General features: G+C 33.9%; 6 protein-coding genes and 1 pseudogene across 13 annotated transcripts in view; 3 read left to right on the top strand and 4 right to left on the bottom strand.

Annotated features, from left to right (window-relative positions):
- LOC123921117 (protein MAIN-LIKE 2-like) overlaps window positions 1-809 on the bottom strand; it is a 2,826-nt gene extending 2,017 nt beyond the window's left edge. For both annotated transcript variants that reach the window (XM_045973529.1, XM_045973528.1), the window contains exons 1-2: window positions 137-809; window positions 1-53 (exon numbers count right to left, since the gene is read on the bottom strand). The exon at window positions 1-53 is cut by the window's left edge. Coding sequence is in view for 1 of the 2 variants with exons in the window: in XM_045973528.1 (XP_045829484.1) it covers window positions 1-53; window positions 137-796 (713 nt within the window). In the remaining variant the exon portion in view is untranslated. The remainder of the gene's footprint in view (window positions 54-136) is intronic.
- A 15,261-nt stretch (window positions 810-16,070) lies between these two features.
- Window positions 16,071-19,104, top strand: LOC123921116 (annotated as a pseudogene).
- Window positions 19,105-35,381: 16,277 nt separating this feature from the next.
- Window positions 35,382-38,498, top strand: LOC123921115 (probable LRR receptor-like serine/threonine-protein kinase At3g47570). The gene is made up of 2 exons (XM_045973526.1): window positions 35,382-37,757; window positions 37,997-38,498. The coding sequence occupies exons 1-2, from the start codon at window positions 35,504-35,506 to the stop codon at window positions 38,350-38,352; spliced, it is 2,610 nt and encodes an 869-aa protein (XP_045829482.1). The 5' UTR covers window positions 35,382-35,503; the 3' UTR covers window positions 38,353-38,498.
- Window positions 38,499-39,927: 1,429 nt separating this feature from the next.
- On the top strand, window positions 39,928-43,814 carry LOC123921113 (probable LRR receptor-like serine/threonine-protein kinase At3g47570). Of its 2 annotated transcripts, XM_045973524.1 has the most exons (3): window positions 40,039-40,558; window positions 40,666-42,823; window positions 43,205-43,814. In XM_045973524.1, exons 1-3 carry the CDS (start codon window positions 40,556-40,558, stop codon window positions 43,558-43,560), a joined length of 2,517 nt encoding a protein of 838 aa, XP_045829480.1. In that variant the 5' UTR covers window positions 40,039-40,555; the 3' UTR covers window positions 43,561-43,814. The 2 variants fall into 2 exon arrangements, with proteins under 2 accessions (XP_045829479.1, XP_045829480.1); XM_045973523.1 differs by having other exon boundaries at window positions 39,928-42,823.
- A 1,665-nt stretch (window positions 43,815-45,479) lies between these two features.
- LOC123921114 (pleckstrin homology domain-containing protein 1-like) lies at window positions 45,480-46,293 on the bottom strand. The gene has a single exon (XM_045973525.1). It carries the CDS (start codon window positions 46,125-46,127, stop codon window positions 45,693-45,695), a length of 435 nt encoding a protein of 144 aa, XP_045829481.1. The 5' UTR covers window positions 46,128-46,293; the 3' UTR covers window positions 45,480-45,692.
- Window positions 46,294-52,221: 5,928 nt separating this feature from the next.
- LOC123921455 (zonadhesin-like) lies at window positions 52,222-59,427 on the bottom strand. 6 transcript variants are annotated; one of them, XM_045974013.1, is made up of 7 exons: window positions 58,761-58,959; window positions 58,571-58,619; window positions 56,772-56,847; window positions 55,860-55,977; window positions 54,225-54,339; window positions 52,946-54,049; window positions 52,222-52,655 (listed from the first exon to the last, which is right to left on the bottom strand). In XM_045974013.1, exons 3-7 carry the CDS (start codon window positions 56,845-56,847, stop codon window positions 52,380-52,382), a joined length of 1,689 nt encoding a protein of 562 aa, XP_045829969.1. In that variant the 5' UTR covers window positions 58,571-58,619; window positions 58,761-58,959; the 3' UTR covers window positions 52,222-52,379. The 6 variants fall into 6 exon arrangements, with proteins under 6 accessions (XP_045829969.1, XP_045829970.1, XP_045829968.1 ...); XM_045974014.1 differs by lacking the exons at window positions 58,571-58,619; window positions 58,761-58,959 and adding an exon at window positions 59,360-59,378; XM_045974012.1 differs by lacking the exon at window positions 58,571-58,619.
- An 813-nt stretch (window positions 59,428-60,240) lies between these two features.
- Window positions 60,241-63,400, bottom strand: LOC123921454 (protein yippee-like). The gene is made up of 6 exons (XM_045974009.1): window positions 63,270-63,400; window positions 62,982-63,106; window positions 61,708-61,751; window positions 60,997-61,105; window positions 60,853-60,908; window positions 60,241-60,598 (listed from the first exon to the last, which is right to left on the bottom strand). Exons 2-6 carry the CDS (start codon window positions 63,075-63,077, stop codon window positions 60,514-60,516), a joined length of 390 nt encoding a protein of 129 aa, XP_045829965.1. The 5' UTR covers window positions 63,078-63,106; window positions 63,270-63,400; the 3' UTR covers window positions 60,241-60,513.
- Window positions 63,401-72,089: the final 8,689 nt, after the last annotated feature.

Here is a 72,089-nt window from a genome sequence, read left to right as displayed (position 1 = left end):
GCAGTAATATTGAAGATCGTATAAAGACCTCTAAAATGGGAAAAGAAGAAGCCCTATGAAAAAAAAAAGTTGGTGAAAAAATTATCAAAAAAAGAGATAAGGAAAAAAAAAATGATAAGAAAAAAAATGCTCTTACCATTACAAGCCATGTGAAGCCGTCAATTGCCTTATCTTTGGTCTTCCATTCCTTCATACCTTGATACAAGTATGCTAACATTGCAGCTCCCCAAGCATAAGAGTTTACTTCGTCCAATTTTTCGATAAATTGGACGTAAGAAGTTTTGCAGTTTTGTCCGTTCCCATTTGGAGCAATTAGGCATGTCACAATCATGAGAAGGACAGCCTTGATCCTCTCATCACTATTTCTATTTGTATCGCAACAAATATTTCTCAACTTGACTAGGCTAAGTAAAGATGTCCTTTCTGAAAAAAGTCGATAGAAAGCATCTTGATCTCTATTGTCGGTGGGGACAATGGGCCGGCCTATAATAGGCAAATTAGTCAAAAATAAAACGTCCTCCAATGTGACGTTCATGTGTTGTTGACCACAGACCCTAAAATAAAAATCATTTTTTGTATGTTCATAAAGTGTCATGAACTCTTGCAACAAAAATGTTGAAATTTCCACACGTTTACCGGGGATAAGTCTCAAGAGGGTCAACAGAGAACTTCCATCACCATTATTATCAATTCTGTTGTTAATTAAGAGTTTAAAGTCTTCATCTAATTCTGACCACAATTTGTACAAACTCATCAGTTTTGAACTTCCTTTAGCTTTTGTTGCCATTTCCTGCATTCATATACCATTCACATAAGAATGAATACTATGAGACATACTACTAGCATAAAATTAGGTCAGCGTTGAAGAGCAACCGATAAATAAAAATTAAGAGATGATTAGTAAATAAAATTTACAAGTACACAATAAATAAAATTACCAATTAAGAGAATATGTAAAAGTTATAATTCTAAAAAAATCAACAAAATCCTTTACTGTAAAACAAAAAAAAATCAACAAAATCCTTATTTAGTATGAAATGAAGTAGCAGCAAGTAAGCAACCATTGGATTCGTACAACAACATCAACATTCAACAACAACGTCATCAATAAAGTATGAAGCATTGAAGCATCACCAACAACAAATTGGACAATAAACAATGAATAAAGGAATTAAGGAAAAGAAGAAATTACCAATTAGAAAAGAAAAACTGAACAACTAACCTAGAACTTTGATTTTTCCTTTTTAGGGTTCTATTTTTCCCTTTTGTTTGAGAGAGAGGGAGAGAGAGACAATCACTGTGTTAGACTAGGCGGTGGCTATGGTTATCACCGGAGAAGCGACGGCGCGGTGGCGTAGCAGTGGAGGGAAGGTTTGCGACTTGCGAGAATCAGAAGGGAGATGATGGTGAAAAGTGAGAATGTGAAAGCGTGATCTCGAACAATCAGACTTTCAATTGCTAAAAAAAAAAAATACCTCTTTTCTCTCTGTAGAACAGGAAGCTGCGGATGAGGTTCCCAATGAAGCTGCGGATGAGGTCCTCCTCTTCATAATAATGATATAGCAGGAAGAAAGGTAAGAAATGTTAGACAAGATTTGATATGAGAATTAAAGAATATCGGTTCCCAATGAACCTTTTTGCTGTTCCGCCTCTTGAGTGTGCCGCCATTTGAACCGTAAATCCCATACCATTTATTACAAAGAAGAAATTGAAAAATGGAAAGAGAAGCCAAAGAAGAAATTGAAGGAATTGGATCCTCTCCTTCACCAAATGTCTCCTTGTCTCTCCTTTTCCAAACTTTAACCATTGGATCAATCTCATGGTAAAAAATGTAAAATAACTTATCGGGTAAAAATGTAAGCGAGAACGAATGATTTAAAAAAAAAAGGGTCATGCTAACCGGTGCCCCCCGGGGCACTAGTTAAGGAAACCAAAAAAGGAAATTTTAAAATTGAAAATAATACTTTTTAGACTTTCGAGACGTTGACTGCACAAACTTCAATATGATATTACTATATTTGGTTCCTTAAACAGTGCCCCGGGGGCACTGTTTAGCATTTTCCAAAAAAAAAATGTAAAAATGTAACTGATACCATTTAATGAATGATTTTTTTCTGCACTTTTTGGTCCTTTATGTATTTTCTGTCATGATTTTTGGTCCCAACTTTACATTCAACTCGTCATATCATTCGAAATTGTAAATTTTTTTATGCGGTCATGTTTTTTTAACAAGAGATGAATTAAATATGAATTTTTTAGTTTTTTGCGCATAAAAATTCATAAATAATTTATCTTATGTTAAAAAATTCTGTTTTAGTCTGACCTCTGTGGCAGCACTATGTTTTTGATGAGGCTGAGGAGTTACCTAGACTCTGTTTTTCTGGCAGGCACCATGTTCTTGATGTGGCTGAGGAGCCACATACTGCCGACGATCCTCCCTTAAATCAGCAGAAAACCAAAAAAATCGGGTGAAAAACCTAAAATCGGCTAAAAAAACCAATAACAGGCCAAAAAAATCAGCTTGAAACCCAAAAAAAACAGTCGAAAAACCCAAAATCCTAAGATTTACTATAAACAATAAATCGTCTAAAAATAGACGATCATCCCTTAAATCAGCAGAAAACCAAAAAAATCGGGTGAAAAACCTAAAATCGGCTAAAAAAACCAATAACCGGCCAAAAAAATCAGCTTGAAACCCAAAAAAACAGTCGAAAAATCCAAAATCCTAAGATTTACTATAAACAATAAATCGTCTAAAAATAGACGATCATCCCTTAAATCAGCAGAAAACCTTGCTTAATTATTTTGAGATCATGATATGTGTGTCATGATTTACTTTGATATGACAAATTTTTTGTTTTGTCCATATGCAAACTCATAATATGCATGTAAATGTAAGTACTTGATAATTGCTATGTGTGGAATTAAAATGAAGTTGATTTGGAAAACAAGCTTTCCCATATATAAGAGTGATTCTTTGATAATTTGTATACGTTTTACCTACTTATGTGATCTGTATCAATAAGACTAATTATCATTCCTACCATTTATGAGTATGCTAAGTAAAATAAGTTATAAACCGAATTATTTATCGTATTTATAATTTGAGAACACCTATTGATGATATATGATCTTTATAACTGGAAAAATAAAATTTTGTGGGGATAAAATTTATTGATATGTACACTTCAATTAGGGATGGCAAAAAAACCCAAACCCGAGAGACCCACCCGAATCCAAACACAAGTCAATGGGCGAAACCCGATTTGACTGGGTTTGGGTTTGGGTTCGGGTGACACCCGATAATATGGGTGTGGGTTTGGTATCAGTCAAACCCACACCCGAAACCCATACACCCACCCGAAATATTTTATAATTACCTAATTACCCCCATAGTCTCCCTCAATTTCCTTGGAAGACCTTAAATTTTAGTTGTAATTTAATTTCTTAAAAGTCTATGTTGTAATTTCTTGAAAGTCTATGTTTGAATTTCCTTTGAAGACCTTAATTTTAGTTGTAATTTAATTCAAAGTCTATGTTGGAATTTAATTTCTTAAATTTGCAAATTATTTTCAAATGTGCTACGGGTTTGGGTTTGGGTGAAAAAAACCCGAACCCAATGGGTGTGGGCGTGGGTGTTGTTTTGTCACCCGAACATCTTTTGGGTTTGGGTTTGGGTTTGGGTGATGATTTCGGGTGTGGGTTTGGTAAGTGTCAAACCCGCACCCATGGGCGCCCGTTGCCATCCCTAACTTCAATTTGTGTAAAATGTTTTTTGATGTGGGGGTTTTATATTGAGTTTAGTATCATGTTAACTTATTTAGAGTTTCTAGAATTTTATAACCTCGTTAAACATGTAATTTGTGAAATCAGTTTTATGTGTATGACAATATTGACATGATAAAATTTAGAGAAATGCTATATGGTGCGAAGGGATGCGGTGCGAAATTCGACGAATACCCTTGCAAAAGCTTAACTCTCGTTAGCTCCACGTGCAGTAAATACAAAAACACTTTGTACCACAGTACAACCCTTCCCTTCATAGAAATATATCCGGCTATCGCACAATTTGACTGTTTCGTTTTTTACAACCACCGGTGAATAAGAATCTTAACTATAGCAATGTCATTGCTATAGTTAAAATAAACAGTTAACAAGCTTCAATTACTATTATTGATTTAATTCATTGTCTTTGATGTATGAAATCTATTCTTGATGCCTAAAATTCTGAATCTTGTTCCTAATAGTTACTCCTCCTCCATCAATATAATAGGTGTGGTTGTGAAATCCATAAATTGGATTTTCCTCACGTCGGAACCTCCGCAAGCCCGCAACGACGGTGACCTCCGTCGCAACAGAAACACGGCAGGCTCACCGTTCAATCTAACTCCCTTATCTACAACCTCTTATCCATTGTTATCCACCACCCCTGCTGGAGAAAATCACCCAGTCGCAACTTGCAAGATATTAAAGATACCATGGGTGGTTAATGTTGATGAAGTGGTGGTGGAGATATTGGTGATTGGTAAAATCATAGTGTAGAAAAGACGTAGGTTGTACACGGTGTATGCTAGATTTGTACCTTTGGATTTTCAGATTAATTATGAAAATACTACGCCACGTCATTCGTCGCCTTTCGCATACTATTTTATTCGCACCATTCATCATTTTCCTAAAAGTTATACCAGTTAAGCAATGGTGAAAGGAATTAGACTGTGAATATTGAATATCTTAATGAGTATCATATTGTTGAATCTTAGATGGTGCTAGCATTTTTTATATTATACATACTGATCATATTTATGCTTTGTTGTGTTTATCGTGTTGAATATTCATAACGTCGACTAATTATTATTCAAGTGATGTAGTCAGGTTTTGTCTCACGGAAAAATGTTGTGCTTTTTTGGAGGAAAATTGAGGAGATATCTTTTTGAAAAATCTCATGACCTGAATATGTGATAGAAGAGATGTCGCTTAGAAATATTTGAAGTAGACTTGAATATGATTGTGACTCATGAAACATTTGAGAGATACCATAAACTATAATATTATATTGTGGATTATCCATTGTGTTAGAATAATACAATGATGTATAGTGATACGAAGATTAATAATTATGTGGATTAATTTCTCCAATGTGGGGGTTTGTGGCTTGAAATTATTTTGAGTAGATTTGGATAAATAATTTTCTTGGAGAATTAATTCTACCAAATGTGGGGGTGTTGTCACTTGAAAATTTTTCAAGTAGACCTGTATAATAAATTTAATTTCTCCTTTGTGAGAATAATTGTTGCTTAGAATTTATCTAAGTAAACCAATGATAATATATATATCATGAATGTATATTTGGAAATAGATGGGATATTGACTAAGAGACGTCTTAGTCAATGTATTATTTGTGAAAACAGCTGTTGTATTATTATATAAAGGATCCTGTGATAATCCCACCGAGCAAGAAATCAGTGGATGATATATACATCGAGGGGGATGGATTTATGTCCAATACAAAAATTGAGAGTGATGGTAACCCAACATAGATTGTGAAAATTTGCAAGGCTATGTTCATATGGGTAAGAACAAGTCACTTGTCAATTTGAGGAGACACTATCCAGTTTCTATTTGAGTTCATCCCTATGGTGTAGTATGGTGTAGGATAGTGTATACTACAGCGTTGGAGGTTGAGTTTATTCTCTTAATGAATCTATAGCTCATAAAATGAGTGGTGTGCTTGACTGTGGTGTACACTTGATAGATTCACCTATATGAGTGTTGAGGTGGGGCCGCCTCCATGAAAGCTTGGGCAGACTTTCTAGAGCCACTCACGAAATCCAGGAATAGGTGCAAGGCCAAAATGCACCACACCGCGTTGAACAACTTTGGACGAAAAATCAATGTGAGTGATGAAGTCACTGTTTCACATAGGGAATGAGGTTTATAGAGGTTATAATCTCACCGACATTCTAGTGGATCAAATTTCATTTGCTCTATGTGCTAGTTCATAGTCCAAAAGACACTAGTGCTTATGCGTTGATTTTTTACGCTCTTAGGAACACTTAAAAAAAAAAAAACTTAAAACTTTAAAATAAATTGTGGGGATTGTTGGATATTTATCTTTAATTTATTTTAAAGTTAATTATTATATAAATAATTTTTTTTTATAACTTGTTTTCTCTCTTGACTTGGTCACGTGTCACCGTTAGAAATAAATTAAATGTGCTTCAATTTCCTTTAAGTTCCTAATTAAAAGGATGAATAACAATAGTAACGTAAAGCTAGGAGTCGAAGGTTGGATGAACTTTTGGAATATATAATTGAGCTACTGCTTCTTCTTGGAGGGAAGGAAAATCTTATGTATATGCATACAAGAATAATATAATATACATACAAACATATATGATAAGTAATACAAACTAAGTTCCCTTGAGCATCCAATAGTAGTTCGAAGTGACTGTTGTATCCTGGAGGGTATTAGCTATGAGACCAACTGCACCGGGTAACTTACCTGTGGTGGCGAAATACTCTTATGGCCCGTTTGATGCACAAGATAAGAGACAGGATAGGATAACTGTATCATATCCTGCCGCAATTCAGTGTTTGATGATACAGCAGGATATGATAAGTTAATCCTGAAGCTTATCCTATCCTGTCTCTCTAGTTATAATTATTATCCTGAATTTGAGCTGGGTTACCAGCAGGATAGGATAAGAAGAAAAAAAAATTACTGATTTATTTTATAAAATATATTTTAAAATACATAAAATAAAATTAATAAAATATAAATAATAAAATAATTAATTTTTAAATATATATGTGATTTTCTCACAGGGATAATTTTGTAATTTATATATTCTAAAAAATCAAAATTTTACTAAAATTACAATATTTTAAAGTAAAATGATTATTAAAAAAATTGACAAATAGGGATATTAATTTAAATTTTATAAAAAATTAAATATAATTCTTTTGCAATAGTAGTTTTATTATTTACGTATGAGATATATCATATATTTATTTGGCTTATCTAACATGTATATATTATTGAGTTATTTATTTGATCATGATTCATATAAAAAATTAAACTTGATTATTTTCTCATGATTTTTATTTTAAATTATATAAAGTTATTTGATTACTTATTTATATTTTTTATTTATAAAATTCAAAGTATTACAAAATAATTTTTAAAAAATAATAATTGTTTTACAAGAGTAATTTTGTCAATTAAATATGTTATATATCTTATCATATTATTATGAGCAAGTATATATTAAAAACAAAATATAATAGTTATCATGTTTTTTATCCTGTGTGCACCAAACATAGGATATGATAACTGAGTATAACTGTTATCCTGCTGTTATCCTATCCTTATCCTGTTTTATATCATATCCTGTTACTATGCTATCCTGCGCACCAAACGGGCCCTTAAGCCCAGTGCATTTGCACGCCTCAGTCAAATCGATAAGTTCTTTTTGTTCTATATTTTTATTTTATTATGTATCATATATATTTGTAATATTTCTTTGATTTATTGTATTGAAATAATTCTATATCTCATATTTTTCCAACAAGTTGATGGGCCGGCTTACCAAACAATTTTGGTTTAAATGATATTTTGGTCCCTGTAAGTTGACGTGTTTTTACTTTTAGTCTTTGTATTTTTTTTTTTGACAAATTCATCCTTGTAAATTGACGTGTTTTTGCTTTTAGTTCCTAAAGCTAAAATCCGTAAGAAAACCTGCAGAAAAATCCGGAGGAAACATGCAGATTTTAACAAAACTATTAATTATTTATTTCACCGATAAATTTACTACTTGAATTATTATTAAAAAGTTGACAATAAATATTTTTCAACAATGCATGACAGAATTTCAAGATGTTTTAATATCAATGTCAAATTCTTCTACATAAATTTGGTTTCAACCTATAAACTATTGTACTACGTACGTTTCAAGAATTCACAATTTCAATGGTATTCTTTAATTTATAAGGGTTAAATATATTTTTACTTTTTTTTAAATATAACAACTTTTAGTTTTAGTCCCTATAAAATTAATATTCCTTCAAATTTTGGTCCCTTTAAATTTTCAGATTTCAATTTTAGCCTCTGCTATTTAACACCCTTTCCTCCATTTTTTTCATCCCAAATATAAGAATAAAAAAAAAAAAGTTAGGTGAGACAGAGCAATAGGTTTTGCCACCCCTAACTTAATTTGACTTGTAGATTGGAGTAATGGAGTAAACCCGCAACTTAATTGTTTGCTTTCTTGTTGGACTATTATCAAATATATCAACTACTACCTAAATCCTTAAAGGCCATTCAAAAAAAAAAAATTACCTAAATCCTTAAATATAAAAAGAAAATACTAATTAGTACCTCTGAAATACTTGTTAAGAAATTAAATTAGATAAAAAATATTTAAAATTTAGGTAATTTATCTTTTAAAAGTATACAAAATATATTTTTTAATGTAAAACTTATTATTTTAGTTTCTTTAGCTAGTGCTTTCGCCCTAGGTGGACTAGTTAGTATAACCCATGTAAAAATCCACAACTAATAACAAACTAGTATCCGGACCCGTGCCAAGCACGGGTTAAAAAGTGAGTATAAAAATTAACATTGTAATATTTCAAATTTCATAATTATCTAACACAAAAAATTATAAATTACACTAATATGTTACAAAAGTTACACCGAATTTTTTTGTCTTTAAAAATCTGTGTAACAAATTTTGCTACTTCAAAAATTAAAATGCCAATAATTAAATAATGACTAAGTTTTTGAAAAAAAAATTAAGCCCAAAAAATCTTTTTTTTTTAATAAGGGGTCTAAATTTTACTTTTATGAAAATATGAAGACTAATATACATTTAAATTTATTTTTATTACAAAAATAACTTAACACAATTCAAATTTGCTAAACACATAAAATAAAGTAGAGTAGTTACATTCAAAAATCATCTTTTTATTTCTAAACTTTTGACTTTCTGCATTTTATTTAAAGTAAAGTAGTTATATGCGAAGATCATCTTTTTCTTACGGTTAGCCTGTCATAATTTGGTTCATGCTTTCCTTACTCAATCATCGGAAGTAGGACACTTCCTCTATTTTTACTCGATGTGGCCTCCAAGAAACGACTTTCCTTCATTGTGTTCAGGACTATACATTCCCTAGAAACCCTTGGCACCACATTGAATTCAATGACTGAACTTTTTTCTCTTTAATTGACCCACATGATTGGCTCAAGGTCGGCTTCATGGGTCCCCAAGCTAATCCTTTCTCGGCTGGTGTTTGATGTATATGGAGATATCATAATTTAGTTTATTTAAACAATGAATTTTGTCCCTAAATCAGCTATCCTTCAACATCCAGAGTTTGGTCTAGATTTTCACATCTTTTTTCTCCTCTAATCACGTTGATACACGTTCATCAAATGGAACAATGAAAACTTCTCTTGTGTGATCCTCAACGTTGACGGTAGTTGTTTAGGTTCCTCGATTAGAGCTAGTTATGAGGGTTTTATCAGAAACAATTTAGGTTTTTACTTATCAAACTTTTCTGGCTTCATTCGTGAGTCGTCTGAAATGATGTTTGTGAAACTTTATGTCGTTTATAGAGGTTTTACATTGGCCAAAAACTTGGCTATTGAAGAACTTGTTTGCTACTCCGACTCATTACTCTATATCAAATATTGAATGTTAATATTCAATATAAGTATAATATTAATTACAAAACAAATAAAATTCAAGATAAAGCGTGTTATAGTGATTATAACGCAAAACTTAAAATCATGAAACAAATCAAATGAAATCGATTCGGTGGTAAGATTAAACATTGATCTTGGTAGTGGAGTTTGGGTAAAAATCTTCAAGCTATTGTCATTTATATGAATTTTTTTTTTAAGGAATTTATATGAATGGCTTATGACACATATAAAATGTTAACTAAAGGCAAGAGATTAAATGACCACAATGTACAAAGCAAATGGAGCAACATGCCATTTTCTTATAACAACAACAAAAAAATATACAAACACAACTGCACCAAGAACATATCCACATGAATTCCATTCCAAAACTTGACATTTTCCTATGTCAATCTTATTAGTGAGGTGATCTCTAATAAATATGTTATATTTCAGTAGCTTCCAAAGCTTGACATTTTTTTTCTTTCTTATTTCCACTCAGTTATTCATCAGAACATATCTACATGAATTCCATTCATCTCTTTGGGTAATAACATGTTTCCAGCATAATGTTCCGCAAGAGCTGGAATACATCTTAAACATCTTTTTACAACAACTTCACTTTCAAAAGTACACCTTCCACTGATTTAGAAATCACATCATTGTTGAAATCAAATCACCAATGGTCTCTTTGACTCAAGGACGACATGAAAAAAATAGAATTTAAAATATGGATACTTGTTCTTGATATTAGCACAAAAGTCAGCTTACGAACTATTTTTTTAAAATAAAATGAAATTGCAGTGACAAAATGAAAGGTTTTTAAAATGCAGGGACTAAAACTCAAATGACCCGTCAGTACATGGACCTTTTGCATATTTAAGCCCCAAACGAATTATGTAGATTTTGCATAAATTGTAATTGTATAATTTGCTTACTTCATATCCTGCAAGATGCACTAATACTATGCTGAAATTTTACCCAACTCAAACAATGAAAGTGTTAAAGTTGTTGATTATGAATAGTTGGAAACACATCTAGAAATTACGTCTCAAATTTCAAGCTATAATCCTGACATCAGCTTCAGAATTATGTTTGATGTGACTCAAACTTTGCAAAGTTAAAAGAACATAAGATCTTTGTGCAAAACTTGTGAAAACAAATAAGTGCAACACCAATATGTCAGGTTTGATCTTGCTGGTAGCAACTGCAAACAACAAACATGTTTTTTCAACTATGAAATTTGTGAACGTGTTTTTTTCAGCCACACCAATATGTCAGGTTTGGTTCCGCCCTTGTACCCGAGAGAACTTGATACATGCAATGGATTTAAAGAAATGAAAACACAGATATCAAACTATTCAAGAGAATTTGAAACACAAAGAATTTGAAGCATGAAGAGAAGAATGATGGTTTTGTTGAACTTAATGATGAAGAGAATGATAAATTTTAGGTTGTTGACACATATTGTTTTATTGAATCTGAAACATGAGCATGTTAACTCGTATTGTTTGAGTGTTACCTCGTAGGCAAAGTCAAAGTTAAATTCGTAAGCTTAATAAATTTATTGGTGCAGTTCCTTGGTTAATTAAAATCAAAAACAAAAAACAAACATATTCAGTTTAGTTTTTTTGGTTTAGTTAATTTTTTGACTTAAAGTAAAAAAAGATCGAGTAATTTTCACTTTGATTTGATTTTTTGGGTTCATCGATTTTGTCCAAAATATTTCTGCATACTTAAGTATACTGACCACTTTTTATGGAAAAATATGCATAATCAACACTTAGCAACATGATTTTTTTTTTTGACAACACTTAGCAACATGAAATGAAACCTAAAAAAACTACTATTTTTGCCACATTTAATTGAATATATGATTTTTTCTTACAAAAATTGAAAATATGAATTTATATGAATTAATGAAACATTTAATTTCATAATTAAAAAAAATGCAACTATTCTTTGAACTCTAAGGTGTTTCATGTCTTAGAGTAAGTACCATCTCGTGTACCTTAAATTATTTTTAATAAAAGTTAATATAAAAATGAATTTGAATATATTTTTTAACGGAATTATTTAGGAGCAAAGTAATTATTTAGGAGTATAATAACATTTGAATTTTTTTTCTAGAAAAAACATTTACATTTCTTTTTTACCAAAAGTCATTTAAAATTTGAAATTGAATTGACTAATTAAAAACTATTCGTGACTCATTAAGTCTAGAATATTTCACTATTATATTCTTATTGCATTTGAAAAGTTTTTTCCTTAAAAAAAATCTGAAGAATCATGTAGTGTTTTTTTTTTTTAAGAATCATGTAGAATTTGACATGTAGGAGTATAAGATTAGTACGTTGACAGAGTGTTAAGAAAATTTGCATTAGAAGTCAAAAAAAAAATTGCATTGATTATTTTGATTTTGTATAGAAAAACTGACAATTTGAAACAAAAGTAAAAAAAATGGAGAAAATCTGATTTTCGTTCCTTTAATTCATGATTCTGAATTAATTAATTAATTGAGAATTGTGACATTTATCGTAGTTCAATTTTAAATAAATGTCCATTATTAAGTTGAAAAGGTTATGGTAGGAGAAGTCAAGTCAAAATTCTGGGACATAATTAAGTATTTTTAATTTATAATCATATTCAAAATCTCATGTATTTGAATTACAAAATTGGTCTCAATTTTACTCTTTGTTTAATTGTCGAACAAAAGTTAATTACCTTTTTTTTTTGTGAATAAAGTTAATTACCCTTTATTTATATTAAAACGTTAATTTCCTTATATTTGGAGTGTGTTAGTAGCAAATAATAAAATGTCTTTAATTATGAATTGAGTTAAAACGCAATGTTTTCCTGTCAAGGGGAATGAGCAATAAATAACAATAAATACACGTACAATTTTTTAAGGTTAATCGGGATTTATATGTTTACATACCCTTTTTTCGTGATATGCATAGGTTAATCCGATTATTAGAGAAAAAAATAGGAGAATCAACAAAATTATTGTGGACATTAAACACGATATTATTTTCCTTAATAAGTTTGGTGAAAATAATAACATTAAATATAAAATGCATGAAAATGAACTTTCATTGTGGGACTGCCACATGTACAAAATGCTTTGAAAAATAAGTCCTAATTATAATATTAGTATAGTTTAGTATAGATATAGGCCACATAGAATTTTTTTAAAAATAATTTTTTTTTTTAATAATATATGAATAGAAATGTAAACTACAATATAAATTACAAAAATAAAATAGATCTCATATTAATATATAAAAAGAAAAATAAGTTTATGTAGTAATTAAGAAAAAGTAATCATTGAGTCAAAAAAAGAAAAAGTAATCATCTTAAAAAAAAAAGTAATCATCTTATTAATAAGAGTTAAAATATAGATTTTCATAAAAATTACAAAAAGAAAAAGATGGACCTTCATAAAAGTAATATGCATTGGCAGTGTAAAATAATTTTACACTGTCAATCACAACCATGTTTTCCACCACGTCACCCCACTTAACCCCACCCTCTTGATATGACATGGAAGACCGAATCATTCTAATTGATTGTCGGTGTAAAATTAAATTAAACTGACGACGTGTGATCATTAAACTCTTAATATATATTAATAGATCCCGTAGAAAAGATCGATTTTTATTATGGGATATGATCAATTGACACCAAATATTTTGCTAAAAATGTCAAATTCGATTCATTTATTTTATTTAATCCAATGATTTAAAACAATTTCTAAAAATGTTTGACAAAATTAAATAATTTGTGATTTCTCTCAAAATATTTCCTTAAATATATAATAGATTTTTTTTTTACTTTTTTGTCCATCACCTGAAGAGAGAAAAATGGTTATAGTCATAAATTCATAATCATAACTTTAATACAATATTATCATACCAAAATGTCTTAATTTTCTTTTCCAATCCATAGGACCATATCTACGGCAGCCGCCAGCCACAACATATGAGGGCGTTTGGTATTTTAATTTAAAATTTAATATTAACGAACACCAATGATTGAATTTCAATCAATTTTTCATATCTCTTGTTAGTACTTTTACGGTTTAGTAGGCATAATATAGATGATTTGTCCAAAATTTTACAACCTATAAAATTAGAGAAAGTGTGGTTTCTTTTGAATGAGAAAATAGAGGATCACTATTTCACTCTCTTTAGAATTTATATTATTAAAGAAAAATTTGTATTATTAATTAAATATATAAAAACGGAAAAAGATACACACGTGCTTGAAAACTAAATCAGTATTATTTCTTCTGTTGTAGCAATGCTCGCATTTTTTATATTTTATTTTTGTCAGGTATCCTAATGGCAACGCCCACATGTTTTAGTGCTATGCAATTTGTATGTTTAGACGCAAGTGATGTAGTATTATTTTCTTGGCACCCCCTATGGACTTGATCTTGTGAAAGGAAGTTTGTCTTATAATACGTATTGCTATAAAAAGAACATTTAACAAATCTACATTAGTTCTTCTACAAATAAATAATGGAAACAACATTGATATATTACATGTGTTTTTTGATCGGTAATTAAAAGGAAAAAAGTAAAACCAAGGTAATAGATATCTATATTTAAAAATACAAATCATGTAACACTATTCCATCATAAATGGATTCAATTGCTCATCTTTTGTCTCAAAATCGTTAACGTCATATAATTCTTCTACACACCTGTGCCAATAAACATTCTCATATATATGTCTGCAAATAAAATATTATAAAAAATGACTAAATTCAACTCATAATATCATATTGACAAAAATATATAACTAAGATATTAAAATATAATGACATAACTTGAATTAGTTTTTGGAATCAGAATCATGTAACAAATAAGAATAAAGAAATCGTTTCAATAAAAAGAAAGACAAAGATTTTGAGAAGAATTTCAGAATTTCATAATGGTGTGAAAATTGTAAAACTCAAAAGCAATATATATAGCCAAAGAGAGCAAGTAACATTATCAATTATCAATTATTCCCTTAATTTAAGCTTGTAATTGGAAAAAAATAATCTTCATGCACACGTTTTTATTAAAAATATATTCTTTCTTATATTGCTTTAAACATTGTTGCTAAGAAAGGAAATTATTACTGGTTAAAAAGAATATTATCATATTAATACTGCTTTAAACATTGTTGCTATAAAATGATGGGTAATATAATAATATTCATAAATATTCATAAAAGTAATAAATGTGTGAGGAGTGATGGCGCATTTCAAATAAAAATGGCTCCCATATTTTGACAATATATTGATTTTGTTTATGATTTAGCAATAAATTCATTTAATGTAGTACAAATAATTTTCTCACTAATCAAATATGAATTGTTTATAAAATATATTAATTTAATTATTAATTATTGTAATAATAGCATTTAATATCAAATGCATGAGAAGAGGAGAGAGAAAGAGAAATAAGTCTGGCTTATTACATATTATAGATATAGATTTTATAGATTTCCGTAAGTTTAACTCAGTTAGTACAAACATTAAATTATATATGTGGAGATTGGAGTTCAAACCTCGACATCCATCACTTATAAAATTTCTAATTAGACATTAAACTATTTGAAAAAAAGAACTCAATTAAAGAACTCACTCTCATAACGTCACATATCAACTACGTACTACCAAAATCGTTGAATAAAATAATATAGTCCAAAAATAGTATCAATTTTTTCAATGTGTTATTTTAATTGATTTTTTCAAAGTTTTTATAATATTGATTATTTTTTTCAACCGTAGTAATCAAGGTTTTAAATTGCGGTCCGCATCCGTAATTGCGGCCGCAGTATTGCTGATGCGGTAGTCACCGCAACTGCATCACACCGTAAATTGCGGTGTGATCTTAATTCACGTGTACGGCCGCATCGTAACCGCATCCAAACCGCATCGGAAGCCGCATCAGATGTTTTCGGCGATGTTCGTTCAAATTTTCTCACCAAAATATAAAATTTATCATCTTCAAATCCTAATTTGTGTCAAATTAATGAAAAATTACTTTTAACAATCTATCAACCGTGTATTTTCAATACATTCAAATTATTGTTTATGGAATAAACTAAATAGTGTAGTTACATACTAGTTTCATTTTATATAGCTTGTGAAATATCAAAATGATTTCACGCCGCAACAACCGCATTGTCGTTGCAGCAACCACAATGACCGCATTCACAACAACTGCAACTGCAACCGCAACCGCATCCACGACCGCAACCGCAATTTAAAACCTTGGTAGTAACGTAGTGTCAATTTTTCTAATGCATAATTTTCCTGCAGCAAATTCTTTATATAATTCTAATCATACCTCAAAAGTTACCAATAAACAAATTCTCCGGTAGCAAAATGATGACTTCTATGTCCATCTTTCTTCTCTGTTTTGCTTGCCAAATGTTGGTGTACTTCATTCCAACAGTTGCTCTTTCTTTGAGCTCAGATACTGATAAAGTTGCTTTGCTTGCTTTGAAGGAAAAGCTTACAGACGGTTTACCAGATTCTCTGCCGTCATGGAATGAGTCTTTACATTTCTGCGAATGGCAGGGTGTTACATGTGGTCGTCGTCACATGAGAGTCTCTGCCTTACATTTGGAAAATCAAACATTGGGTGGTACTCTTGGACCATCTTTGGGAAATCTAACATTTCTCAGGATACTACAACTTAGAAATGTATTCTTGCATGGTAAAATTCCAAGTCAAGTTGGTCATTTAAAGCGACTGCAAATTCTTGACTTAAACAACAACAATCTTGACGGAGAGGTTCCTATGGAGCTCGCTAACTGCACAAGTATCAAGACAATTATTTTGTTCAAGAATCGACTCATCGGAAGAATTCCTACATGGTTTGAGTCGATGATGCAACTTACTGAGTTGAATCTTGGTGCCAATAATTTAGTTGGTACTATTCCATCTTCCTTGGGAAATGTTTCATCACTCCAGAAATTATACCTTGCTGATCAAAATCACTTGAATGGAGGCATACCTTATTCTTTGGGTATGTTGTCAAATTTGAAACAATTGACTCTTGGTTCAAATAATTTGTCAGGTGAGATCCCTCATTCTCTTTACAACTTATCAAATATTGAATATTTTGATCTCGGGGAAAACGAGTTATTCGGTAGTCTTCCATCAAATATGAATCTTATTTTTCCCAATCTTGTAGAGTTGTACGTTGGGGCCAACCAAATAACTGGGAATTTTCCTTCTTCAATATCGAACCTTACTGAATTGCAATATTTTGATATAGGAGAGAATTATTTCAATGGGCCAATACCTACTACTTTGGGTCGATTAGATAAACTTGAATTCTTTTATATTGGCACAAATAATATTGGTAGTGGAAGGGCTCACGATTTGGACTTTATTTCCTCATTCCACATTCAATCGGAAAGCTTAATAATCTCGTAGATTTGATCATGCAAAAAAACAACTTATCCGGTAATATTCCTACAAGTATTGGCAATCTTACTACCTTATCTGTACTATATCTACCCGGCAATAAATTGCAAGGAACCATTCCATTCACCCTTAGATATTGTACCAACTTACAAAAATTGAGCTTAGCTGATAACAAATTGAGTGGTGATATATCTAATCAAATATTTAGCTATCTAGACAGTTTAATATATATTTTCTTGGAAAACAACTCCTTGACCGGTCCCATTCCTTCAGAGTTTGGTAATTTGAAGCAACTTTCATTATTATATCTAAACTCAAATAAGTTGTCTGGTGAAATTCCTAAGGATCTGGCTAATTGTGTAACATTGATCGAACTTGGGTTGGCGAGAAACTTCTTGAATGGAAGTATACCTTTGTTCTTAGGCTCTTTAAGATCCCTTCAAATCTTAGACATTTCTAACAACAATTTCTCTAGCACAATACCCTTTGAACTAGAAAATCTAACATTCTTGAATACTCTAGACTTGTCTTTTAACAATTTATATGGCGAGGTTCCTAAAGGAGGTGTCTTTAGCAATGTCACGGCAATTTCACTAACTGGAAATAAGAATCTTTGTGGAGGGATACCTCAACTGAAGCTTCCTGTGTGTTTTAGGGCTCATTCTAAAAAACACAAAAGATCTCTCAAAAAGAAACTTATCGTCATCAGTGTAATTGGGGGGATTTTGATATCTTTCATAGCCTTAACATTTGTCCATTTTCTCACGAGAAAGCCCAAAAGGTTACCTTATTCCACATCTTTGCAAAATGGGAACATAAGGGTTACTTATGGTGAGCTACATGAAGCAACCAATGGCTTTTCTTCATCCAATTTGATTGGAACAGGAAGCTTTGGTTCTGTTTACAAAGGGTCTCTTTCTTATTTTGAAAGACTTGTTGCTGTAAAGGTATTGAACCTTGAAGCACGTGGAGCAGCAAAAAGTTTCATGGCCGAATGTAATGCTCTTGGAAAGATGAAGCATCGGAATCTTGTCAAGATCCTAACTTGTTGCTCAAGTATTGATTATAATGGTGAAGATTTCAAGGCTATTGTTTTTGAGTTTATGCCTAATGGTAGTCTAGAAATGATGTTGCACAATATTGAAGGGTCTGAAAATCATAATCTCAACTTTAAACAAAGGATAGACATTGCTCTTGATGTAGCTCATGCAGTTGATTATCTTCACAATGATACAGAGCAACCCGTAGTTCATTGTGATATTAAGTCAAGCAATGTTCTCATTGATGATGATATTGTAGCCCACTTGGGAGACTTTGGCCTAGCTAGGCTCATTCATGGAGTCACAGGACATTCAAATAATGATCAAGTTATTTCCTCCACAATTAAGGGAACTATAGGATATGTTCCTCCTGGTAAAGTTCTGTCTTTCACTTATTTGTTAACTTATATTTTCATGGCATACCAATTCAAAGTGTTTGCTCTCTTTATCTTTTTTCCTAAGCAATTGTTGTTTTTTTTTTCTTCTAAAGAATATGGAGCAGGTGGTCACTGGAAATATCTACAGTTATGGGATTCTACTATTGGAAATGGTCACTGGAAAGAAACCAATAGATACCATGTTTAATGAGAATCTAAATCTACACAAACTCTGTAAGATGAAAATTCACGAAGGAATTCTCCAGATAGTAGATTCACATTTGCTTATGCCATTTCTTGAAGATCAACTAGTTATGGAAAACAACATAAGGGAGTGTCTAGTGATGTTTGTTAAAATAGGAATAACTTGTTCTGAAGAATTTCCTACTCAACGAATGCTCATTAAAGATGTTATAGTGAAGTTGCTTGAAATTAAACAAAAGTTGCACTGCTAGGCACTTTTACCACTATGATAAGAAAATAATGGTGTTCACATGATGGACAAGATTTGTGTTTGTATTCAGTTAGTATGGTTTTGTTAAGAAATGTTGTCGGTTGTTGTCGTGAACTTTACTCAATTTATAAGAACATTATATTATATATATAAGAGTTAAGATTGAAATTCCAAACACTCCACTTATTCAGTTATGGAGTATATTTAAGGGATTGTATACGATTTTTTGGTTTAAGAAAACTTTAAACTATTACTTTTATCATTTTAATATCAAATTTTTCAAAAATAAAATAAAGTGATATTTTATTCTTATTGAAAGCAAAAATATAGGTATAATGATGATATCTTTAAGTAAATCAAACATCAATCTTCATTAATAAAGTGTTAGAGAATTAAATATAAAAGTTTTGTATTAAAATTTTGCATTTAACAATGTTGCTAACATGTGCCTTCAGGGCACATGTTAACGAACTCAAAAGTGAAAAACTTATATTGAAAAAAAGTAGTATTTTGATTTTTATCAAATTGAATGCACGAATTTTTAGACACATATTTCTATATTAAAGTTTCTTAGCATTTAATAAGAGATGTTTAAATTACTCTTTTTTTATATAGAAAATGAATAATAATGAAAGGACTTCTTTTTTTCTTAGAGAATGTATCACTTTGGGAATTCCAACTATTTCTTTAATCAATATAAATTTATGTCTTAAATACTCTAATACTATAATTAAAAAAGTATAAAATATATATTTTCATATATTTTAAATAATTTCTTATTCAGTACTCCCTCCGGTCCTTTTTATAAGGAACACTTTAAAAAAATTACACAGACCAAAAAACCACATTGTAAATAGTTATTTTCATTTAAGACTCCTATAAGTTTAAACTTATTCCATATATACCCTTATTTAATTAATCTTAATTCAACTAACTTACTTATTTTTAATATTATCTCTCATAATAAATAAGGGCATAAGTGAAATCAAACATTTAAAACATTTGAAAATTGGTCAAAGTTTCTTATAAAAAGATCAAATTTTTTTTCCAAAATGTTCCTTATATAAAGAACTGGAGGGAGTATTATAAAATTTTCCTTGCATTTAAATGAAATCTATAGTGTATTTCTTATTATATTTCCGAAAGCCTAGACCATAAAGTTTAATAGAAAATTATAAATTTATCCACATTTAATAACCTTTTTTAAATTTTTTTTTAAGAGAATCTTATTATATAATGAAGACCCAACATCATATATAATAAGAAATTAAGGAAAATACTAACTAATATTTCTGACATACTGGTTAAGAAAAGTAAAGATACTAAAATTATTTTAGACCTTGTGGTAGTTAACATTTTAATTAATGCATGTTTATGAGGTTTTTGGGATGGGTGTGGGGCGTCAAGTATGGTTAGGTATGGTTCTAATATGGTATGATGTTATGTGGTTTATTTGGACTTTTCGGAATGATATTATCTTTGTCGGTGAGTCTTCATCGGTTGATAATTTTGTGGATAAGGTGAAACTTTCCTCCGGAAAATGGTTTTTAGGTAAAAACCCTGATAGCCCATGCTCTTTCTACGAGTTAAAGGTGCAATCTCGCTTATGCTCGTCCAATAAAGCGAGGTGAAGATGCGATGTCGGATGCTTCTGGTTCATGTTGAGTGGCATCTCTTGAGGTGTCCGCTCTTGAGGTAAAATAATCGTGTTCAATGGAAGATTGACAATGTCTTAGGGCCCGTTTTTCATCAGTTTATATTTGAGCTTATGCTACTCAAATAAATAAATTTCATATATTATTATAAGTTTGTCAATGTAGTTTATGAAAAAATAGTTTATAAAAATTCAGTTTTCGTTAGTAGAAACATATAAATTAACATAAAACCTTATTTATTTGCATAAACTATTTTGTATAATTTTAAAAATAAGCTAATACAAACCGTCCCATAATAAACTTTGATAAAGAAACAAAGTGAGTAACAAATAAGCGCATTAATAATTATTATAAGTCTTTCATTCCTAGTCGGTCAACCCAACAAGCCATGGTCCCCAACGACTCCCCAACTTGTCCATTGGACTAAAGTTAGCTTGAGGATTATCTTCTAGGTCAAGTCTATTGTGAAAGACTTCACATGTACAAGTTACGAATACTACTATAACGAATTTTATAAAATCTACCGTTATATTAAAAGTTTATTTGATCATATAGATCATGTAGGTGTGGAAATGAGTCGAGTCGAATCGAACCTGTCTGAACTCGATTTGACTCAATAAGAATTAGTTCGACTCGAAACTTCGCTCGAGTTTGACACGAACATTTTTTTAAGCTCGAGTTTGGCTCGTTTAGGTTCAGTTCATGTTAAGTTCATTTTCAACTCGAAACTCAACTCAAGAGTTCGACATGAATTTTTTTTCTATTATTTTCCATTTTCTATTATTGTTAAGTATTTGTCTTAGAGCATCCACAATGGAGATACTCATTTTTTAGTACTTAACTGCACCCCACATGTACACATCACTCATTTATAATTTTTTAATAATAGTACCTAATAAGTACTCAATCCCTCCGACTCAACATCTCTTAAAAAGTTCTAAACAGGTCCTACCAATAACACATCTCACCAATAACTATACATCATTATAAATGGGACCCACAAAAACAAAATAAGTACTAATACTTATTGTAGAACCAGTACCTATTAGCTACTCAAATGGATATTGCTCCAATGGTAGTACCTAATAAGTACCATAAGTACCTAATAGGTACTACACCATTGGAGATGGTCTTAGTTTCTTTAAAGTATTATATATATTATCAATTATCTAAATATATAAAATTAATTATATATCTGGAAAAAAAAATATCAATCCTATAAATATAAATGTATAAAATCAAATATATAAATTTAAAATCATTTTTGAAGGGTTATTTAAAAATATATTTTGAAGGGTTATATATATAATCAAATCAGCTCGTGAACCACTTGATGTTAGAACTGATCCTCTCGAACCATATAAATTGGTGGAGTAGCCCAAAAAAAAAGTTAGTTCGTGAATCAAATGAGCCGAACTGGATTGGTTTGGATCGACGGTTCAAGTGGATTTTTCTGATCCGATTACACCCATATGGACTATGGAGTTTGGATTCTGTCATATCATATGTGTGGAATCTAACTTTTAGGTAGTCAATGATGGTGTGCTCTCCACGTTCGTGGAATTAGCCATGACGGTTTCATTTGTCACATTCGACCACAAAACACTTACCTAGTGGTGCACAAAACTTCTCTTTATATATCTAATAAAATCTCAAAGCTGCATATATCTAGTAAAATATCAAAGCTGCAATAGAAAAATGAGGTCTTTTATGACGTTTCTTCTCTACTTTTGTTTCCAAATATTGGTGTATTGCATGCCATTTGCAACAGTTGCTCTTGCTTTGAGTTCAGAGACTGATAAGCTTGCTTTGCTTGCATTGAAAGAAAAGCTTATAAATGGTGCACCAGATTCTCTTCCATCATGGAATGAGTCTCAACATTTCTGTGAATGGCAGGGTGTTACATGTGGTCGTCGTCATATGAGAGTCGTTGCCTTGCATTTGGAAAATCAAATATTGAGTGGTACTTGATGACAGATCGTCACACTCTCTAATCCACGCCTATTTTAGCAACATTAAATGCATTTTAGTAGGTTTTAAGCAATAAATGTAAGAGAAATCTATTCATAAGCATGATTACTTGTTTTGCAAGAAAACAGGAAAAATTGCAGGAAATTGCTGATTTTCACTACGCTGGGGGCGTAGCCCATCACGCGCTGCGTGATGGAGATCACAGGGAGCCAAGTTTTCACCATGACCACGCGCGGCGTGATGCCTGACCACGCGCGGCGTGAAGCTTTGATCAGAATTGGATTGCTCTCTGACTTGATCACGCGCGGCGTAGCACTGACCACGCGCGGCGTGAAGGAAGGAAGGACAACTGCGCCGGGGGCGTGGAGCTATCACGCGCGGCGTAAAGATTGCAGAGTTGAAGATCAGAGACCTCAGATTTGATCACGCGCCGCGTGATACCATTACACGCGTAGTTGAAGGATTTGCAACCATGCGCGGCGTGATAGATCTGGCGCGCGGCGTGGTTGCGATTATTATATAAGGATTCTGCATTTTCTGTAAAAGGTGTTGGAAAATCTGCTACATTAATCTACTTTCTGGTTTTGGAAGCTTTAAGAGTTGGATCCAGACCTTCATAGGATAGCTTCAAGCTCCTCAATAGCATGGAATCTCAAGCCATGAAGTTGAAGCTAGGACGCGATCGAAGCAACATGAGGAGCTAAATTCCTTGTGGAGGTAGGATCTAGGATAGCTTAGGATGTAGTTGAATCTTATGTAATCTGCTTAATTGTAAGGATTTACTCTGTAACAGTGTTTACTTAATGCAATTCTTCTCTTAATGCTTTATGATCCTTCATTAGTGTTGTAATGATTTTGAGTTAAGTCACATATGAGAATATTGATTTAATGTCTGAACTGAATTGCATTGAGCACTCGAGTGTTTCCGGTCAAGAGATTGAAACATAGAGTGTAGCGAACGATCGACGCGCTTTCATATCATTCGTTGTAGGTAGCTTCCGCCCGAGAGATCGGGGGAGTATCGACAACGAATAGAGTGGATTTTGACAAGAGATTGCGATTCACTAATTTGTTGATCCAGTTGTGAACACTTGAGTAAATTCGTATGATAAGGTAGATTGCATGTGATTTAGCTATAGACTAGGTGATTCCGATGATTCTACCTCGCTTTTCCACTTATCACAAAGCACGTTTTCTAACAATTCATCACTCAACATACCCCCAATTTATGTGTATTTCTTGCATAATGTTTATGAACACTATTAGACTAGTTTAATCACACAATCCCTGTGGATCGATATTTTATTACTACGTGATATTTCGTTCACTTGCGAAAATTATCCATCAAGTTTTTGGCGCCGTTGCCGGGGATTGTGATTGATTCGACAAGGCAATTGTAACACCCAAACCCATTATTTCAATATTTCTACCTTTAGTAAAATCTTTTTCAAAATACGCAACGGAAAATCACATTTAATTTATTGAATATTGGTTCGAGTATTACACTCCTCTATCAAAATAATACTAATGTAATTAATTAGTAAAAACAGTGTTTATACAAAATAATCATTTCTCAAAATGTATAGTTTTACAAATAAATATCGCAAATCATAAAGACCCTATAGTCTAAATACAACCCTTTCCCGTGTCACAATCAGAGCGGAGCTTCATCGACGACTCGACATCGAATACCACAAAATCCTGTAAAATCTGGACCCCCAACGATCCAGCACATAACACATAAAAGAGAGTTAGATAACATACTCAAAATATAAGTGTAAGTAAATGGTACTTAAACACTTCTTCATAAAGACATGCATAATCATACATTATACATATACACCACCATCATTCATGCATATTCATATATCATGCATATACTTCATCTATCACATAATCGATCATCCACAATTATACACCAAACATATAGTTTCACGTCGTCTCGGACAATACCAAAACATCAATAAATACACATAACTCAATTACAAATAGGAATACACATAAAGTTCCTAATGTAATCTAACACCACAAATACACGGTTCAGATTATGGTCATGACGGACCCTGCGTTGTTCATTTTATAGTCATGACGGACTCTGCTCCTCACATACGGATTAACAATCAACATTTACCAAGTACGTGTCAAACATTATTTATCATAAAATGCACACATAATCCCTAATGCAATCTAATGCTTCACATTCATGCTATGTCCTCTAGACACCTCTAATGCATGTGGTACCATCTTCTTTATTAGAGTATCTCACCTCTAATATCCTTCTTTATCGGATAAATATAATCCGATATCCTTCTTTATTGGAATATCCAATATCACATATATTCATGAATGCATGTATATGTTTTTCATGAATTCACTCACAATCATTTTAATTAGCATTAAGCTCTTCCTTTACTAATGTGGAACACTATCCAACATTACTTCTTTATTAAGATAACACTATACCTTAATATCCGTCTTTATTAGAATAACATAATTCTAATATCCTTCTTTATTAAGTTGATTAACACCTTAATATACTTCATTTATACTTCATACATGATTAACAATCAATTAACGATTAGCAATGAGCATTATAAGCATCAACAATCATCAACAAGCATCAACAATCATGTAAGAATAAGACACTGATTGAAAATACATGCAAAGGAAGATAGCAGATCAAAAATTGGTGCAATCTGCAGTATTTCCGCCTGGGGCGGAAATTTTTACGTTTGAGGCGGAAGTTTACGCCTGAGGCGCAAAAGTTTACGTTTGAGGCGCAGAAAAATCTGAAAGGTTGGCTGCTCACTGCTCTTCCGTTTCAGGCGGAAATTATTGCGCCTGAGGCGGAAAAACATGCGTTTTCTACACAAAAACGCCCAAAAATCCCATTTTTCATGTTATAAATCCCAAAAGAGTTTGTATTCAAGCATAACAAGCATATCTAAACACAAAAGGACGGTTCATTTCACCGATCTACCATTTTTACTACGAAAAAGTAAGGATTTATTACTTTTACTCAAAACACTCAAGAACACAAAGTTCTTGAGTTTAATCTTTCATAAACATTGTTTTTATCCAATAAATTCGTTCATACATCATGATAAGAGCATGTTAAACATGTTATGAACCTTAGAATCGATTTCCATTAAGAAAATCCATTCACAACTAAAACGAAAATGGGGTGGAGGAAGTTCGGGTGAGGAGAAATCGACATTCTCCCCTTCCTCGAGTCACCCACGAATATGAAATCTACTCTCTTACCTGGATTCGAAGAAAACACGACGAAGCTCTCGAATCCCTATCTCTCCCTTTGCCCTAGCTCCTCAAGCTCTCTCTTCTCCTCTCAAGAACACAAGAACCATGAGAAATGAAATGTTTCTCCCTTCCTTCATGGCCATATGGCGCCCCCCTCACACACACAAGGCCCATTGGGCCTCAAGCCCAATTGGCTTGGCCCAATAACACGTTAACTCTCTCTCTACTCGCTTAATAACTAAAGTATTCGATAAATAACTCAAGTTATTAACTTAATTAAAATGCCACGTTAAATAAAATATTTTAACACATAAAAATAATAATATGAAAATTGGGTCGTTACAGCAATAGTGTTTATATTTTCTGTGTTTCTTTGATTTTTCTATTTTACATTTTTCTACCGGAGCGTTCTACTTGTGTGTTTCCTTGTGCATGCGGAGGACAGGTCCCATTGAGCTGCAGTTTGATCCAGAAATTGAGAAGACAGCTCGCGCAATTCGGAAGGCGACAAGGGAAGCTCAAGCTTCGAGAGGAAAAGCTTCATCGAGTGGTACACCGGACTGTCAAGAACAGAGTTCAGCTACTATGGAAGAAGAGCGGGATCCACCGGTCCACGTTCCACCGGTTCCTCAACCACAAAGACGTACTCTTGGTGATTATGGGCGGAGAGATAATGACGCTCTAGCAAATCAGGGTTTTCAACCGGCAAACCTGGTTTCCTTTGACATCAAGAATACGGTCTTATCCGCACTCAAAGAGAACCCCTACTCCGGATCGGAATCCCAATGTCCCAACCTACATTTGTCACATTTCTATGAGGCTTGCGATTATACCGACCCACCGGGGGTAAGTGAATCGGATAAGAGACTTAGGTTGTTCAAGCACTCTCTCACCGGCCGTGCTAAGGATTGGTTGGATACAATATCCGCCGGAACTATTGAGACATGGAGACAACTTGAGCGGAAGTTCTTAGACCGCTACTTTCCTATTCATAAGTTTTTGGAAAGGAGGGCTGAAATTAGCAACTTCGAGCAAGCGGATGGGGAGACGCTATATGATGCTTGGGAGAGGTTCAAAGTTTGTCTTAAAAGGTGCCCGAATCATGGCTTCGACGGCCACAATCAGATGCAAATGTTCACCCAAGGCTTGAGGGCGCAAACGCGCATGATACTTGACGCATCAGTCGGTGGTTCGCTGAAAAATCGGGACGAGGCTGAAGCAAGAGAGTTAGTGGAAAGCATGGCTCAAAACGAGTATAGAGATACTAATGATAGAGGAGCCAAAAAGAAAGGAGGAGTCTTGGAGTTGGACACACAAACAGCCCTATTAGCTCAACAAAAGCTAATGACTAGTCAAATGGAAGCAATGATGAAGCTGTTGTCTAATCCACAAGTTCAAACTTCTTCAATAGGTAAAATTGATAATGTGCATTGTGATTTCTGTTTGCAGGACCATCCCAACGGCGGTTGTTTCCCGGAAGGCTCAGAGGAAGCTAGGTACTTAGCTAATTTCCGGAAACCGTACAACAACAACAATAACGGTTCCGGATGGGGAAGCAATATGCAAAGTCAAGGTTCAGCTCAACAGCAGCAAAGGCCTCCATCAAGGATGGAAGAGACTCTTAATCAATTCATGCTCATGACCCAAAGCAACTTCGAAGCAATGAAGTCAAGCCAAGAGACTTCAAACAAGAACCATGAAGCATCTATCAAGAATCTTGAGGTGCAAATGGGTCAACTCTCAAGGCAGTTTTCAATGTTGCAAAACCAAGGAGGTTTCGGTGGAAACACTCATGATAATCCGAAAAATGAAACTTGTAATGGAATCACTTTGAGGAGTAGAGAGGTACCGGAAAGGCCAGCTGTGGAGAAGCCTTTGAAAAAGAAAATCATTGAGGGAGAGGTTGAAAATAAGCAAGAGGTTGTAGTTGAAAATGAGAGACATGAGGGAGAAGTCAAAAATAAAAATATGTCTAAGGAAGTGGAGATTAGTGAGGATGAGGAAGAAGAAGTTGAAAAACAGAGGGAGATAAAAGAAAAAGAGAGCAATAAGGTTGAGAAAGGTAAGGGTGTTGATGAATCGCCATATGCTAGGATGCCTTATCCTAGGAGAAAGAAAGTTAAAAATCTTGAGCGAGAGAAGGAGTTCAAGAAGTTCATGAAGGTGTTGAACAAGCTTGAGATGGCTATACCATTGGTTGAGGCATTAGAACAAATGCCAAGTTATGCAAAGTTTTTGAAGGAGCTGCTTACAAGGAAAAGAAAACCGCTTGATGATGAAATGGTAAGCATGACGGAAGAGTGCAGCGCTCTTATTCAACGGAAGCTACCTCAGAAAAAGAAAGATCCGGGGAGCTTTACTATCCCTTGTTCCATCGGAGATCTTACTATTGGTAAAGCTTTGTGTGATTTGGGTGCTAGTGTAAATTTGATGCCATTATCTATGATGAGGAAGATACCGGGGGCTGTAGCAAAACCGACAAAGATGAGTCTCTCTTTGGCGGATAGATCGGTTGTGTATCCGGAAGGTATTCTACATGATGTGTTGGTTCGAGTCGGGGGATTTGTGTTCCCGGCTGACTTTGTTGTCTTAGACATGGAAGAAGACAAGAATTGGGAACCTCTGCTGTTAGGTCGACCATTCTTAGCCACCGGACGCGCCCTTATCGATGTGGAGTTGGGGGAACTAATGCTACGAACCGACGGTGAACAGATCCTCTTTAATGTGTTTGAAGCTATGAAACGACACGACGATGACTCCCAATGTTTCAGAATTGAAGTAGTTGACGAGGTAATTGAAGATTCTTTCAAAGTTCAACACTTTTCTTCCCTTCTTGAAAGAGTATTAGTAAACTCCATGGATAATTTGGAAGAAGAATGGGAGCGAGAAATTGAGCTATGTCTTAGCAATCTGAATTCTAATCGGATAGATGAAAGTCCCAAGTTTGAAAACCTCCTTGAAGTGAATGCTAAAGATCAAATGAAAGAGGAAAAGACAGTCCCCGAACTGAAGCAGCTCCCTTCACATCTTAAGTACGTGTTCTTGAGTGATGATGCTTCATTTCCAGCCATTATTAGTAGCAAACTCACTGAAATAGAGGAAGAAAAACTTTTGCGGGTGTTGAGGTCCAACAAAGCCGCAATGGGGTGGACTATTTCCGATCTGAAAGGTATAAGTCCGACTTTTTGCATGCATAAAATCAAGTTGGAAGCTGAGTTTAAACCAGTCGTGCAACCTCAACGAAGGCTCAATCCTACCATGAAGGAAGTTGTGAAGAAAGAGGTGCTGAAACTCTTGGAGGCCGGCATGATATACCCCATTTCCGATAGTGCTTGGGTATCTCCGGTCCATGTGGTGCCTAAAAAAGGGGGGATGACTGTTGTTAGAAACGACAAGAACGAGCTTATTCCCTCCAGGACAGTCACAGGTTGGCGTATGTGCATTGACTATCGCCGGCTCAGCACCGCTACAAGAAAAGATCACTTTCCTTTGCCATTCATGGATCAGATGTTGGAACGGCTAGCTGGACAGGAATTTTACTGTTTCCTTGATGGGTACTCAGGTTACAATCAAATCACCGTTGACCCGGAGGATCAAGAAAAAACTGTGTTTACTTGTCCATTTGGGGTGTTCGCGTATCGAAGAATGTCATTTGGATTATGTAATGCCCCAGCTACGTTTCAAAGGTGTATGCTCGCCATCTTCTCTGATATGATGGCAGACACAATGGAGGTATTTATGGATGACTTTTCGGTTTTCGGTAAGTCCTTTGATTTTTGCCTTGCTAATCTAAATGATGTGCTGAAAAGATGTATAAGTACCAATTTAGTTTTAAATTGGGAAAAATGCCACTTCATGGTGAGAGAAGGGATTGTTCTCGGCCACAAAATCTCCTCGAAGGGGATTGAAGTAGATCAAGCCAAAATTGAGGTAATTAAAGAACTACCTCCACCGTTGAATGTAAAGGGGGTAAGGAGTTTTCTCGGACATGCCGGTTTTTACCGGCGGTTCATTAAGGATTTTTCAAAAATTGCAAAACCCTTATCATCTTTACTAGTCAAGGATACGGTGTTTCATTTTGATGAGGCTTGTGTGACTGCATTTAATTGTCTTAAAGCTATGCTTGTCACTGCTCCCGTGATCGTTGCACCACAATGGGATCTCCCTTTTGAATTAATGTGCGATGCAAGTGATTATGCGGTAGGAGCAGTTTTAGGCCAGCACCATAACAAACTTTTCCATGTGATATACTACTCTAGCAAAGTCCTTAATGAGAATCAAATTAACTACACTACAACCGAGAAGGAATTGCTAGCTGTAGTGTTCGCTTTGGAAAAGTTTCGCTCCTATCTAATTGGTTCGAAAGTGGTTGTTTTTACAGATCATTCAGCTCTGAAATATTTGTTGACAAAGGGTGATTCTAAGCCACGATTGTTGCGATGGATGTTACTCTTGCAAGAGTTTGATCTAGAGATTAGGGACAAGAAGGGAGTAGAGAATGTGGTGGCGGATCACCTCTCCAGGCTAAGCAATCCAGCTGTTACTAACAAAGAAGAAGCAATCAAATGTGAATTTCCCGATGAAAAGTTACTTGCCGTTTCAGAGTTTTCGTGGTTTGGTGACATTGCCAATCTCAAAGCAAGTGGATTTATTCCGGGGGAAATGACAGCACAACAGAAAAAGAAGCTTTTCGCGGACTCGCGACATTATTTCTGGGACGATCCGTTCTTATTCAAGATGGGCACTGATGGTATGATTCGGCGGTGTGTCGCCGACAATGAAATCCGAGGTATCATGTGGCATTGTCATAATTCACCTTGTGGGGGGCATCATAGTGGCCCAAGGACAGCTGCTAAGGTCTTACAAATTGGATTCTTTTGGCCTACGATCTTTCAAGATTGTATGGAATTCGTGAGAGCTTGTGATGCTTGTCAAAGATCGGGGAGTATTTCAAAAAGAGATGAGATGTCGCAGCATGGTTTGACTGAAGTGGAACCCTTCGACATGTGGGGAATTGACTTCATGGGACCTTTTCCTTCTTCCCAATCTAATGTGCACATTTTGGTTTGTGTCGATTATGTCACAAAATGGGTTGAAGCTACAGCTTGTCAGGCCAATGATTCCGCCACGGTGGTGCGATTTCTTAAAAAGAATATCTTCACTAGATTCGGTGTGCCACGGATTCTGATCAGCGATGGGGGCAAACACTTCATCAATAATCACCTTGAAAACCTATTGCGGAAGTATAATGTTAGGCATAAGGTGGCAACTCCATATCATCCTCAAACATCCGGACAGGTGGAAGTATCAAATCGACAATTGAAGCAGATCCTTGAGAAAACAGTTTCCTCATCTAGGAAGGATTGGTCACTTAAACTAGATGACGCATTATGGGCTTACCGGACTGCATTCAAAACTCACCTCGGATTCTCTCCTTATCAGTTGGTGTATGGGAAGGCTTGTCACTTACCGGTTGAGCTAGAGCACAAGGCATATTGGGCTGTCAAGAAATTGAATATGGATGCTATGCTTGTCGGTAGAGCTCGGTTGTTGAAACTTAATGAGTTAGAGGAATGGCGAGAACGGGCCTATGAGAATGCAGTGATGTACAAGGCGAGGACTAAGCGCTATCATGATGCAAAATTGGTTCCCAAAGAGTTTCATGAAGGACAATTGGTACTACTATTTAACTCTCGATTCAAATTGTTTCCCGGGAAACTTAAGTCTAAATGGTCAGGTCCATTTGTAGTGAAAGAGGTTTTTCCACATGGGGCTGTGGAAATCTTTAAGCCAGGGGAGGAGAATCAGAGTTTTAAGGTGAATGGTCAGAGGTTGAAAGTGTATCGAGGTGGGGAGCTTGTTCGCCACAATGTTGCTCTATTCTTTAAAAACCCTTAGGGGTAAGTACCGTCAAGCTTAGCGACGTTAAACAAGCGCTGGTTGGGAGGCAACCCAACGGTTTCTAATGTTTTAGTTTGTTTTGTTTTGAAGTTTCAGGCGAAGAACACTTTTCAGCAGGATCCGGAGCAGAAAAACAGAGGACTAAGGAAATACACTACGCTGGGGGCGTAGCACGTATCACGCGCGGCGTAGTGTAAGTGAGAAAAATGGTGCCTCTGGTTGATTAATTACGCCCGGCGTGAAGGATGCCACGCGCGGCGTAGTGTAAAGGTGAAGAAGGGAGTGTCACATGATTATCACCACGCGCGGCGTGAAAGTGCCTTACGCGCAGCATAACTACTGGGACTTGAGATTGGTGGTCACTGTTTCTGTCACGCGCGGCGTGACCTATACCACGCGCAACATGGTCAAGACCAGAGAAGGAAGGATTTTTGAGCTAGGAATTACGCCCGGCGTGAAGGATGTCACGCGCGGCGTCGTTGGTCAACATGACCGTTGGATTTTGGTCAAACTGAATTTTTGAAATGAATATCACGCGCGGCGTAGGGTAGACCACGCGCGGCATCATCAGTTGACCCTGTTCTGACTATTTAAACTCTTCCTTTTTCAGCTGAAGACTCACAATGCATCAAGGTTCAGATTCATCTGCTTGGTTTTAGGCTTCAGATCTATCAATTTCACTAAGCTTTTAAGTGTGATGTGAAGCCTAAAATCAGTGCAAGTGAATTTATTTAACCTTCCTTTCTTCACTCATAGCCTATGCATTTCTTTTGGTAAGGAGTTTCAAAATTGTTAGGAAAAACATTTCTATGCTCTCTAAGTTTCTGCTGAACGTGTGTTGCATTTATCACTTTGAAAATAATTGCTCGAGGTTGCTTGGATTTGGCTGGATGTATTATTTTTTTAACCTTGAATTTGAATCTTTTTGTGTATGATTGTGGAATGATTTTTCCCTTTAGAATTTGTTTCAATATTTTGGCATGTTCCTTCTAGTTACTTGAGTATCAATTGCATGATTTTCTCCGTGTGTAATTTGTGAAACTTGCAGTGCAATAGCTTGTTGCACTCATGTGATCAAGAGGCAAAGGAAGGGAACGCACACTTTTTGACCGGTTCTTTGATTCGACCCAACCGAGAGGTATTGAGCCAAACACTCCTTTTTCTTCTATGTGTGATATCCACTCATGTATTGTCTCTCGATTTTGCTTGTCGTCTTTTTATTTGATTGGTACTTTTGTAGCACACACGAGGCATGTTCCTTGGTACCTTTGAGCTTTTCTATCCACCCTTACATATAATTATTCTTTGCTTAACCAATTTGAGCTGAAAAAGAAAATGTTATTTTGCACAACCTTAAGAAATTTTTGATGTAAAAAAGGAATGACTTTCTTGGAGGTTAGGCACCTAATTAGTGGTTGATGCGCATTGCTCACCACTAAGTTTGGGGTTGCTCTTTGGAATTAGCAACAGATAAAGTTTGGGGTGAGGGTACTAGAGAACTTATAAAAAGTTTTGATTGAAAGAGAAATTTCAAAAATTTGCAAGGCTCGATGTCATGAGAAAGTTTGAAGAAAAGTATTAAAAAAAAAAAAAGATATGTTGAAAAGAAATGAAAAAATGAAAAAAGAGATGAATGTGAAAAAAATAGAAAAGAAGTACAAAAAGAAGTGATAGCCTTGAATTCAAAAGAATTGCAAAACTTTGTTTGATGAATTGAAAAAGTTCTCTAGTCCACTATAGTTCAAAAGAAAGGGGTTTGGTTTATGAAAATTTTTGACCTTAGGGGGATCTAACTCCAAGTTTTTCTACTACTTATCCCAAAATGTCACCATCCACCCTAGCCAAGCCACGTTATAACCCTAAAAGACCTCTAAAGTGTGTGCACAAAGTGAACCGAATGAATTCTTAGACTACTTGCAAAATTATTGTTGACTTGCATTGATGTGTTGATTTGAGTGAACTACCTTAATTGAAGAGTGTATGTGAGTAGTGTGATGGAATAATAGAGCCTTGGTTGAAAAGTGTGAATTACTTGAAAATGCCTTGCGGGAACAATTGTGCAATTGAGCATTGTTTGCAGGTGGATCATTGATCATCAGGTGATTCTCACGTATGTATGATTCGAGTGAATCTAAGGAAAATGCCAAAGTCTTGACACAAAAGCTTGAGGTAAAAGTTGTTTCCTTGAGGACAAGGAAAGGTTTAAGTTTGGGGTTGTGATGACGGATCGTCACACTCTCTAATCCATGCCTATTTTAACAACATTAAATGCATTTTAGTAGGTTTTAAGCAATAAATGTAAGAGAAATCTATTCATAAGCATGATTACTTGTTTTGCAAGAAAACAGGAAAAATTGCAGGAAATTGCTGATTTTCACTACGCTGGGGGCGTAGCCCATCACGCGCTGCGTGATGGAGATCACAGGGAGCCAAGTTTTCACCATGACCACGCGCGGCGTGATGCCTGACCACGCGCGGCGTGAAGCTTTGATCAGAATTGGATTGCTCTCTGACTTGATCACGCGCGGCGTAGCACTGACCACGCGCGGCGTGAAGGAAGGAAGGACAACTGCGCCGGGGGCGTGGAGCTATCACGCGCGGCGTAAAGATTGCAGAGTTGAAGATCAGAGACCTCAGATTTGATCACGCGCCGCGTGATACCGTTACACGCGCCGCGTAGTTGAAGGATTTGCAACCACGCGCGGCGTGATAGATCTGGCGCGCGGCGTGGTTGCGATTATTATATAAGGATTCTGCATTTTCTGTAAAAGGTGTTGGAAAATCTGCTACATTCATCTACTTTCTGGTTTTGGAAGCTTTAAGGGTTGGATCCAGACCTTCATAGGATAGCTTCAAGCTCCTCAATAGCATGGAATCTCAAGCCATGAAGTTGACGCTAGGACGCGATCGAAGCAACATGAGGAGCTAAATTCCTTGTGGAGGTAGGATCTATGATAGCTTAGGATGTAGTTGAATCTTATGTAATCTGCTTAATTGTAAGGATTTACTCTGTAACAGTGTTTACTTAATGCAATTCTTCTCTTAATGCTTTATGATCCTTCATTAGTGTTGTAATGATTTTGAGTTAAGTCACGTATGAGAATATTGATTTAATGTCTGAACTGAATTGCATTGAGCACTCGAGTGTTTCCGGTCGAGAGATTGAAACATAGAGTGTAGCGAACGATCGATGCGCTTTCATATCATTCGTTGTAGGTAGCTTCCGCCCGAGAGATCGGGGGAGTATCGACAACGAATAGAGTGGATTTTGACAAGAGATTGCGATTCACTAATTTGTTGATCCAGTTGTGAACACTTGAGTAAATTCATATGATAAGGTAGATTGCATGTGATTTAGCTATAGACTAGGTGATTCCGATGATTCTACCTCGCTTTTCCACTTATCACAAAGCACGTTTTCTAACAATTCATCACTCAACATACCCCCAATTTATGTGTATTTCTTGCATAATGTTTATGAACACTATTAGACTAGTTTAATCACACAATCTCTGTGGATCGATATTTTATTACTACGTGATATTTCGTTCACTTGCGAAAATTATCCATCAGTACTCTTGGACCATCCGTGGGAAATCTAACATTTCTGAGAATACTACGACTTAAAAATGTCAATTTGTATGGTGAAATTCCAAGTCAAATTGGTCGTTTAAAGCGATTGCAAGTTCTTAACTTAAACAATAACAATCTTCATGGCGAAATTCCTATGGAACTCACAAATTGCACAGCTATCAAGGTAATTTTCTTGCACAGCAACCGACTCTCTGGAAGAATTCCGACATGGTTTGAGTCAATGATGCAACTTACTCAGTTGAATCTCGGTGCCAATAATCTCTTTGGTACTATTCCATCTTCCCTGGGAAATGTTTCATCACTCGAAAATTTATCACTTGCACAAAATCACTTGAAAGGAAGCATACCTTATTCTTTGGGTAGGTTGTCAAATTTGAAAATACTGAATCTAGATTCAAATAATTTGTCAGGTGAAATCCCTAATTCTCTTTACAACCTATCAAATATTCAAGTTTTGGATATTGGGGGAAACAATCTTTTCGGTAGTCTTCCATCAAATATGCATCTTGCTTTTCCCAATCTTAATGAATTCATTATTGGAGGCAACCAAATAAGCGGAACTTTTCCGTCTTCATTATCCAACCTCACTGAACTCCAAATGTTGGATATATCATATAATGCTTCTTTTGGGTCAATACCTAATACTTTGGGTCAATTAAATAAACTTGAATGGTTTAATATCGGAGGTAATAATTTTGGGAGTGGAGGAGCTCATGATTTGGATTTTCTTTCATCGCTAACCAACTCTACTCAATTGTCAAAGATATATATTTTTGACAATGGATTTGGTGGTGTGTTGCCGAACATTATAGGAAACTTTTCCACCCATCTCCGTTTGATTCATATGGAATATAATCAAATACATGGAGTGATACCAGAAAGAATTGGACAACTAATTGGTTTAACTGACTTAGAAATTGGATACAATTTCCTAGAGGGAACAATTTCAGATTCAATAAGAAAGCTTAAGGATATAGGATCATTGGGCTTTGAAGATAACAAATTATCTGGTAACATCCCTATAGTCATTGGTAATCTTACTATGTTATCCCAACTAGATCTATCTGGAAACAAATTGGAAGGAAGCATTCCAATTTCATTAAGAAATTGCACCCAAATGCAGGAGTTAAGTTTCTCTAGTAACAAATTGAGTGGTCATATTCCCGATCAAACATTTGGCTATCTAGATGGTTTAATTTATCTTGGCTTGTCCAACAACTCCTTCACCGGCCCTATTCCTTCAGATTTTGGTAACTTGAAACATATTTCGCAATTGTATCTAAGCTTAAATAAATTGTCTGGTGAAATTCCTAACGATTTAGCTTCTTGCATAGATTTGACACAACTTGTGTTGGGTGGAAACTTCTTCCATGGAACTATACCTTTGTTCTTGGGCTCCTCTTTAAGATCACTTGAAATCCTAGACCTTTCTAGCAATAATTTCTCAAGCATAATCCCATTTGAACTAGAAAATCTTACATTTTTTAATAAGTTGGACTTATCATTTAACAATCTCTATGGTGAGGTTCCAATAGGAGGTGTCTTTAGCAATGTCACAACAATTTCACTAACTGGAAATAAGAATCTTTGTGGAGGGATACCTCAATTGAAGCTTCCTAAATGTTTTAGGGCGCCTTCCAAGAAACACAAAAAATCTCTCAAAAAGAAACTTATCCTCATTAGTGTAATTGGTGGGATTTTGTTCTCTTTCATAGCTTTTATAACTGTCCATTTCCTTACCAGAAAAACCAAAAGGTTACCTTCTTCACCATCTTTGCAAAACGGGAACTTGAGGGTTACTTATGGTGAATTACATGAAGCAACCAATGGTTTTTCTTCATCTAACTTGGTAGGAGCAGGAAGCTTTGGATCTGTTTACAAAGGATCACTTCTCCACTTTGAAAGACCTATCGTTGTAAAGGTGTTGAATCTTCAAACACGTGGAGCAGCAAAGAGTTTCATGGCAGAATGCAAAGCTCTAGCAAATATGAAGCACCGGAATCTTGTCAAGGTCCTAACTTGTTCAAGTGTTGATTATAATGGTGAAGACTTTAAAGCTATAGTTTTCGAGTTCATGCCTAATGGGAGTCTAGAAAAGTTATTGTATGATAGTGAAGAGTCTGGCAATCAAAATCTCAGCTTCAAACAAAGGGTAGACATTGCCATTGATGTAGCTCATGCACTTGATTATCTACACAATGATACAGAGCAAGCCGTAGTTCACTGTGATATTAAGCCAAGCAATGTTCTTCTTGATGATGACTTTGTAGCCCACTTGGGAGACTTTGGCTTAGCAAGGCTCATTCATGGAGGGATAGGACATTCAAGTAATGATCAAGTTAGTTCCTCCACAATAATTAAGGGAACTATAGGATATGTTCCTCCTGGTAAGTTCTTTATATCTCTTGCTTATTACTATCCATCAAATTGTTAGCCATGATAATTTATTCTTGTTTAGATTATATAGAAATTACAAAGTGTACTATTTCAACGTAATTACATTTTTAGCAATGCCACTCAAATTTTGTAGTCCTGACTTTGACAATAATCTCATTCAAATTCTTTTAATTAAAGTGTTACATTTTGTTCAATTTTTCCTAAATATTTGAAATTGTTGGTTGAAAAGAGTATGGAGCAGGTGGTCAAGTATCACTCCAGGGAGATATCTACAGCTACGGGATTCTTCTTTTAGAAATGCTCACCCGAAAGAGGCCGACAAATAACATGTTTAATGAGAATCTAAGCCTACACAAATTTTGCAAGATGAAAATTCCAGAAGGAATCATTGAGATAGTAGATTCACATTTGCTTTTGCCATTTGTTGAAGATCAAACAGGAATTGTTAAAAACAAAATCAATAAGTGTTTGGTGATGTTTGCTGGAATTGGAGTTGCATGTTCAGAAGAGTTTCCTGCTCATCGAATGCTGATAAAAGATGTCATAGTTAAGCTAAATGAAATCAAATCAAAGTTTCCATGTTAGGAATCAGTGATACTGTGATAAGAAAATTTATTTTCAATGTGTTTTTTTTTAATCCATCAAGTGTGTTTGAATTACAATTGCAATGTATTGTGATAACAATTTGTGTTTGTAGTTGGTTTCAATAAATGCATTGTATTGTTTGAAAATGTTGTTGGTTGACATATATGCAAGTAATTATTGTTTGGCAATTTTGTTTTATGAAAACTAATATTGTTAAATCATTTTTAATATCAAACTTTGAAATAAAATAATAACTATGCGATATTTTTTTAATATTATTTTTGATTGAAAGTAAAAGATCTGAGAATAAGTCATGAATGGAGTCGAACTTGCAGTCAATTTTTTTATAATACTATGTATTTATATTTGTCATTGATTACTACTATAATTGTTTTATTTGATTAAAATGTTAATTCGTGGTTTAACTTGTTTTATTTTTAAAAAAATAAAAAAAGTTTTTCTTGCTTAAAATTATAGTGAATTTTTTTATTTTAGTCTCTAAAAATATAAATGGGATGTTCCATCGTCACAAACTTTTTTTTTTAATATTTTGTTCCTAATGATTGATTTATATTTATGTTTATCTCAAAGTTATGACCCTTTTATGTTCACAAGAATAATTTTGTCATTTAAATATAACATGTATTTTATCATGTCAATATCAAATGTGCACCAAACACGAGATACCTTATTCTATGTGCATCAAACACATGATAAGATATGTGCTTATCATGTTACTATTCAATCATATTCTTATCCAGCTTATTATCCTATCTTATCTTTATCATATCATGCACACCAAACGCACCCTTAAAGTTCTAAAAATAATGAAACAATGGAAGAATTTGGCAACTAAATAATTTGACTTTTTTGCCATGTTCTTGAGATGAGATCTATCCAAACAATCGAAGTTTGATCTACAAACAAAGAGTAAGTAATATAATAAACGCATAACGCATTAACAATTATGTTATCTTCCGGTTATAATTATTATTACTCTTTAGTTAAACGTTTACTCTTTAAAGTCAAGTCTTCCATTCCAATTCAGTCACCCAACAATATGCCATAGTCCCCAACCGAACATGATTTGCTGTTGTCAAAATAAACAGTTTTTTCTGTTTTGTATCATGACCGTCTGATTTAAAGTCTAAAGTCAAGATGGTTTAGAGCAATTTTAGAGTTGCATTAATCTGAACCGTCTAATTTATCATCAATAGCCGCAATATAACGGTAAAGAGTTTTTTTACTGCAATAAATCGCTATCAGTGCCCAACTTGCATATTGGGCTATATGTATGGGGACCGACCTCGATTTGCTGTTGTACAAGCAGCACGCAGTTTCACACTGTTTTAGATCTGGATCGTTGATTTTAAATCAGACGGTTCAGATCACACAATTGTAAAATCAATCATAAACAATCTCGATCGTCGATTACAGATCGGACGGCTAGGAACAGTTATTGCGTGACAATCCAATCCCATAAGTATGGTACCAAATCGTGTACTCAATGATGATTTTAATATAATAATTTTGATTATTGCTATCCATATAATACTTTTATTCCTAGTGAACCTTAGCCCCCAATCCACACGTCCATGTTATTTTCAAGCGTATCATTTTCCACAAAAACAAACATTTTCACGCGGATTCATACTGTATTAAAGCAACATTCTTAAAATATAAATTAAGGAGGACAATATATCAATTTTCTTATTACATATACTTTTGTTTTATATCGATAAAGTATAGCTCAAAACAAGCACTAGAATATTGTTTTTTACTTCTAATACACATTCACTAGCTAATTGCAAAATGAGGACATATATCATGTTTCTTCTCTATTTTGCTACGTTGTCAACAACAGTTGCTCTTGCTTTGAGTTTGAGTTCAGTGACTGACAAACATGCTTTGCTTTCTTTGAAAGTAAAGCTTACTAATGGTGAACCTGATTATCTTCCATCATGGAATGAATCTCTTCATTTTTGTGAATGGGAGGGTGTTACATGTGGTCGACGCCACATGAGAGTCTTTGTCTTGCAGTTGGAAAATCAAAATTTGGGCGGTACTCTTGAACCGGCCTTGGGAAATTTAACATTTCTCAAAAAACTCAAACTTTCCAACATCAATTTGCATGGTGAAATTCCAAGAGAAGTTGGTCGTTTGAAAAGGTTGCAAGTTCTTGACTTGAGCAAGAACAAGTTTCATGGTAAGATTCCTATTGAGCTAAGCAATTGTACCAATATTAAGGAAATTATCTTGTTGTACAATCAGCTCACTGGACATATTCCATCATGGTTTGGTTCTATGATGCAGCTTAATAAGTTGCTTCTTGGAGCAAATAATTTAGTGGGTACTATTCCACCTTCTCTAGGAAATATTTCATCACTCCAAAACATAACAGTTGCAAGAAATCAATTGGAAGGAAGCATACCTCGTGTCTTGGGTAAGTTGTCAAATTTGAAAGAGCTAAATTTGGGTTCAAATAACTTTTCTGGAGAAATTCCTTATTCTCTTTACAATCTGTCAAATATTCAAGTTTTTGTCCTTGGAGAAAACCAGTTTTTCGGTTATCTTCCATCAAATATACATGTTGCTTTCCCCAGCCTTCGAGCCTTCTTGGTCGGAGGGAACCACTTTGTCGGAACTTTTCCATGTTCAATATCCAACCTCACTAAATTGCGATGGTTTGATATATCATGGAATGGTTTTAATGGGCTAATACCTCCAACTTTGGGATCCTTAAGCAAACTTCACAGGTTTCACATTGGAAATAATAATTTTGGGAATGGAGGAGCTCCCGATTTGGATTTCCTTTACTCGCTAACCAATTGTACAGTATTGCAAGAACTAATGTTGGATGACAATAGATTTGGTGGCGTATTGCAAGAGCGTATAGGCAATTTTTCCAACCATCTCACTTGGCTTAGTATGGCAAGTAACCAAATATCTGGAAGAATACCAGAAGGAATTGGACAACTGATAGGTCTAACAGGTTTTAACATGAAGAAAAATTTCCTTGAGGGAACAATTCCATATTCTATTGGAATGTTGAAGAATATAGTAATATTGGTCTTACAAGAAAACAATTTATTTGGTAACATCCCTATTGTAATTGGCAATCTTACTGTGTTGTCTGAGCTTTACTTGCATACCAATGAATTAGAAGGAAGCATTCCATTTACTCTTAGATATTGCACAAAGTTGCAATCATTTGGTGCTTCTGACAACAACTTGAGTGGCAATATACCTAATCAAACATTTGCCTATCTAAAAGATTTAATAAATCTTGACTTGTCCAATAACTCGTTAACCGGTCTCATTCCTTCAGATTTTGGTAACTTGAAGCAACTTTCCATATTGTATCTGTATGCAAATAAGTTGTCAGGTGAAATTCCTGATGCACTTGCTGCTTGTTTGACACTAACAGAGCTTGTGTTGCAGAGAAACTTTTTTCATGGAAGTATACCTTCCTTTTTGGGCTCCTCATTAAGATCCCTCCAAATCCTAGACCTTTCTAGCAATAACTTCTCAAGCATAATCCCTCGTGAACTAAAAGATTTGACATCATTGAGTATATTGAACTTGTCTTTTAACAATCTCTATGGTGAAGTTCCTGTTGGAGGGATTTTTAATAACATCACAACAATTTCACTCGTTGGAAATAAAGATCTTTGTGGGGGAATACCTCAACTGAAACTCACTGCATGCTCAAGATCACCTTCAAAGAGACACAAAGGGTCTTTTAAAGTTATCTTCATCATTATAATTGGCGGGGTTTTAATCTCTTTTATAGTGTTTATCACTATATGTTATCTAAGGAAAAAGACAAGAAAGTTACTTTCTTCCCCATCTCTGCAAAATAGCCACTTGGGGATTTCTTATCGAGAGCTACATGAAGCAACCAACGGATTTTCTTCATCAAATTTGATAGGCACGGGAAACTTTGGTTCTGTATACAAAGGATCCCTTATCCAGTTTGAAGGACCTATTGCGGTAAAGGTGTTGAAACTTGAAACACATGGGGCATCTAAGAGTTTTTTGGCTGAATGTAAAGTTCTTGAAAAGGTTAAACATCAAAATCTTCTCAAGCTCTTGACATTTTGTTCAAGTGTTGATTATAATGGTGAAGTTTTCAAGGCTATAGTTTATGAGTTTATGCCTATGGGGAGTTTAGAATATGTGATGCACAACGATAAACAACTCGAATTGAGAAATCCAAATATCAACTTTACGCAAAGTGTAAGTGTTGCCCTGGATGTAGCTCACGCATTGGATTATCTTCACAATAGTTTTGAGCAAGTTGTCGTTCATTGTGATATTAAGCCAAGCAATGTTCTACTTGATGATGAAATGGTTGCCTACTTAGGAGATTTTGGGTTAGCTAGGTTCCTTCATGATGCGACGATGATTTCAAGTAATGATCATGGTAGCTCCTATGCAGTTAAGGGAACCATTGGATATGTTCCCCCAGGTCAAGTACCCTCTATCCCTTGATATCCTTTAAAATGTTTATCTTGTTAGATTAGTATTATAATAGCAATATTGTATCGTCATTTACATTAGATAGAAATCATATATAGTTGCTATAGCTTAGTAAGTACTTTGAACTCTACTAATTCAAAGATTTTCCAATGAATTTCATAACCTAGTATATGACAATCTCCAACTCAGGTAAAAGATTTGTTTTTAGTGTGTTTGGTATTATGATAGGTTTTCTAAAATTACGATGACCCACCGTGGATTTGCAAAAGTTAAACTTTAGATTTTGAAAGATCACAGTGGCTCGCCGTCATTTATATAATTATGGTTGACATATTATTTTTTTCTTACTGATGAAATGTTGTTGGAACAGAGTATGGATTAGGTGGCCAACTATCACCACAAGGAGATGTCTTCAGCTATGGAATCCTTTTGTTGGAGATGCTAACCGGAAAAAGACCAACTGATTGCATGTTTGGTGAGGGTCTAAGCCTACACGAATTCTGTAAGAAGGCAATTCCAGACAAAATCACAGAGATAGTGGATTCACGGTTGCTTGTGCCATATGTCGGCGAACAGACAGAGGTTATTGAAGGCAACTATCGCAAAAGTTTGGTGTCCTTTGCTAAGATTGGAGTAGCATGTTCAGTAGAATTCTCCGCTCAGCGAATGAACATAAAAGATGCTATAACAGAATTGCATGCAATTAAACAGAATTTGGCACTCTGAGCCATTGATATGATAAAAAATAAGTTGTGTTCACCTGCCTGGAGACTCTCAGCTGGAAAAGTCTGTGTCTGGTATCTTGTTTTTCTCAGTTGTTGGTGTTTTCACCACACTTCAATTCCTACGTGGTGAAGAAACATCCCTTAGAGTTCCACTTTAACCAGTCTCTATGATATATATCTAATAAAATCCTTGTATCAGTGTCCACTATACTATTTATACCTTTTAAGCCTATACAAATCGATAGTAGTAACTTAGTTTTTGTTGAGGACAGCTGCATTTAGTTACTGTGCATAAAGATTGCTTATGAATAAAGTAAAAATTGAAACGCCAAATAATAATGAATAATGTTCTTCACCACTGTTTAATTCTATGGTGGAGTATTGAAGATAGGTAATAAATATAGATAAATTTTAAGAGATTTCAAGTTTGGACCTTCTAGCTTAATCCCCACAGACATGATAAACTTGGTTGCTCATACAGTTCTCTACACAACAAAATTGTTGAAAATTAATGTTTGTTCAAAGATCTTGCTTGAAGTTGGAGGGTTTGTGATTGTGAAATGGGAAGCTTATTTATAGCAGTAATACTAGCTTTCAAGATATGGCTCCCTCTTCCAACCATTGATACAACAATTCGGTTCCCTAACTGACATTGTCGTGTGGATTTTGAGATAACAAATTTATGTTTGTTTGCTTGTCCACTAAGAAGTCTGCGCATAGCCGCGCGCACAATCTCACCATGGTTATTTCGTAAACAGAGAACATAACTAGGGATACACACTTTGACCCGAAATTAACTACCTCACCTTGGTGATGTTGTACGAAATCAATTGATGGGAATGGTAGAACCATAGAACCTTTAATCTTAGAAGCTTTAATCTAGTACTAGTACCTTGTAATATTTTATAATGATGCTAAAGAAATCATGTATTCTTCCATAGTTAACTTTTAACCCTATCTATCCAATGAATTCAGATTGCATGAAAAATTTGAGTTTATGGAAGGATGTGTTTGGCACAAGTGTGACGGCATGATATCGTGAAAACAAAAAGCAAAACCACTGTAATGTCTAGCTCATGATGAAACTTTGGCATCAAGGCATAGAAGTGCTTCCAATGAGTGGCAGGAAACAAAATTTAACACTAACGGAGTGAAAACAGAATCAAATTCAGAGCAGAACCAGAGTATAATATCTATAAACAAATGTTTCCTTTTAGTAAACTATTCAGCTCAGGACTTTTAAACTTCCAATAAAGAAACTTGCAGTGTCTCAAATCTACAACTTTTAGAGGAAACTTTTATATTGCAACTTAGAGAGCGTTCGCCTAAATAATTTATTTTTATTCAATAAGCACTTATCATATAAGAACTGGTGTATAAGTTGTTTCTTCGATGATAAACTCCACAAAGTTGTTTCTAAAAGCTTATTCTAAGACATGACATTTGCTCCCCGTGAGATGCTTTTTCGCTGTGATTTCCACATGCTACAAAACTAAGCTTCTGTCAAAACGTGAAAATTCACCGTGATTCTTAAAAGTCACCACTAAACCAAACGAGCACCTATGTTCGGTTTCAATTTTGACATGTTTGAATATCCTCGAATAGAATTGATTTTGACTCTAAAAGTCATTCTAACTTAACGCGAGTATTTATAACTTTTGACTTTAAATATGATTTACTTTCTTCACATTCAACTCACTTTTAACTAAAATCAATTTCACTCCCCGCTAGCCCTCGCGTGTGGTCCGGCAGAAAAACATATGAAACTATAAAGCACAGAAACTCCTTAGATAAGACATGTCTCGCGTGTGTCCGAAACCAACCCTTATAATTACATTGAATTATGTTCATATCTATGTCTATGACTTCGTAGACTCAAAATTAAATTCCATCAACGCATAATCAACCATGCATTAAGTATTTAGATAAACTCTTCCAAACACATTCCAAAGGATTCTAAAATCATTCTAATTAACAATTCAGAGTACATAAACATAGTTTCTTCACAAAACCAAACAAAAATATCTTAATTTAATATAACAATATACACAATCCAAAAAAAAGAAGATAAATTACCTAAACAAGGCGCGTGAATAACAGAAAACAACGGCAAAGCGCGTGAACAGCGATTAATCAACGTTTAGCATTATCATAATCAACGATCTCCGAATCAGTAACAGATCTAGAATGTTGAACAATAGATCTTCCAATAGAATTAATCCAATCCTCTTTCTCCTTATCAGAATCAGCAATAAAATACATGGTATCAGCGCGTGTAGAAAGTTCAAACGAAAAAGGTTTATGAAGAATATCTTCAGCACCTTTAACAGTTAAACAAGTAGCAACAGGAACAACACCACGCGGTTTTGAAACGCGTGTGATTGTTGATTCTTTAAACCAGAAAAGCTTCCCTTGTTTAAGTACGAACCAACGACGTCGCCATGTTTTGATGTATTCACCTTGTTTCATTAACCAACCGGTTCGTTCCGGGTTAGACCAGAATTCTATGCCGTCGTAATCGGTTTGGTTTTCGATTGAACCGGATACTGCGCGCCATAGGCTCGCCATACCGGATCGGTTTCACGAGGAGGGTATTGGAAAGTGAAAAGTGAAAGGAAGAATCGGAAGCAGAATTATTATATAACTCGGCTTTGATATAAAAGACAAACTGTTACATCACAATCACATTGCTTTGCTGGATTCGCCGCACACAAAGTTGTCTCTCTTTCCCAATTTACTTATCGTTTATCAAAATATTATATATATAAAAAACAATTATGTATTTTGGATTTTAGTATTTGTTAGGTTAAATATTTTTTTTTTACATCTATCTTACAATTCTTACCTTTATATAAAGAGAAGATATAAAAATTTTGATGTGAATTTTTTAAAATACTAACGATACTATAACTTTTAATAAAAAAAAATTTATTAACAAACTCATCATAACATCATAAGATATATTTGTTTTTTTTTACCGACAAAAATATTTTATTAACAAACTCATTATAACATAAAACTTTTTTTTATTTCACATAAGTTTGCATAACGATACAGACTGGCGCGGAACGTGCCTGTCTAGCCGCTGGTAGTTAAATATTTTTTTTTTTTGCCATTTAGATGCAAGCATATGTTAGATACAAGCAGACGCAGAACACACATGTCTGACCCGCTAGTATATATAAAGAGGATACAAAAACTCTTATCGTGAACTTTTCGTAATACCAACAATACGCTTAACTTTTTCTTTTGAGCAGCAACAATTTTTTTATTAACAAACTCACAATAACATAAGACATATCTTTTTTTTTTTAACAGCAAAAATCTTTTATTAACAAACTCACCATTACATAAGGTATTTTTTTTTAGGCTTAAATATCACATTAGTCCCTATATATTCCCGTTTTTTTGGTTTTAGTCACTGTATTTTTTTTTTTAAAACACTCCCTGCATGTCCAATTCCTTTTGGTTTTCGTCCCTCCCGTCTCAAAAATGATGATGTGGCTAACGGCGTGACATGTGGCATGCTGACGTGCAAAACCAAAAAAAATATTATTATTGAAGGACCAAAACCAAAAAATAAAGTTTAAAATCCCAAAAAAAATTAAAAAAAAAACATAAAAAAATTGGATTTAATTGATATGCACAGACAATGTAAAATAATTTTACACTGTCAACCAATATCAATCATGTTTTCCGCCACATCACCCCAGTTCACCCTACTTTCTTGACATGACATGACAAAATTATGGTTATTTATTGGACGATCATGTAAAACTATTTTACACCGTTGGTGCATATGAATTAAACTCAAAAAAAAAATATTGTTTTTACTTTAACGTTTTTTAATTTTAAAAATAAATAAGGAAAACCAATTTTTTTATATAAGACAAGTTATATTATTAACAACTTTTTAGTACCTTAATGATCACTTGTTATTTGTTTGTGCAATGTTAAGGCGTCGTTTGGATTAACTTATTTTTGAGCTTATGCAAACAGCTTATTCAATATAAATTAGGTTTTATGCTATTTTATAAATTCACACTAGTAAAAATTATATTTTTATAAGCTATTTTATCATAAACTACCTTGACAAACTTATAATACTCCCTCCGTTTCAAATTAATTGACGTTTTAGAAAAATTTATTTTTTTCAAATTACTTGTCTTTTTTATAATTTAAGGTTATATTTTGTCTATTACACCCTCATGTAAATTCAAAATATTTAGGAATTGTTGTTGAAACCTGAAAAGATTTAATATATATTTGAAAAACTAATTTTTTTTTATTTTTTTTGGTACATAACATATTAAATTTATCGGAAAGAGAAAGTGTGTGCAAAAAACAATATTGGTGAATTAAAATAAGGGTATAATAGGAAAATAAGGTGCAAAAATAAACTTTCTTAATTTCTTGTTTTTTTTTTTCAAAAATCGTCAAGTAATTTGAAACGTAGAGAGTAGTACATAAAAATTGCATAAGTTGTTTGCATAAGCTTAAAAATAAGCTAATCCTTCATTAATATATATATATTTGTTTTGGTCCTTCATTTGTCACGTCAACATCCACATGTCACGCCGTTAGCCACGTCAGCATTTTTGAGACGGGAAAGATGTAAACCAAAAGGAATTGGACATGCAGGGAGGGGTCCGGTTAAGGTGCATAAGCCCAAGCTTATGCACCGTGCATAATTGCTATGCGCGCCCCCCATATTGCTACGCGCGCCCCCCAACTGCTACGCGCCCCCCTCCCCATTTTCTAGCTCCCAATTTCTAGCGCGCCCCCCATATTGCTACGCGCGCCCCCCAACTGCTACGCCCTCCCCCCAATTGCTACGCCCCCCCCCCCCCCCCCATTTTCTAGCCCCCCAATTTCTAGTACACCCCCCCAGGTTTTTTTTTTTTTTTAGATTTCTAGCGCACCCCTCAGATTTTTTTTATCACGCTTTTAATTTTGATTGGTTGAATTTTATTTTATTGATTAGGGATAAATTTCAGAGTATTATGTATGGTTAATTATTTTAGTAGTTAGTTTTAAACTAAAATCATGTCAAACCATCATCGCTGTAACCGCTGCAAGCTCTTCAATCTTCTTCGCTCTCACTATCTTCGTTTTCCAATCGGAATCTTACAAATTGATTCTCTTGAATCGAACGAAAACGAGAACGAATTGCAATTTCTGAGATGAATCAGAATCGGAATCGGAGTTTTGCAATTTCTGAGATGAATTGGAATCGGAGTTCGTGAGAGAAGGTGTGAGTTCGTGAGAGAAGGTGAAGAAGATGAACAGTGATCGCGGATGAACAGTGATCACGTTTTCACTGTTTCGCGTAAGAGAAGATGAACAGTGAATTTTCGTTACAATTATTCTGGAAACCATTGTGCTGGTTAAATGGTTTCAGAGAGTTAAAAAGTGAAACCATTTGTATTATAAATTGGTTTTATGTGTTTATTGAAATCAATATTGTGTTTTTATGGTTTTAAAAATCCTGGAAACCATTATGCTGATTAAATGGTTTCAGAGAGTTAAAAAGTGAAACCATTTGTATTATAAAATGGTTTTATGTGTTTATTGAAATCAATATTGTGTTTTTATGGTTTTAAAAATCCTAGAAACCATTATGCTGATTAAATGGTTTCAGAGAGTTAAAAAGTGAAACCATTTGTATTATAAAATGGTTTTATGTGTTTATTGAAATCAATATTGTGTTTTTATGGTTTTAAAAATCCTCGAAACTATTATGCTGGTTAAATGGTTTCAGAGAGTTAAAAAGTGAAACCATTTGTATTATAAAATGGTTTTATGTGTTTATTGAAATCAATATTGTGTTTTTAATATTGAATTTATTGTATTATTGAAATAATATTCCTTCATTATTATTACTATTACTGAACCAAATTAACATCTCAAGATTCTCTAACCAATAATCACTCAACAATTATAAAAAAAATAAAAAAAAAATTAATCACTCTACTTTGTCTCCATTCAGCAAAAACACAAATATTTTATCACTAAAAAAAACCTCATCACAAAAAGAAAAACCAAGCTACCCAATTCGATTCTAATTCATACGTTCTTCATTGCCGTTCAAATTCGATTCTGAGGGGTGCGCTAGAAATCTAAAAAAAAAAAAAAACCTGGGGGGGTGCGCTAGAAATTGGGGGGCTAGAAAATGGGGGGGGCGCGTAGCAATTGGGGGGAGGGCGTAGCAGTTGGGGGGCGCGCGTAGCAATATGGGCTTTCAGGCCTAGTAGGCTAAAAATAAAAACAAAACGTGTGCATCAGCAGAAAGGGGGTGGGGATAGCGAGCCTTAAGGGGGGCTGGGGGGCGCGCGCGAGAAACTTCTGGGGGGCTCGCGAGTAATTATGGGTTTATGCACCATGCATAAACATCCTCTTATGCATATTAACTTTTGCCTACAGGGAGTGTTTAAAAAAAACATATGGGACTAATGTGATATTTAAGCCCTTTTTTTAACATAAGTTTGCATAATAGACACGGATTACAGCGGAATGCGCCTGTCTGGCAGCTAATCTATATATATCTATACCTAAATATAAAGAGGATACAAAAAAATTTTGCGCGGACTTTTCATAATACCAACAATATCCTTGATTTTATTTTTTTTAGCAACAAAATTTTTTTATTAACAAACTCACGATAACATAAGGCGTGTCTTTTTTTTTAGCAGCAAAATTCTTTTATTAATAAACTCTTTTTTTTTACGGTTCTTTTACTAACAAACTCAATATTACATAAGACTTTTTTTGGACATAATTTGCATAGTAGACACAGACAGACGCGGAACGCACCCTGTCTGACCGCTAGTCTATATATAAAGATGATATAAAAAAAATGGTGTGAACTTTTCATAATACCAACAATACCATATTGTTTTTTCTGTTTTTTTTTTTTTTGGGTTACATTGTTGTTTTTTTGTTTTGACTTTTGATGATAATAATAATAATAATAATAATAATAATAATAATAATAATAAAAAGAAAATAAATGTTAAACATATTTTTTTGGATTTTTTGGGTAAAGTTACTGATTATAAAAATGACAATAGTGGAACTCGAACTCGTAAGCTTGGGCTCATACACCCTTGTAAAGTCTCTACACTGCTAATTAGTCTAACACACATTTGAAAGAGAAACGCATAATATAATACTAAAAAGAATGTCAAAATTTGGGTATGACACCAGGTATTATTGTTTATGTCAAAACTCTATTATTGTTTATCGCATCGTAGGTTAACAAGTGTAAATTTTCAGTCTTACATGAGTCTAGATGGGCGGGTGCGGTTTCTGAAAGTTCAATCCATGGGTATCTAGAACCGACCAAATAAATTAATACAGTAGTAGTGTCTTGTAAAGTCAAATCACGATTGTAAAAGTTGCCTATACTGCAGCTATGAGTTTGGAACCATAAAAACATCACATTGGTATATACAACACTTAACTACGCCATTCAAAAAACAAAAAACGCGTTAAGCTACATACGTAGAGTAGTACTACATTCAACTTTTAGTACTACTATCATATTAAAAATAAAATAAACAAGTGTAGTAGTAATTATACACAATTAAAAGAACAATTCGCGCTTATTTTCATGGGTCACAATTCATGTCGACGATCGCTGTCAATCTCTAAATCACCACAATTAAAAGAACAATTCGCAAATTTCTTTACCACTAGGCCACATCACTCAATTGATCTGTAAATGCAATGTCTATAATAATTCTGGCTCTGCCACTGGGGCGGGCCATGGTCCTCCCGGCCCTTGAGGAGCTCCGCCCCTGGAGTTGTCACTTGTCACTTGTCCGGTCATGTGTTTATTAATTAGATACTTTGTCACGTTTACTATGCTGATTTCAAACATGAGACAGGTGCAGAATTTAAGGATATTGAATTTCCATATTATGCAATTTTCCCTGGAAACTAGGGTTGGGAATAAGCCAGGCGGCCTACAGGCGCCTTCGGCTTGACCTGTGTAAGCCCGGTCTGGCCTGGCCTGTTTATTAAAAATGTCAGACTTAGGCTTTGAAAAAAGTATGTTTACATAAATAGGTCAGACTCATGCTTCTAAAAAAGCCTACAAAGCCTGATAGGTCGACATGTTTATATTTAATTATTATTATTTATATAATATTATTATTTATTTTATTTTTCCCAAAGAAAAAATATATTATTATTTAATCATATTTGTTATTTTATTAACTTTTAATTATTGTGCTAATCATTTTATTAGCTTTTTCTTAATGTTGAAGAAATTATAAAAATTTAATTGTGAAATAAGCTTTTAAGGCCTGTTTAACCTATTTAAAAAGACTACATAGAGACCTTTATGTAACACAGACTTTTAAATAGGCTACAAGGTTAGATCAGACTTTAAAAAGACTCATGCTAGGCCAAAATAAATAATATTTGATAGGCCGTAGGCCAGGCTCGGGCCTGAAGAAAAATCGCAGGTCGGGCTTGGTCTGACCTGTTCCCAACACCCTACTGGGAACCAATAGGTTAATATAAATAAAAAAATAAAAAAAAATAAAAAAACTTCTACTTGGTCGTGCATTTGGTGGATATCTCAGTGTGATTTCAAACATATGCTAAATCCAAAGTTGAGCTAAAAATACAATTCAACATCATTTTCCATAACACCTATAAAAAATTAGAGTATTACCATTTCAGCATATAATTGATCTACATAACATATAAATACAAATACCTTCAATTACACAAGGTTGTATAATTTTCCAATAAACTTTACAATCAATAGAAGCATTGAAGCTCCAAATGAAAATCCACTATCTCTAAAACTCAGTATGATGGTTTGTACCTGCCCCGCACACTTACAGGAGATTGACCACCTTTGTCACTCACCATATCATAATAATCTACTTCACTATAATCTGAATAAAGACCATTTTGGTTTACACTCAGTTCAGAACCAGGATTACTGCTAGTGGCATGTGGAGAACCCGAGACACTAACAGTTAGGCCACGCTGATATCCTGATCGCACGCTATACATTGAAGAAGCTGGAATGTTTGTCATCGATGGCCGTAAATTTCCTGGAAGCCTTTTTCTTATATCCTGTTCCAGGAGAAACAACAGAAATCATTAAGGGGGAATAAATATAATTCATCGGTTCAAATCAATGTTAATGCAATAATTAATAACAAAAACATGAAGTGAGACAAACACTATAAATGAGAAACACTCAAATAATCTTGAAACGCTATACATTCAGAAAGGGAATAGGTGACTATATATAGCATTTTACAGTTTTTTATACAAGAGAAATGATTGAAACTATGCAGGAGGTCCATTACAAATTTATTCTCAACTGGCGGAAGAAAAATACAAAATTTGCAGATGCATACCATATGTCTCAGAGCCATATCCAAGGATTTCTTCGAGAGTGTTCTTCCGAAACCAGAGTTGTCAGGTGATGAAGATGACTTGCCAGATAGACTACGGGGAGAGTTTTTGACATCCGGCCTAGGAGGTGCTAGTTTTCTCATGTTTATTACTCTCTCGACCATTTTTGTGCCCATTGCAACAGGACTGACTTTGTCATTTACTTTGGAGTATCCACGATTAACTGCAGGCATAGAGCTTCCACTTGTATGAGAAATGCCATTGGCAGGCCGTCCTCTAGAAGGAGAGCATGACTGTCTCATTGGTCTGCCACTAGAAGCAGGCTCAATAGACGAAGAGCGTGCAGAGGGTGCTCCAGGTCTTCCCCTAGTTGCTGAAATTGATCTTTCAGGAAGTGTCGTTCTCAAATTGGGTGGAGCATCGAGCGAAAAGTCGGGCATCTCAGATGGCTTCCATGGTCTTGATCTCACTGTGGGTGAAGTTCCACGTGATGGTATTGGCTGCTTTGACACCACCGGAGTTGGCTTGGAGATTGAAGAAGTTTTATCTGGAGGAGCAGATATGCTGGATGCATTTGATGGTGTGGATGGTCGCCGAGTAGGCGTTGATGCCCTTGATGCAGGCCTAGAAGTAGATAAGGTAGGCCTGCTTGTTGGTGTTGAAGGTCTTGTAGTATTTCTTGACAAGGGTGTAGAGGACCTAGAAGGAACTGTGGGTTTAGCTGAGGGAACTGTGAGCTTTGCTGAAGGAATTGTGGATCTAGTTGCAGGAACCGTAGTAGTTTTGATGAAAGGAACTGTAGTCTTAGTAGAAGAAACAACGGGTTTGGTCGTGGCTACAGTTGTCCTAGTTGAAGGTATGGATGTACGAGAATTAGGTGTTGAAGGTATGGATGTACGAGAAGTAGGTGTTGAAGGTCTAGATGATTTTGAAGATGTGGTTAATGTAGACCGTCCTGTGGGAGTTGCAGGTCTTGATCCAGGATTCCCTGATGATGATAAGGGCCTCCTGGTTCCACCACCTGAAGAGCTCAACCCAGGAGAAGAAGCTTGTTGCTTGGATCCCAAGTTGGTCCTTCTGCTATGCTCTGATGGAGGATTTGCCAACTACAATCACAACAAAGCAAATATAAGACGAATGACTTCTGGCTAGCACAAGAAAGAAGCAAACTCTACTAGATACAAAAAATACAATTTAATTAGTGTACTCAAATCTGATGCAAAAAACAGCATCAGCCAAAGACCAATGACAAGATCCATTACATTTTTTAAATTTGCTTACTCTAGATTTTAGTGCCATGGGACGTGTGGTTGAAGCACTAAGCTGACTCATAACAGTTTTTTTAGTCTCCATCTCCAAAGAAGGAAAAAGTGGAGTCCCAGGAGGAGTTAGAAGCCTGAAAAGACAATAAGCATGCTAAGCCCCGATTTTAACGAAAATTATTTTGTTTACATATTAAAAACATTAGAGGCCATATCAGATAAATACAATATATACCTATAGCAGTTGGCTAATAATACCTTATTACATGGAAGTGTGTATTAATTTATTTTTCATTGGTTCAGAAACACAGCATCTATGCAAGAACCTTTGTACAACAACTACCAAACCTTACATCCGTATAATGGTTGGCTACATTGATCAAACAATGCCGTAATTTCCTAATGTGAAGTTCAAATGATAGATCATTTACCTTTAAATTTCTCTCAATGATAGAACATTGTAGTACTAGTTTTTTTTCTCCCTCAAGTACCTCTGTAGTGATAGCGATTTCAGTACATAATGGGGAGGGAGACCCATAATTAGGATCAAAATGATCTTAGTAACAAAAGTGACACCAATAACCTAATAGCATGAATAATTTCTGATAAATTAAAAGGGAAATATATTGAAATGTTAATTATTAAGTCGGATCAAGTAGGATGCATAATGAAACTAAGCTGATTGCTAAATGCTAATAAACCTGTAACTAACTAGGAAGATAGCATTTTTGAAACTGTCAATATCATCATAATAATACTAAAACAGTAAAACCTGTGAAAATTCTCCTATAAATGGACTTAATTGTAAGTTCACAAGGGTGCACCCACTTTTGAATTCTAGTAAGATAAGATCATGATATACTTTAAATCAAACCAAAGGTAGAAACACCCGTACTTATGAACTTTGCAGATCTAGAGAAAATTATCCTAAAACTTGAGTTCTGAATGACAGAGTCCCTATGACACATCTTATTTCCCAAAGTTCATGAATGTACTGAAGGTGTTTTGTCATCATTTAACCACAAAGAACTACAAATACTGACACAATACCCCCTTAATATATAAAGATTTGTAGTTAGTGTCGATGTTAACTATTAACTGATATTAGTAATAGCACATTTTCTGGAAAGATCACATTATATCATTGGACCCTAGCCTATATTTGATATTTAAGGAATAAGCTATGGAATATAATTTGCTTAAGTAAGATGAAGGAATTTAATGCCAATGACAATGAGTGCTACCTACATATATACTCATGGAGCAATAAAGAATAAATAGAAACTTCCAAACTATTTTCCATTGTTAAATTTCTACCAGCATATTGAAGAAAATGACAATATGTCTCTTGAATTGTTTTTTTCTCTCTTTATTGTGAGAGATCAGGGAAAAAGTTGAATTACTCAAACCACAAATGTAAAATTACCAAAGCAAATATGAACTAATATCAACTGGAACAACTTAACTTTCTCTAAATATAAAAACCACATTCTAAAATCCTTTATCCAACAAAAAAAGGAGGAAGCACTAACAAACAGAAATACTCAACTCCATTGTTGAACTAATTACCAAAAATTGAATGCCATTATCACAATAAAAACATTAAAAGAAAAGATGGAAAATGCAAACAGAAAGGCACCACAGCAACACATACCACTCATAATCATTCTTATCAATTTCAGAATTGAGAAAATCATCAGCCCCAGTCTTACGCATAGGAGCATCAGTAGATGATGAAATGTCAAATAAGCGAGAACTCCTTCGATTTGAGCCTGTAACATATAAAAATCATATATAATACCCCGAAAAAACGAAATCAAACAACATAGAATTTTGCAATTCTTCAACTACATCCACCTAAACTACAAACACATAATCATCATAGTAAATAAAAAAAAAAAAAACATAACCTCCCAAAACCTTTACACTAAACAAGTGCTCTTCACATCAAAATGTGTTATATATTATATAGTATACTACTGTGTTCCAAAATATAAATTTCTTGAAAAAAATTAAAAAATTATCCTTAAATATAAACTTAATTTTCAAATTACTAAATGAATTTATAAATTACTTTTCAAATATATCACTAATTAATACTATTTTTTCATATGTAGACAAAGTGACAATCAATCAAGACATTAGGCTCAAGTGGTTAATGAGCTTCCCCTATAAGGTATCGTTCGGGAGAACCCGAGTTCGATTCCTGCTGGGAACAATTCTTGGCCATGGCCAGACTTTCCTAACCTCAAAGCTGAACTCTGGATTATCAGGGCCCTTCCCCTTCCCCTAAGAACCCAGAGGGCTCTAATGCAAAAAAAAAAAGCGACAATCCAGAAACTCGCACACACAACTACGAGGTCCCAGGTTGCAACCTAAAGATAAAGGTGTCCGTCCAGCCTACCAATATCGACACTTTTCAATTTTCCAGTTGAGCTAAGTCTTAAAGACTATCACTAATTAATAGTAATACTACTACTAAATTATCTAAACACAAAATTAACACAATTAATCAAACTACCTAATTTTGTTAGCAAAAATATAAATTGTTGTAATTAGTAATTACCAAATGCTGCATCAACGAATTCCTCAGCGGAATCTCGGAGCAAAAGATCATCATTCTCATTCTCACAATTCTTCATCTGATGAAACAATGCAAGTTCGTCATCTCTATCAATAACAAACGAAGACGATCTGAAAACCTCTAATTGACTCTGTCTTAACGCAGTTCGCATTTGCGATTCCGTAGCTCTGAAACTACGATTCATTCCGAAAATGCCCTTAATTTGGAATTGAAGCTTAGTTCAGTGGTGTGAAGAGGATGAAAGTGAGAGTAGCATTGAGAGAGAGAGAGAGAGAGAGAGAGAGAGGTATAATGAAAGTGGAATTGGGGGAAGAAGAAGAAGAAGATGATAGTGGAGGAAGAAGCATAGAAGAGAATAAGATGCTGTGAAGTTGTTGTCGTTACGTTAGCTGTTACTATCACTTGAAGACTACGTTACATGTTGGGTTGATTTGATGAATGGAATTAGTTGGGGAGATATATCACTCATAATTACCATAATGCCCTCTTCTTTTATATGGATCGTTTATGTGACAGTTTCATATGAGGAAATAAAATGTTGATTAGTGCCATTCATTTTACTTTTTTCAATTATATATTGTATTTTCAAAAAAAGAAGTTAAAATGGTTACAATTTCATAGGATGGGAGTAATTAAAAGCGATTATTTCATTCTTAATTTTAGTTAAGATAATCTTCATTGTAATTGTAAAGTGGATCAGTCAAATCCTATCCTAGCCACAAGTTTTTTTATTGCAAGTTGAGTATGGTGTAAAATAAAATAAGAGTTTTTTTTAAGCAAGTGTAAATAATAAGAGATGGAAGATCAATATCTAAACATTAATCCTTCCTGTGAAAATTACAAGGAGATGATCCATTCTCCTTGCTCATATCTCTTTGAAATTCAAATATGGGATACTTTTTTTTGACAATATTGTTAGGTTAGAAAGTGATAATATTGTTATATTTATATTATAACTTATTTTAATTTTAAAGACTATTCTAACTACAAAATTCACTTCACTCTTGGTTGTTTGGCTTTAGATGACTCCTTAAAAATTAATTAAAATTACCCTGTTGGCTGTTATTTTATCTTGTAAAAGTAGCTCATTTGATTATTATCATTATTAAGAATAAGAATAAGAAGCTTCTATTATACATCGGAATAATTCGAATGTATTGGTACATTAAATCGTTAAATTGATAAATTAACGATTATTTTTATGAATTAAGCTTATTGTATTTTAGAGATAATAATATTACAAGAAAAATCACAATTTCACTATTTATAAGCAATTCACTAATTTTTTTAAAAATTTTTTATTAAAAAAATATAATATTGACTAATATAAGGAATAAAAATTCAAAAAATATCAAATTTTATATTTTTGACAATTTCGATAAATAATATTTAGTTATTATAATGTTTTTAATGATAGAAAAAATTATTTATTTTAAAAAAGATTCGTTTACCTATCATTTTAATGACTTGGTATACCTGTACATTGAAAATTATCAAATGTACCATAAAATTATCGAAAGTTATGAAATTCAAACTCTAGATTCTATATTTGTTTTACACTTATAGTATGTGAATGTAGTTACCTAAAAAGAAAAAAAAAATCTCGCTCTTTATTCTTTTTTTATTTTTATAATCTTGCTACTTGCAACTAATCATCTATTTTAATAATGGATGCTGGTTAAGAAACATTAAATGCTCATGGGACCCATTATTATTAGTTGATAGCTACTACAAACTAATTTTATCATTTCCTTGATATTAGCAAAACAAAATGCAAATACCTTTTCAATTGCAATCGACACACGCGCGTTCTTAGCCACCTCCTTATTACTGTTTTTTTTTTAACAATTGCAACACATATATTTATTTTCAATCACGATGGGAACAAACAAAAAATTGAAGAAACAGAACAAACAAAAATTTGAAAAAAGCAAAGCGAGAAAAATAGTAACCGTGAAAGAGGGGCAGCACCTACGAGAGAGAAAGAGAGAGGGCTGATTGTGTTGTGGAGATGATGGTGTACGGTCGTCGGTTTTGGCGAAGCGATTTGGGATGACGAGATGGTATACGGTGGTTTGGTAATGTGAAAGAAAAGGAAAAACAAAACTAAAAGACGCCCGTGTATAGAACTCAAAAGAAAGAAAGAAAGAAACTAGTCCTTGTAGAACACTCTCTTATTTTTTAATTTTTTAATTAATGAATTTATTTTTTCTCTTCTATTTATGTAAAGTAAGTGGGTCCCATCAGCATTTAATCTTACTCAACCCGTGCACCTTAATAATTAAAAATAGAATAATGCTAGCAACACACTCTTTAACAAACACACTCTTTTTTATTGGTTGAAATTCACATTGGTTCCATAAAAAAATGTGGACCCATATAACTTTTATGGGACCCATATAAATTTTAATCAATAAAAGAGTGTGTTAGAGTGTGTTTGTTAAAGAGTGTGTTACTAGCACTATTAAGAAAGCCCTAACAATTACTAAAACAGATTGTATGGAATATGGATGATTAGTTGCAAGCAAGATCGTAAAAACTAATTAGCCACAAGTAATACAAATTCTAACCTGTTGTTGTAGCCTCTATCGTTGCATGAGCCACAAGCTAGTGGTGAGTTGTTCTATGCACAAGGATTATTCTATCCTTTGGCTTTTGTGTGCAATTATAGTTGTGTGTTTACTTGAAGGTTTGAAAAGGTAAAGTAAAACAAATTTATTAATTATTAAATACTAAACTAAAGATATACTAGTACATATATACAAAATAAAATTATATCAATCCCAACATCAAAAGTTATCATTTTAAAAAATGAAAAATAAAAGGCATAGATGTCTCCTTAAAATTAATTTTAAAAAATTACAAATTTTGGGAGATTAGGCCAAAATTCAATGTAGTTGATGGCATAGGAACTTCTTTATTCAGAGTTTGTTCAATTACTCTTTTACCTATAAATGCAACGATTGCATATGGTTCAACAATAATGATACCCCCAACATTTCAAAACTAGGAGATATAGAATAATTTTTTATTGATTTGATAATCAGATAAAGTAGAAGGAATTATATGCATTTGCATTAAGCTCAAACTTCACTCTTGCATACGCGCCTCATTAAAAAAAACATCATAAAAATCCATGGAATAAAACCATGGTGAAAAGAGCGCGTTAAAAACTTTACTAGGAAAACCCAATGAAATAAAAATTGTGGTGAAGGAAGAAAGAACGCGAGCAAACAAAAAAAAAATGAACTCTTGAAATACATCAACAGAAAACAATAATCAAGAAGCTCTAACCTATTATAGTTAACTAAATCGAGAACAAAATATCACGCACAATTGTACTTAGTTTACTAGCATTCTAGCACCATTGTTTTTGTACCAAAGGATAAACAAATGATAATTTGGCAAACATGTTTGAAAGAAGAAAAAAAATACTTAACCATAAATCAAGTTAGAACAAATTCAGTTTTAACCAAACTAATATTTACAAATCACTCATTATGTCTCATAATGAGTGTTACATTTACAATGGAAGCATTGAGCAACATTGGAATACAAGTTTCTTGCTGTTACTTGTGTTTGTACTTCAGAATCACCAATTTAAATAGTATTTTGAGGCAAAATATTGATTTTGTTAAATTGCCCCTATAAATCCACATTAATTGAATAGTAACAGATAAAGGGAGATGAAAGAATGTACAATCAATTGTTAATGAAGGGATGATTAAGCATCATCTGCATCACTTCCACCAACATGTGTTTCATGCCTAACCCAATAATTGTTGCTGTCCGGACCTGACATTTTGAACCTAACAAAAAAAAAGAAAAAACTCGTGTAATCCACAACATACTTATATCGCTCGACATGTATGTAGCACTGACACTATGTGTGTATGGTGTCTGACATGTGTAGATGCAGACACTGGTAGATGTAATTACATTCAATTTCTTCCATTCTTCAAATTATTGTCAGTGTTGATGTGTCAGTGTTGTGTCTAGTGTACATGTGTGACTGTGTCTGTGTCGGTGCTTCATAGCTCAAAATGACATCATTTCTACTAACCGTTCAAGAACAGATTTTCCTTCTTTGTACTTCTGGCTTTTCTCATGAGCAGTCACCTAATAGAAACCAAAAGTGTAACTTAATGCAGCATAGAAACGGAAAAGAAAGAAGAAAAAACTCTTAATGCACAAAGATAAGTCTTACATATGTCCAACCGACATGTGATCCACAACCAACACAGAAAATGTCAGCCACAGTATGCATCCCAGTGATCATCTGCCTGTCATCTGCTTCTCCGATAGAAACATTCACACTGTAAAAGCAGAGAATACTTTAACTACAATCCATGAACAAAGCCAACAGCAAAGTATAATACGGATAGAGCTATAGCAATCTTGCAAATCGCAGATTGCAGAAAATAGCGGTTATTCAAATTCCGCTATGCGATAGTGCTATAGCCGCTATTTGACAATTATATAGCATATCACAAAACAATATCAATTTGTTCAAATTATGTTACATTATAGTGCCGCTATAGCCTCTATTTGACAGCACTAAGCTACAGAAGTTCAGAGGAGACAAGCCATGAATAACAAGCATAACTGTTCTTTACACTTTGATTACCAGCTACAACTACAAGACCGACAATCGCAAAAATGATAACTGAAACTTCATGAGATCGATAGAAATTATGCATTGTTCTTGTTATGTAATTGTGTTGCACATACGATTTCCATTTGCAAGTTGTAAAAACAAGCAAGAGAGGATTATCGATGGAAATGTAGAAAGAAAAAAGGTTCAAAAGTACAGAATAGGCTGTCCTCTATCTGTATGCCAACCACACACAACAGAATGTTGTTTCGGTTCGATAAGTAATGACACATTGATAAGGTACCGATATCAAGGATAACTTACACCTTACGGAAGAGATAAGCTTTTCCATGTCTGCTTTGGAAATCCTGAATGAAACAACACAAACAAAAATTGAAGTCAGAATATATATATATATATATATATATATATATATATATATATATATATATATATATATATCGTTTTTCAAATGATCAATAAAGAATTGTCGGTCGCACCTAAAACAAACCATTAAAACATTAAGAAAAGATTAAATTTTGGAAAATCTTAACACTGTCAAAATTTATCGTTTTTGAAACATGGGAATTCCATTTAACTAGGCCTAATAAAGCTTGGTCACTTATACTTCAAACTGTGGCTTTTGCAAAATGACCGTGATTTTTTAGAAGCTACAAACTGTGGCTTTGGATTTGCTACACATTTGATGTGCTGCCACCGGAAAACAAACAGACCATAAGATTACTTCCACTTTTCCTTGTGCAAAAAAGTGAGTTCCCTTTATTCATAAGAACGGGAGCATGGCATCAAGGATCAAACTCACGACCATTTTGTCACTGATACGATATCAACCGTTTAAATTTCTATGAAGTTTTAGCTAATAGCTATTACATTATACCAAAGTTTATATTTGGTTTGGTATTTATCATACAGAAGAAATCAGTAGGAATTTCTATGTTTCTAAACAAACGTTTTGTCTTTGGCACAGTAAGTTATCATCAAGCAATTAGGAAAAGAAGAAAGACAATAATAACATATAGTCATAAAATCAATTATCAAGTGTGTGTGTGTGTGTGTTTTCATTAGCTCGTTTTTTGGGGTCTATAGAGGAAGTGGTAAATATCACTGAAACTCGCACACATTGCGAGATTCTGGGTTCGAACCCGGATGAAGGTGTCCAGTCTAACAATATCGGCATTGTCAGTTGAGCTAGGACTTATGGACTTGATTAACTCATTTTATATTCAATTCAACATTGAAATCAACGATTTATCAAAACAAACAAAAAAAACCCTAAAATAATTTTAAACCAATCAAGCACAACAGGTATCAAATTTATCACCATAAACCGATACCGCGATTATTTCTACCCACCGCATTAAAATTCAAATTGATCTAATTACATAATTGGATTCACATGAATTTGCCAGAATCACAGCGTCTTGCCGTGATTTTGTCAAAAACTACCCTATCGAGTTTTAACAAAACCACGGCGCCGACGTGATTTTGTCAAATTCACCTGAATTCAAACATAATGAAACTGATATACCAGAAAGAAATAAACAATTGAGTCACAATATAAAGGATAAAAATAGAACCTTGGAAACAATATCTTCAAAAACAGCAAGAGGGGTTCTACAGTGTTTACAGCTATAGATCTTCCCTTCAAGATGGACAACAAATAACCTCCCCATATCTCAACTATCAAAATTCCAAGAAATAACTGAACAACATAAAAAAACAGTTTTTAAGGATAAAAGGGTCAACGTGAAAATCAACAAAAACAAAGTCAAACATAAATCACAAAAGGGTCAAATTAATTAAAGTGATGATTAAATGAATTAAACACATGAAAATGAAGAACATAATGGTTGAATTTTTTTTACCTGGGTTTGGTATTGGAGAGAAGAGTACGCAAAAGGAGTTGCAAGAAATGTGGAGAGAGATACAATCAAACATCGCTTTTTGTGAAAAAGTAGAATCCGACAAGATGCGTGTGATGTGTGTTTTGTTTTTTGGGTCTTGTTAACATGTGCCCTATATACCAAAATAGAAATTCAACATTTAATGATACAAGAAATTTAATGCTTCAAAAGTCAAAATACACAAATTAGCATTTAATAATTTCTATTTTTGCTTCCTTAACATGTGCCTTAAGGGCACAAGTTAACATTCTCCTTGTTTTTTTAATCGTTTTTTTTTTATTTTCTTTTCTCTTCAATTTTCAATCATCATTAATTACGTAATAATCATGCAACATGGTTTTTTCATTTGCTAGTTTGCTTGCGAAACAAAACTTGTTTTAAGCAATTGTTTACTCTTTCTTTCCGTCTCGTAATCAACTAAATCTTTTTTTTTTTAAGGAAACTAAATCTTGATTATCAAATAACACGATCATCTTTGATGATTATATCAAGGGATTACAACTTACACATAATACTAGTATATCATGTCCCCGTAAGGACATCGTATGCAGAGTCGAAGTTTAAACTTCGGAAACTCCACTTATTTATTTTAAGGTGAATTTTCTAAAAAAAAAATATTGAGCAATGTGACATATCACATAACTCAGTTTGTAGCTATTAAAGACTACTCCTTCAATCTCATATATAAGAAAAAATTTACTTTCTAGATTCATTGTAAAATTGAATTGATGTATCTAGACAATATTGTAATTCAGATACATCAACTTTACAATAAATCTAAAAAGTAAATTTCTTGTATATAAGACTAGAGGGAGTATTATTTTAGAGGTCGGAATTCAAATTTTAGTTTCTCTTGATCTATCTAATTTCAATTTGGATTAAATATATATTTAATTTTGTTTATTTAATTTGTTCTTATATTTAAGATTAAATGTAGTATGTGTAAGCTTTTTTTTTTCATCCTTTCTTAATTAAAATACTCCCTCACTTTTTATATGTTTACTCGTATAACTTTCAAACTTTCAAATATATTAATTTGATCAGTGATGGATTGATGAGAGTCGCGGAGTTATCTGAACAAAATGAGAGTTGAGATGGTGATGTGGTAGAATATATCTCAATCGAAGTGGAAAACCGATCGATAAGTCGTTCCAGTTGATAAGTTAAATTTAACGTAACAGAGAATCGATAAACTAATATTGTAGTTCAGAGAACCAAAGAGATTAACTCTCTCTTTTTTTACCCAATCAAAATTGACTTATTTCATAAAAGAAAATTACAATATATAGAGCTCTTGCTAAGTAACACAATAATCTCTATTTAATTTAAGGTAAAATGCATCCACGTGTTCTTTAAGTTTTAGGTTCGTAATAGATAGATCTTTTAAGTTTCTTAAGTTATAAATAGATCCGTTAAGTTTTACGTTTGTAAGTCCTTTAATTAAGCATGGCAAAGAGAATTTATTTTTAATTAATTAAATCAGCAAATCCTTCTCTTATACTGCATCAAAGAAATAAAAGTAAATCATCGGGAAAAACAAAAAAAAAAACAAATAGCAAATTTGTTGGTAAGGTGAAAATTAATAATTTCGGGGGTTCAAATTTAAAATACAGAGACTTTAGGCATAAATATTAAAAGTTCAAGGGGTGCGGCTTCACCCCTCACACTAGAGTAGCATCGGGAATTGGATTCCCTGCAGTCACTATTTGACTATAGGTTGATCTCAACTATATATTTATCTTCGAATCTAGAGCACCAAAATTTAAATCCAAAGACTTACAATGCATGACTACATGGTCATTTGAATGTATGAAACATCGTCCTTGAAATTGATTGCTTAAATTTAAGTTGAGAAGATGACACCTCGTTACAAGATAAGGAAAAGTTTAGCTCCAAAGACACTAGCATAGCTTGAGGTTATTTCATATGTATTCACTAAAATCCAACACTTTGAGTTTTGTGGCTGACACTATGGCATTAGCTATAGTTTTGTGCCCACCGCAATGTTCCAATGGTCATATTATTAAATCATCGTCATTTGTGGCAAAAAAAAATGTTGATGTAGTGGTACACATTTTATTTTCTTTTCCTATATAAACCACGTCTTTCATTTCACATTCCAACTTTAAGTCAAATCATTATTCCGTATCTTTTCAAAAATGAAAATTTTGACTAAAACTTGCTTAATGATGAAATTCCTGTCATACTTACATCAGAGCCATAAATAATCAGTCAATATAAATATACAATGACACTAACTACCTTATACAACAACTTAGAATATTCAGATAAACAATATCAATAACATCCAATGCCACTTCACTTCGACCTGTCCATAGCTCTCAGCTCAGCAACCTGTTTATCTGTATCAAAAGTGGGGGGTACCGCAAAAATTACCCACAACGGGTAGGATAAAAACCCGCATTTTGGGTATGGGCACGGGTATGGGTAATTACCCGCAAAAATGAACGGGTATGGGTGCGGGTACCTTAGTATCCACCCCGCCTCATACCCACATAATATATATATTTATTTATTTTATTTATATTATTATATTATAATATATGTAAATCAATTTAAAACGATACAACTCTACTAAACTATTACATATTTTTAATAAAAATGTTTATTTATAACATAATATAAAAATAATGTGAATATTTAACATAAATATGAACTTTAACATAAGGTTAGTAATAATTTTGTTTATGATTTTCATTAGTCAATATTAAAATTTTGAAATTTTTTTAATTCTATTAAAATTATATGATATTTTATAATTGATCAATTTATTTTTAGTTAAAATGCGAGTAACGGGTACGGGTATGAGTACCTAGGTACCCATAGGGTATGGGGACGAGGGCAAAAGTTGTTACCCACGCGGTTATGGGGATGGGTACGGGTATTTTTTCAATCCGCGACTATGGGGATGGATACTATAGTACCCTACTCATACCCTACCCATTGTCATCCCTAGTGGATTTTCGCTACCCATGTTACTAGTATCATAAAACCAGGACCCAAATGGTAGTTTATTGCTTAATTAATCATATTCCTATAGAATAGCTTAAACATAAATTAAATGGTGTAACACACAAATCGAATTATCTTGTTTCATTTTATAGGAAGCTTTCGAGGCGAGTATATCTCGAAAGATCCACTAGGGATGTTCTCCCCTCAGGATGTCCTCCACTTAGGATGTTCTCCACTACCCGTTGTGACATAGCTATGCCACGTTGGTCATTACTTACATAATTTATTTAACTTAACGGATTCCTACTAATATACGGGAATCAATCATAACATGAATTGTAGTGCAACACATCCACGACATAACTGATTAACTAACCTATTCACAATCATAAGTTGTTTTTCTAACCACCATAACCCAATCTCGGGGAACCTATTAACTCATATTCTCATAATAAGAACCTCGCTAAATTACATCTAATCAGTTGGGAGGCATTACCTATGTTACGGTAATTCCTCAAGAGTTCGAAATGGTTTTAGATAAAAAGGTGTTTGTCTAACTCTGAGTTATTAGCATAATATAGAACCAAGATTAAACGTATCCTTAGTGTATCTTTTGTTCTCAAGTCTATATACTCCAAGCCCACAAATAATTGTCAATATGCATTATGATGATGTGTTAAGGTTTGGAATTTTAATTATAAGAGTTTATCATCCTTATCTCGTTATCACAACGCATGATGACAATTAATCGTGACCTCGAGGTACCTAAGAATCATATCATAACCCGGGGAACTTACATGCTTATTTTCTAAGATCAATTTGATGATAATCATTATTCCTTAATTGAAACATATTCCATGAGGTCGCATCAAACTTGATTTTTTTCCCTTCTAAAACTTGTTGGGGTTGTCGGACTGAAAGTGGAGTTTCGCTGATTTTGATCAACGCATTAAGTTAAGATCAACTACACAAGTGACATTTTACACCACACTCTCACCCAAGTCTTAAGACATTGAGTTTATGAATGCTCTCACTTATATATTGTTCAACCTCAATTCTTCCAACCAATGTGAGACTTAATTCACACTTGATAGATCTCAACATCACCCTTCAAGTGTGAGTCTCTTCGTGTCTCAGTCCATCACCATTCATTGGTCCTCATTAACCGGACTCTAAGGGTGCGTTTGATCTGCTAAAAATCAGGGGAGTGGACAGGAAAACTTTTGTTGTACCTTGTTTGATTTGAAATTGGTTATGGGACTGGACAAATTAGGTAGCAACTAGCAAGGGACATGACAAAAACAAGATTTTTTGTCTCTCACTGAACCACGGGACAACTTTTTGTCCCCAGTACAACTATAAAAAATACGAAAATACCCATTTTATTTTGGAATATAAAAATATTATCGTCATATATCTCTCCGGTACAATTTTGTCCTGTCCTGTATTATCTTGTTCTGTCCTGTACTGTTCTGTCCAGTTCTTGCTGTTTTACGAATCAAACGCACCCTGATGACGGAACGTCACACTCTCTAATCCATGCCTATTTTAGCAACATTAAATGCTTTTTAGTAGGTTTTTAGCAATAAATATAAGAGAAATCTAATCAGGAACTTGATTACTTGATTTACAAGAAAACAGGAAAAATTGCAGGAAATTACTGATGTTCACTACGCTGGGGGCGTAGCCCATCACGCGCCGTGTGATGGAGATCACAGGGAGCCAAGTTTTCACTCTGATCACGCGCGGCGTGACTCCTGACCACGCGCGGCGTGAAGCTTTGTTCAGGAATTGGCTTGCTCTCTGACTTGATCACGCGCCGCGTGATACCGTTACCACGCGCGGCGTAGTTGATGGATTTGCAACCACGCGCGGCGTGATAGATCTGACGCGCGGCATGGTTGTAATGTTATATAAGGAATTCTGTTTTTCTGAAAAAGGGTTGGAAAATTTGGGAATCTGATCTTGATCTTAGAAATTCCAGGCACGAGTTGAAGACTGATCCTGTGTTCCAGAGGCTAAAGGTGGCGAGATTGGAAGCATTCAACATCATGGGAGTGGATTCCTTGAAGTTGGAGCAAGAATTGAGCTACTTCACAATGAGAGGCTAGACCTCCATTGAGGTTGGATCATGATGAGGAACTAAACTAATGCATTCCATGTAATTCAATTGTATCTGTACTGAATCTCTCTTTTATGAATGTTATTCAATGAAGTTCTGTCCTTAATGCTTTACAATTTCTGATCAATCTTGCAATGAACTTAGATTTTAATTATGTACGAGAGTATAAGTTGAAATCAGAACTGAATTCATTGTGCATTTGAGTGTTTCCGGTCGAGAGATTGAAACATAGAATGTAGCATACGATCAACGCGTTTTCAAATACTCCGCTACCGGTAGCTGATCCATCCAAGAGATTGGAGAAGTATCGGTAGAGGATAGGGTGGATTTTGACAAGAGATTGCGATTCACCATATTGTTGATCTAGTTGTAACATTCGAGTGATTCATTACGATACGATTGAATTGCATGTGAATACTATTGTTTAGGGAATTGTCGACGATCCAACCTCATTCTTAATCAATTGATTTCTCAACATTTTCGTACAAACACATCATTCAAACCAAACCCCCAATTTATGTGTATTCTTTGCATCATGTTTATGAACACTATGAGACTCGTTTAATCACACAATCCCTGTGGATCGATATTTTTATTACTACGTGGTAATTCGTTCACTTGCGAAAATTATCCATCACACCCTAATACCATAATTGGATCGCGAAAGGGAGCTTCACTAGGTTGGATAGTCACCTAGGCCAAGAACAACCACATAAGTGACTTTTGACACACACTTTCACGCAAAACCTTTTAACACCACACAAGGGGCAATATGATTTTAGAAAATATTTTTTATTTTAATTAAGTTTATTTTGGGTAGTTAATTGGTTTTGGGGATAGGAGTTTAATTTAAATTGTGGGGTATGAAGTAAGATTTTCTGCTACATAAACCAAATGAAGTCATGATCTATTTAACTATGACCCAAAGTCCAATGCAAATTAATCTATGTTAGTTTTTTGGTATTTCGATTTGCACCCTCTATTTTTTAAATTACACCCCATTTGCGTAGTTTTTTTGCTTTTGCATATGGGCATGATTGTCTTTTACTTGCTACATAATACAGTACAGTATATAACTCTACTTTGTAATGTGCATACCTACTGCTTGGTAGTAAAGCAATTAGATGTTGAAGAAATGCATTTTTTACATATAGATTTGAAAACAATCACAGCATATTTACACGGTTTTTTAATTTTACATTAATTATTTTTATTTTCTATTTACGACTCTTTCTTTGGAGTTGATATCTACACTCACTGATATACATTGTCATGATACAGTATGAAAATCGTGTTTCCAAATAATGTAATTTTTAGATAGTAACATACACACCGACTTATTTTTACAATGTGATGATACATTGCAAAAATTTAAATCCAAATAATAATTTCTATTAAATTTTAAAACTTTACTTCTCAATATTAATAACCATCTAAAGTATTACAAAAATCACAATTTTGACACGATCCAATATTATTCGGTTGTTAACAAAAATAATTTGTTAGCCAAAACATCAACCAAGAAAGCTCACGAGGTTTAGAATTCATGCTAGTGCATGGCCATTGATCACCTTGAGCAAAAGATACTCAACTTACACATGGACAACTTTTATTGTGGCACCAAAAGTTAAAAGGAATGGTCTTACACAGACCAAAACATGTAGTTATCATGGCAATGTCTATGAGTCTTCCTTTTGTCACATGTAAGTGGAACTAGTACCTCTACTTGTATATCATGTACTTTAATTTGTTATAGGATCATGTTGGATCATCATCATGGGATATTATATAAAGTTGATTTTGATTGAATTATTAAAGGCAAATTACTTTCCAAGTCTTATAATACTATTTTGTCAATAAAGCATAATCATATTCTTATTTTACCCGATTAGAATGGACGTGGCCGGTGGTGCTCTTTTCTGATAAAGCATAATCATATTCTTTTTTGATGCTCAAGTCAGTATTTGCGTGAAATGAAGGTTTAGAGTAAGAGTGAATAATACATGATCATTCTGCATGAGAAGAGTATATATAGTCTCAAGCACAGAGACAATAAATGTGAGGACAAATCTATTGTCATTCTCATTAATGTACGTTGGAATAACAACTGGAAAATCATGATTGGCAGTAAATATCAATCATTATGATGTAGGTCATTACAGAATCATTAGTTTATGTGTGGCTGTTGAACGAGGTAGAGTGGCTGCAACATATTTTTGGGCCGAGTTCGATGCCTAAATGGGCCGAGCTCGACGCCAAATTAAACTTAGGCTCGTCCAAAACATTATTCTTTTAATTAAATAGTTTAATTGACTAGACTCGATCACTTTAAATATAAAAAATATAAAATCCCATATTGAATCCACGCCCTTACAAATCAATGTTTTGTTGGGTCATCACGAGGGGACAGTCGGGGAATCATCCATATTGGGCTCAAGAACAACTTCACAAGTGAGTTGGTCACCACACTTTAACCCAAAACCTTAAGGTATTTTGTTTATGAGTCTTTTCACTTATAAAGTGTTCAACTTCCACTTCTCTAAGTAATGTGAGACTTAACTCAACTTGTTTCTGACAATAAAACATAATCATCTAATAAGCTGTAAAGGAAATAAGAAGATTGAAATCAAAGAAAATGATTAGGCTGAAAAGAATTAGAAATTTCTTTTTATCAAGTGATTGATATGGGAACTGAGAAAGAGAAAATAAGTAATCACTAACACATGTTAATGTCGAATATGGTCCTTAAAAATTCAAGGCCCACTAGGTTAGAAAAGATATGCCCCAAGTGGATATTTGGGCCACAATGGAAAAGATATAATCCAAAGTGTGTTTAGTGTGCTACTAATCATGATTTACCATAACTTAACCTTCTTTCTAGCAAATCCCAAAGCTCCCATTAATCATTATCATTGTCGGTTTGGAATTGTTACTCATTCTTAATCTTTTTGTGCATTTGCGATGTCGGGGAATGGTCATTGTGTTTACACATGTGATGAGTCTAACATTATTTGCATCTCTTGCTTAGTCCACAACAATCAATCAAGTAGGGTAATGGTCATTCAAAAAAAGAAAAATCAAGTAGGGTAATGGTTGTTGTGTTTCATCAGTTTCCTCCTTTTAAATAACCTAATGGCAAGGTTTACGCACTTAAATTAGACTATAGAAGTGGAAAATTCTGAGGTCGAATTAAGTCTCTTACATACAAATGATTAGTAATGTTTTTATAGTAACCAACTCGATTATATTTATGAGATTACAAAATTGCTTTTATATGTCTTGAGATTTAGAGTAAAGATATGGTATTAAATTTATTTATGTGGTTAGTTTCGGTCTAATGTAAATGACCCATTGAGCTCCCTCTTATGATTCAATAATGATATTAGAGCGGATAGTTCAACGAAAAGTTTGACTGGCTCCTTGTGTAAATTAAAAATCTTTCTAAAAATGATGGTTAGATTGTTAGAATCAGAGATACACAAATAGGAAAAGAGAAAGAGACGGCTAGGGTTTCAATAGAATACCAATAGCTTGACATTACAAAAAGGTTACTAGAGAATATATAATAAAACTTAATGGACTCTAAACTAACAGGCCCAATAACATAAACTATTATTTTATTATCTAACACCTACTCTCAAACTCATGATGCATCAACAAGAAGCATTATGAGTTTGTCAAACAAA

The sequence above is a fragment of the Trifolium pratense genome, linkage group LG4, assembly GCF_020283565.1.
Source record: "Trifolium pratense cultivar HEN17-A07 linkage group LG4, ARS_RC_1.1, whole genome shotgun sequence".
Lineage (NCBI taxonomy): Eukaryota > Viridiplantae > Streptophyta > Magnoliopsida > Fabales > Fabaceae > Trifolium > Trifolium pratense.
The sequence above is the reverse complement of the archived record's forward strand: the minus strand, read 5'-3'. Positions and strand labels throughout refer to the sequence as shown.

Coding starts and splice junctions, on each gene's coding strand:
- LOC123921455 (XM_045974010.1), bottom strand. CDS start 56,973: ATGAATCGTAGTTTCAGAGCTACGGAATCGCAAATGCGAACTGCGTTA. Junction 55,978..56,771: donor ATTCGTTGATGCAGCATTTG/GTAATTACTAAT, acceptor TATATGTTACAG/GCTCAAATCGAAGGAGTTCT. Junction 54,050..54,224: donor CCATGGCACTAAAATCTAGA/GTAAGCAAATTT, acceptor TTGTGATTGTAG/TTGGCAAATCCTCCATCAGA.
- LOC123921113 (XM_045973523.1), top strand. CDS start 40,165: ATGAGGACATATATCATGTTTCTTCTCTATTTTGCTACGTTGTCAACA. Junction 42,824..43,204: donor CATTGGATATGTTCCCCCAG/GTCAAGTACCCT, acceptor TTGTTGGAACAG/AGTATGGATTAGGTGGCCAA.
- LOC123921115 (XM_045973526.1), top strand. CDS start 35,504: ATGGAACTCACAAATTGCACAGCTATCAAGGTAATTTTCTTGCACAGC. Junction 37,758..37,996: donor TATAGGATATGTTCCTCCTG/GTAAGTTCTTTA, acceptor TTGGTTGAAAAG/AGTATGGAGCAGGTGGTCAA.
- LOC123921114 (XM_045973525.1), bottom strand. CDS start 46,127: ATGGCGAGCCTATGGCGCGCAGTATCCGGTTCAATCGAAAACCAAACC.
- LOC123921454 (XM_045974009.1), bottom strand. CDS start 63,077: ATGGGGAGGTTATTTGTTGTCCATCTTGAAGGGAAGATCTATAGCTGT. Junction 61,106..61,707: donor GCTTATCTCTTCCGTAAGGT/GTAAGTTATCCT, acceptor CTGCTTTTACAG/TGTGAATGTTTCTATCGGAG. Junction 60,909..60,996: donor CACATGTCGGTTGGACATAT/GTAAGACTTATC, acceptor GGTTTCTATTAG/GTGACTGCTCATGAGAAAAG.